Here is a 54132-nt window from a genome sequence, read left to right as displayed (position 1 = left end):
ACCAGCAGATACCTTTTGTGGAAAACATTTTCAAAGATGTTTAAATGTTATTTGAAGAAAATAGGAAATATATGATACATCCTTCCTGCTTTGTATTTCTTTATAGCCTTCCCCTTACCCCCTCCATCTGTGGGAGGTAAGAAGCCAGGGAATTGTGTTTGTTTCTTTCTCTCTTTTAGTCCAAGTGGTCTCTTCCTATTTGTTTCAGCTTTCAGTACAAGTATTGATTTCTTGGTTGTTCGAAGCAGGGATAATTTCCACTTTAGCAAAGGGCAGAAAAAGCCTGACTCTTGTATTCTGGTTCAATGACCTTGTCATATTCAACGTTTCTCAATACTAATAATGATACATCCATTGCAGGTGAAAATATGCTGATTTGCTGGTTATGAGGGGATCAACATGAGCGGGAGGGAGAAGACAATCAGGTGAAGACTAGTGGATGTTCTTGCTGAGGCAAAGCTTCGCCCTAAAAGATCAAACTTCCATGCCTGGCGTGGTGGCTCACACATGTAATCAATCCCAACATTTGGGAGATGGATACAGGAAGATCAGGAGTTCAGAGTCATCCTTGGTTACATAGCCAGTTTGGAGGCTAATCTGGGCTAGAGATCACATCAAATCTCCTCCCTAAAAAAATCAAATGCTAACACTATGGATCAAGCAGGACATCGGACATTAAGGAAACGCGCACGTGAGTAGCGCCTCAGCAGCAGCTGGTTCTCCAGGCAGGGTGCGAAGCCTAAGGAAGAGGCGCTAGAGTCACCCTAACCGACACACCCAGAAACCCTGAGCAACCCTTCTGGATAATCACGCCCTCAGCCACACACCGTCCCAGCTCTCATTTCTTTTGCCACCTGCTGTGTAGTAGAACTGCCTTAGAGGGTGCCCTTCTCCACAAACTCCGCCCTTTACCTCTGACTCCTCTGAGAACCCGCCCCTTCTCCTCCAAGCCTCGCCCTCACCTCAGACTGCGCTGAGAACCCGCCCCTTCTCCGCTTAGCACCGCCCTCACCATGCACTCCCCTGAGAACTCGGCTTTCCTCCTCAAGCCCCGCCTCGGACTCTGCTGAGACCCGCCCCTTCTCCTTCAAGCCCCGCCCCTACCTCAGACTGCAATGAGAACCCGCCCTACTGGCTAAGCCCCGCCCCTCCCTTCTGACATCAGGGAGAACACTTTTTCCGCTTGGCGCGCCCTCACCAGGGACTCAGCGAGAACCCACCTCTTCGCCGCTAAGCCCTGCGCTCGCTCACCTCGGACTCTCTGAGAAGCCGCCCTACTGGACAACCCCGCCCTCCTCTAAGACTGCTGAGCTCCCTCCCCTTCTCCACCTTGAGCGGCCTTCACCTTAGACTCCGCTGAAACCCCGCCCCTTCTCCACAAGCTCCTTAGGATTCTACAGAGAACCCGCCCTATTGACCCCGCCCCCTCTGAGGCTGTTCCACTTTTCTGGTTATCCCCGCTGCCTTCACCTAGAAACAGCTTTTCTTCGTAAGACTCGCATCTCACCAGACTGTCTCTGAGGCCACGCCCCTTAAGATAAGCCCCGCCTTTCTCGGGCTCTGCCCCCCTGTTGTGGTTGGCAGAGACTGCGCCTGCGCACGGAAAGCTTGTATGGTACTTCCCAGCGTCCCTTGCTTGACTGTGTTTGGGTAAGGTAGAGGAGTTGAGGCTCCTGTTGCGGAGTGGGAGCTCTTGCGCTGCGAGGTGCTTCCCGCGTTCCCCAGAAACCAGCGTCCTTCTGTCTGGAGGTAGGCCGGCTGATGCGTAATATCTGGCGGCGCGAGGGCTCAGACGACGTTGGGGCGGAGGGTGTCCAGATCTAAGTATGTGCTTGGGTGTTCCAGGTCGGAGCGTGTGTGAAACGAACTGGACTGTGAGTTTTAAGTGTGACTGTACATTCGTGTGAATGCTGAGAAAGGAAGATAGAGTTTGAGAGAAGTGGTGTGAGTATAAGAGGACTATGAAACATATGGTATCTTCCGGTGGTCTGCATTACAGCATTTCAATACTTGGAATCTCCAAAGTAATATCTTGTTGACCGCTCGTTCTTGAATGGCTCAAGGGTCCGGCCTGATCATCACAGTCGCCCAACGGGATTAGAGGATTAGGACTCTTAGCCCCAAAGTCCAACTGGGAGAAGACAGGGTTGAAGGGTAAGTTGATTACTAGAGGCCAGTCCTTTTGTTGTTGTTTTGAGAGAGAGTATCATGTAGATTGTCTGCACAAGGTCAGGTTGACTAAAAACTGTTTATGTTTAGCATATTTTGTGGCCTTGTTCTCAGAAATTCCCCAGCCATAAGGGCATCTGGTCCTAACCATAAACTTTACTTGGGACCAGTCAAATTAAAGGTAAGCTATAACTGCTTGTCTAGATAGCGAAAAACAAAACAACAAAAAAAGAGTCAGAGATGACTACCCTCTTCCACTGTGCCCCCTATCATCCCACCCCTATGTGAACTAATTGCGGTTTTCACCCTCTAAATATGAAATACAGCTACCCCTCGGGGATGCGGTCCAGATCCCAAACTGAGCTCAGAAAATAAAGCTTTCAGTTTAAGCTTCTGTATCTGAAGTGAGTTTTCTCAGCTTCCACCCCAAACCCAACAGGGTGACTTTGAACCCCCAGTCATCCTAACTCAGCCTTCCAAGTGCTGTGATTATAGGCATGTGCATCCCACACTTAGATAAACGATCTACACAGCCATACTTATGTCCTGGAGTGTCCATAGAAACTCAAAAGGAAAGGATTCAAAGAGATTTCTGACAGTTTAACGTGTGGAGGTTCCTGCGGGCTACCACACCCCTTCCCACATGACTTTGACCATTGTTTCTCTTCAGTTGTACATTTTAAAATTTGTCTATGATTTGTGTCACAGTGTGGAGGTCAGAGGACATCTTTTTGGAGTTTAATCTGTCCTTTAACTTTTTATGTAGGTTCTGGGAACCGAATTCTGGTCCTTAGGCTTGAGTGAGAAGAACTTGCTTTGGTCATCTCTCTAGCTCTTCATATGCCTTTAAATTATTATATTCTTTATAATAATCTGGTAAACAAGGGTTTTACTGAGTTTTGGGAGCCACTCGGGCAAATTGATTGAACAGTGAGGGGCTCATAGAAAACTTTGATTTATAACCTTCGTTAGCACAGGTAAGAAAAGTTGGAACTTGCAACTAGCATCAAAAGGAAGAGGCAATCTTAAGGACTGAGCACTCAACCTGTGGGGTCTGACATGTTAGTATGAGTGTTAGTATGAGAACTGAATTTGGTGAAAATATGCCCAGCTTGTGTCTCCTGCAGAACTGTTAGCCAGATATGTTTCAGAAAACTTCCAATTTGGAGTCATAGGTGTTTGTGTTGCAAAGAAGAGAAACTGAATTTGTGTTTTCTCTGTATCATCAAGTGTGTGTGTGTGTGTGTGTGTGTGTTGTGTGTGTGAGACTTGATTTCGAGAAAATAGAGGGTGTGAGGCTAGCCTGTGTATAAGGGTTGTAGGGCTTTTCCCTTTGGGTCTATCATGATTATGTCATTGACACATTGGAGTCAGAGTATCAGGGCTCTGTAGTCATAGTGACTAATTTAAAGAACAGTAGAGACAGCTTGGTCTCTACTTTTGGTAGTGGTGATGCGACCTGAGCTTTCCATCATGAACTGAGTTTTATCTGACCCATAAAGTAGAATGTGCACAGCAGCAATCTGTTATCAAGTAGAAGTTAGTACTGGGAGCAGGGTATTGCTGCAACAGGCCTGACCTGCTGCTTGTTGGTGGAATGTGGACTTTGGCACTTTGGATTAGGAAAGAAGTTGAAAACGTTAAGTGGGGCTTAGTGGACCACACTTGTAGGGGTGTGGAAGACAGTGGTGCTAAGAGCAATGTAGACTATGATAGCCTGACTGAAGAGGTGTCAGAGAGGAAAACTATTAGTAAGTGGCCTAGAGACCATTCTTGTGATATTTTGGGAAAGAACCCAGCTGCTTTTTGCCCTTGTCCTAAAAATCAGCCTGATGCTAAAACAAAGACTTTTGGATTAATGACATTGGCAGAGGCGATTTCAGGATTGCCTAGTATTGACTGTATCAATATTAGTTATTAGTGGTCACTCTTATGCATATCTATAATGAAAAGGAACAAACTGAACAAGGGAAAAAAAGTACAGTTTGAAGAGGAAAGAAGCACCAGGAAGTGTGGTAGAGCTAAGTCCATTGCTCAAGGAGATAAAAAATTTTAAGAAAAGCCTGATGCTAAAGGGAGTAAAGTAAAATGGTGGCCTCAGGGAGCAACCAAGCTTTCAAATTGTGAAATGGAGTTAAAGAAATGCTTAAGCAGTGAAGGAAACCATCAAAACCAGAAAAGTGATGAAGATGTAGTTAAACAAAAGGGCCATGTTCCAGCCTCAGCAAGCAGCAGTTTTGGCCATGTGGTTCTGGCTTTAGAGTCAAGGATACAAGAAAGGGGTTATGGAATCTTCCTCTGTGACTAAGGAAAGCTGCTGAGGCCAGGTATGTGTCAGGGGGTACCTGCATGGTAGCCCTGAGAGGCCATTGAGTGAAACTGGGAATGTGAAGCCAGGATGTGTTGGAAACCCCAAGATTGGAGATGCCAGAGTCTTGGGATACCTGCTAAGAATAGCTGCAGACTGATTATACAACCAGCCCAAGAGAGAGAAGTATGTTGCAGTCAACACAGCTGTAAAGGATTTAGAGATTTCAGTAACATCAGACATGGAAATACAGAATTTGGAGTTTGCCCTGCTGATTTTCAGTCTTCCTCATTCTTCTCCCTTTCCTCTACTTTGGAATGGTATTGTATATCCTGTGACATTGTATGTTGGAAGTATATGATACGCTTTTTCTTTTTGACCTTACAGGGGGTTAGATTTAAGAGGTTGCCTTGAGTTTCAGAAGAGACTTTGAACTTTGGACTTTTAAACAGTGTTGAGACTATGATAGACTATGGGAGACTTTTGGAGCTGCACCAAATGCATTTTTGCATGATGATATGGCTGCAAACCTGTGGTGGCCAGGGAGTGGAATGTGTTGGTTTGAATAAGAATGGCCCCCAAAACCTGGCACAGTGGCTCATGCCTGTAATTCTCACACTCAGGGAGGCAGAGGCAGGTGGATCTCTGTGAGTTCGAGTCCAGCCTGGTTTACAAAGTGAGTCTAGGACAGCCAAGGCTTCATAGAGAAACCCTGTCTTGAAAAACCAAAAGGGAGGAAGAAGAAGGAGGAAGAAGGAGGAAGAAGGGCCCCTAAAGGCTCAAGAATGCTTACTCATCAGGGCACTACTTGAGAAGGATTAGAAGGTATCGCCTTTTTGGAGTAGGTGTGGCCTCGTTGGAGAAAGTGTGTCACTGGGGATGGGCTTTGAGATTTCAAAAGCCCAAGCCAGGCCCAGTGGTTCTTTCTTCCTCCTGCTTGTGGTTCTGGGTGTAGAACTCTCAGCTACTTCTCCAGCAATATGTCTCTGCCTGTGTGTCACTATGCTTCAAACCATGATGATAATGGACTAAACCCCTGGAACTGTAAGGCAGCTGCAATTAAATGCTTTCTCTTGTGAAAGTGGCATGGTCACAGTGTCTCTTCCCAGCAATAGAACATGGACTAAGATAAAGTGTTGGAGAGAAAGTACCAGGACTTTGTAGCCATAGTGAGACTAATTGAGATGAACAACAGAGACAGCTTGGTCTCTGGTATTGGTGATGGAGCTGTTAATACTCTTTAATAGGAGGGAGGGAGGGTCACAGGATATCTATCTGGATTTGACACTCCCACCCTGTGTCCCATCCAGATATAGGTGATCTTGGGAGATGTTAGAGGATATAAGAAATGAAAGGTTAGCTACAAGGGCAGCTCTGTGATGTAGTTTCCATGAAGAAGTAACCCATGATAGGGTGAGACTTTGGGTTGATGCAGCAGTTTGGGGGTTACTCATGCTCCTGTAAGTAATTCTTTACTCATGCTGTGTAAATAAGCTCAGTAAACCCATTGGTTAACTAAGTTGGATTTTTTTTGGAATCATTACTTTTATCTGTCACTGGTACCCTTATCTGGGGTAAATACATGTTTTATGTCTCCTTAGAAAAAGCTTATGTAGTGAGAAACAGATGTGCCAATATATAAAATGTCAACAAATGCATGAGGCTCCTTTGAGAGGTTAAATGGGAAGTGTCATGGTACACACTTGTGTGTATATGTGTTTGTGTGTGTATAAACAAGAAATTGGGCTGTGAAAGACTCTATGTTGGTATGCATGAGAGAGATCAGTGCACAGTAAGATGGGAGTATGCCTGTATCTGGCCTGTATGACTGCATGCATATTTGACTGACTGGGATGAGAAATACCAGTGAGTATTTTGTAAGAAAGTAATTGAAATGTAAATTACTAGGGATGGTTTGTATAAATATTTGTGAAACAAACACTGGAATGTATAAGCAACTAGTGTTCTCTCCAGTGTGTGAAAGGCCACTATGTTTTTTTTCTCTATTATTTATTTTGGATTAAAAATTTTATTGTCTTTAAATTAGTATATGAAATAATGGCTTCTATTGTGGCATTTTCATATATATATTTTACTTACTGGTCGTCTTCCCTCCATCTTCTACTAAATTCCCCAACTCACTCTTGTTTGCCCTTTTTCTTCATCCATTAGTGCTTCTTTACAGACAAAAAAATTCCATTGTTAAACATACTGTATTTTCTCTCTATTCATTTGTTGATGGACATCTAGACCAATGCCATTTTTCAGCTGTCATGAATAGTGTGATATATCGCTGAATGTCTAAGTATGTCAGTGGCAGGATATAGATCTCCTTGGGGAAATGCCCTGCAGTAGTACAGGCCTATATATTCTTTTGAGATACTGATTTCCATAATGAAGGCACCAACGTCTACTCCCATAGCAATACATAATGTTTCACTAGAAAGCTAGGACTGGAACGGACTCCTCTCTATCCCATGTTAGCCTCCTTCAAACTCATTAGCTCCCTGTTTTAAGTGGTTTGAGTAGGAATGGCCTCCATAGACTCATGTGTTTGAATGCTTGCCCATAGAGAGTGGCACTATTAGGAAGTGTGACCTTGTTGGAGTAGATGTAATGTTATTGGAAGAAGTATGTCACTGTGAGGGTGGCCTTTGAGGTCTCCTATGCTCAAGCTATGCCCATTGTAACACACCATCTCCTTCAGCTGCCTGTGGATCAAGTTGTAGAACTCTCAGCTCCAGCACCATGACTGCCTGTATGACACCATGCTTTTCAACATGACAAGAATGGACTAAACTTCTAAAACTAAGCCAGCCCCAATTAAATGTTTTCCTTTATAAGATTTGCTGTGGTCATGGTGTCTTTTCACAGCAATAAAGCCCTAACTGAGACGCTGTGGCTGCCTTCCAAAATTTGGGGTTACTGTGCCCAGAAAACATCACATTCTTGTGGGTGGGAATGGGAGAGAAATATGAGCAGTTGTGTGTGTGAGACCAAATTGGAGGAGGATACTCTGAACCATACTGTGGTATTTGGAAGGCTTGAGGAATATAGGGCTATTGAAGTTGTAGCATCTGTGCATGTGAAAGAAACAGGCCAGAGGCTGTGAGACTGGTATGGGTGTGAGAGACAGTAAGGGGTGTCTGTAAATAGATCGTGTGTATACCCAAGGCCTCTCTGAGATCTTGGTAAGTGTGCTTATATGTCATGTGCCTTCTTTCAGGTGCTTGTGACTGCATTCCATGAGATAAGGCATCATATGAACTCCTGCGAGTATTTGCATTGTCAACTTTTAGGCTGTAATCATGGCCCTGTGTGTATGGGATGACAACTTTGAAGATTAATAGAATTAGATTGTTAAAACATAAAAATATTCTGACATTTTAAATTAATTTTTTATCTATTAGCTTTGTTGTGGGGCACATATGTACTACAGCATGGTACGTGTGTGTGTGTGTGGGGGGGTAAGTTAGAGAACAACTTTGCTCTCTTTTCACTTTATGAATTCTAGGGATTGAACTGATATCCTCAGGTACCTTTACTCCATCTTCCTGGGAGATTTTCTTTTTCCTTTCCTTTTCCTTTATTTTTTATTATTTATCTTAATTTTTGTCAGGGTTTTACTGGCTTGGACTCCTGGGGAGTACTCTTCCCAGAGTTCTGATAGTTGGGATTGCTGGTATGCATTACCATGCCTTGTTGGCATTAGATTCTTTTATATATATATATATTTATTTATTTCTATTTTATGTATGTGAGTGTTTTGCCTGATATCTATGTACCATATGTACTTCTTATGCCTGTGGAGGCCAGAATAAGGTGTTGGATCCCCTGGAAGTAGAGTTACAGATAGTGTGGCCTACCATGTGGGTGCTGGGAACTGAATTGGATCCTCAAGAGCAGTAGGTGCTATTCACTGCTCAGCCATCTCTCTAGGCTCCAGCATTAGATTATCTGTTTAGAGCTGTGTGCTGCTGTAAGAATCCTAGACCTAAGCATTGGAGAAGCTGCAATAGATGGACTGATCTGTCAAGAGAAAGGGAAGCCATTCAATCTAGGCCAGGAAGGAGGAGAAATGAATGAGCTAAGGACAGAAGATACAGTGGCAGAATTGATTCCTAAAGTTCCACTGTTCCAGAGTGAGAAGAAAGTGACGGCCATGGGGCTTCGGGTAGAGGAAGATAGTAACCTCTGTCTCTAGTGGCATTAGGAGTGGGAATTTAAACAGACTGCCAAATCATGGATAAGAAACCTTAAAAGGGAACAATTCCATCTTTGTGTATAAAAGTGGAAGGAATAGCTGTTTTGCAGGACTATTTATCTACAGTGAGACCAGGTAATGGGAAGGGGGCTTGGGTATAAAAATTTAGGACTTCAGGCATATGGGAGAGAGTATGATTTGCTCTACCCTGGTAGTGACCATGAATTGCCAAGTGTGCCAGTTACTTTTCTCATTGCTCTGACAAAAATCCTTTATGAAATAAAAGACTCTGAACTTGAATATAGCCTAGCAGGCACAGAAGGTGTGGGGCAAAGTACGAGAAGACTGTCACATTGCTTTTCAAGGTAGAAGCAGAGAGCCAGGAACCAATAGCTGACTTTCCTCTTTTGTCCCTTTTTAAATTAACCCATGGGATGGTGACACCACAGGGTGAATCCGTTTCTTCAGGTAAACCTCACTGGAAACACAGACATGCCCAGCATTATGCCTCTAGGTGATTTTATTGGAAATAAATTTTTCATAAATACATTCTGAGCATGGTTTTCTCTCCCTCATCTTCCAGATCCTCCCTACCCATCCAACACCATGCTTTCTTTTTCTATTTCTTTAGAAAACAATACAAACAGGTAAATAAAACAAATAAACCAGAATAAAACAAAATAGAAAAAAGCAAAGAAAAAGTATGAGAAACAAATATAGAGACATATACACAAAAACAAAGCCGATAAAAACAGAAAGTCAGAGACATTAATAATATATAAGCAGCAGATTAGTAAGGTAGAGAAAATATCTAGACAAAGCAAAACATTATGAGACCATTTTATATGTATCATTGAGTTTATGATATATATGGCCATCTACTGCTATGAAGCTTGCCCTTGAGTGTAGTAGTATGTATACGCAGTGAGACTCCTTTTTGGAGAAAAACTAATGTTTCCTTTGATAGTGGTTAGCAATTGGAGATAGGTTCTGGGATACGGAGGGGGCCTCATGACCATGTCTCCTCTCAGCTCTGGGACCTCATTTGGATTGGATTTGTGCAGGCTCTGTGCATGCTGCCACAGTCTCTGTGAGTCATGGGAGTGTCAGTGCTGCTGTGTCTAGAAGACACTTTTGTTGGTGTCCTCCATCCTCTCTGGTTCTTACCCTTGTTGGGGGGTTGGTCTGATGCTTGTATTTTGGTGCTAATTACTGGCCCTCAGGATCTGGTTACTGCCTGTATAAACCTATCTTTGTTGTGTAAACCTGCTTAAGGTATTATACCTGATTGGTTGATTAAAGGCCTAAAACCTGGGCAGGGTAAAATGGGGTAGGCATGGCTAATATTCTTGGGCTTTGGGTTAAGAGAAACACGGGAGAGAGATGGTCAGGAAGAGAGGAGCAAGGGGGACACCACAATGGGTTAGTGTGGAGAAGAAACCATGTAGGTCGGGAGGATGGTGTAGATGGAAAAAACATCAAATATATGCAAATACTCATACGATTATGGATGGAAGGTAGCCCAGATTGTTAAGGCGGATGACATTGGATGGGGGCTGGGAGATAGATGGTAAGGTTATTGAGACAGTGTAGGTGAAATATTTGCCTAACCCAAGGTAAATAAGGCAATTATAAAGTTTAACAGGAGTCTGTGTCTTATTAATAGTGACAGTGGGCCAAATAATACCACCATGATAATCATAAGGCACATAATAAACATTATTTAGCCCAACACCATTTTTATTTACAACAATATACCATCTTCCACCTCCTCTTCTACATAGTTCTCTGATCTCCGAGAGAATGCATTTGAGGAAGACATCCCATTTAGGACTCAGTGCTCCAAGGTCTCTCACTCTGCACATTGTCCAATAGTGGGTCTTTGTGTTAGTTCCTGTCTCCTGCAGGAGGAAGCTTCTTTGATAATGGCTGGGCAAGACACTGATCTGATTCCCAGCTGGGTGTTGCAGGTGATTTTAGATCCAGTCAAGTTGACAGTGAAGTTTAGGCATCATACCTGCTCTCAGCCAGCTAACCCTGGGAGAAAAGAAAGGGAAGGAGCACTTTACACTGGTGATGCTGGGAGAACAATGAAAACCTTGGCTTTTACTAACTTCTCTTCTCCTAGGCTGACTTCTCAGGACACAGTTGTTCTCAAAGAGAGAAACCAGGAGGAGACAAGAAATGACCATTGAACTAATGAAAGCCATGTCACAGGTTAGTTTATGCCTGTTCTCCTCCATGAGAAAGGTCTTGATGGTTAGCACTTTGGAAATTATGATTGCTAGCCTGTCCCAGGGCCTGGGACATTATCCTTTGTACACAGGACATTATCCTTAACCTTAACTGCCAAGTAGGTGACTTATAACTATGATGAGGCAAAGAGCTCACTCAGAACCCCTTCATCTTGCTACCTTATATACACTCCTTTATAATATAGATTCTTACTAGTTCATGGCCAAACCACCTTGAACGTGCCTGGTATCATTGGATCCTGAAAGTTAAGGAGGGTTAGGCCTGATTTAGTACTTAGATGGAAAACAGAATTTTACTATGAAGCCCAGTTGGGCTTCAGACTTGTAGCAATCTTTCTCCCTCCTACTCCTGAGTAGTAGGATTTAAAGTATGTACCACCATCCCCTGAATAAATATTTTTAACCAGTATGGGCTCTTGTTAAAAGACTTGTTTTCTTTTACATGAAACAGCTATCTCAGTAGCAGCATTAAATGGGTTTCAGGTTAGACAGACATACAAAGTCCCTCTCATGTATCCCTCTACTTGAATTTTTGTTCAGCTCTCTCTGTCCCTAATCATAACACTGAGCTTGTAACACAGAACATCTGAATCTAAGGAAGTCTTGTGACATTCAGCCTCTGATATCTGACACTGTTCAGGGAATGTGTGTCAGGATTGGATTAGGTTACAGGACTTCTAACTGCAGCAGGCAGAAAGATCCTCACATATTTTGATCATCAGAGATCATGGAAGTTTTGAGGGTATGGGAGGAGAAAGGAGTGTTTTCCTCTTTTTTTTTTTTTTTAATATCCTCTTACTCATTATTTTTGTTTTGAGATGGGAGGAGGTGGCCTACTTGGTTGCCCAAGCTGGCCTTGAATTTATCTTCACCGTCCAAGTGTTCACAGTTAATCTCTGTCTCACTCCCGGCCAGCTACTAGTTTGTTTTTCTATCTACATATTTGAGCTTTCAGATATTTCAAATAAGTTCCATAATAAAAGGTGTAGTCTTTTTGTGTCTTCTTTCACTTAATAACTGACTGGCAAGGTGAACTCCTCCCTCTACCCAAACAAAATAGTAAAAATGTAACAAAAATTTATAAATTATTTGTGTCATCTCAGGATGTGGTTACATTCAAAGATGTCGCAATAGACTTTTCTCGGGAGGAATGGGAGTGGCTGAATCCTTCTCAGAGGACTTTGTACAGGACTGTGGTGCTGGAGAACTATCAGAACTTAGTTTCAGTGGGTAAGCATCCTTCTCCTTGTGGATCTTCTGTTAAGTACCTTTCACGTTGTAACTACTCTACTAAAGCTATGTTCATCATTTCAGGTTTAGATGAGAATTAGTCTGTGAACTTGACATTTATCAAATACTTATGGTTATATCTTTAGGCAGTTGGAAACCCAGACATGGTGGGACTTGTAGCAGGCACCTCAGTCTTATGTTGCCTTTGTGTTACAGTTCTGCTGTTCTTAATAGTGTAACTGTTACAGCTCTAAGGGGAAAAGCTTCTCCAGTGACAGTGTTACAGCTCTGCTGGGGGAGGGGAGAGATTTTCCCAAGGTAAAGGTACCCTGGCAGTCAGGAGCCAAGGAATACCATAGTCACTCTGCACAGCAAACCTCACAGAAGAGATTGTTGGGAAGGAAGAACCCAGGAGAGTGTCTGCCTCTGTTCTGGCAATAAGCAGCAGAGAACTAAGTAGAAGACAGGATTTACATAGATTTCCTGGGGGTGGAGCTTTCCAGTGTGGGGACTGGTGGGATTTCAAGTCCAGAGCATGGGTGAACTCAGGGATTTCTTTTATTTATTTATTAAAAGATTTTTGTTTATTTATTATGTATAGTGTTCTGCCTGCATGTATACCTTCAGGCCAGAGGAGGGCACCAGATCTCATAGATGGTGGTGAGCTACCATGGGGGTTTCTGGGAATTGAACTCAGGACCATTTGGGAGAGCAGCCAGTGCTCTTAACCCCTGAGGCATCTCACGAGCCCAAGCTCAGGGATTTCAAGTCCTGAGCTTGGGCTTTTACTGCTGGGTCCTGCTCTTAGGGCAGTTAAGAGTTTTCTTAAGCCAAACAAAATTCAAGCGTGGAAGTAGGGAGGTGGGCATGAAGTCTTACACCTGTCTCAGAAGCTAATGCTATTTGATATATGCTAAGAGAGAAAAAGACTCAGCTTTATTTACTTATGCAGCCACTGGTATGCCAAACACACTCCAGGCTATTCCCCATACCCGAAAATAGTTGGCCAACATAAATTGTAAGTCATGGATTTAAGACAGAAAGTGGGCAACAAAATGGTGGGGTAGGTAAAGAGTTGTTGGGGAAAAGATGAATATTATCAAACTATGTTGTACAAAGGTCTCAAGGAATTAATAAAGTTATTTCTTTTTTCAAAATCCATTAAAAGGTAAGGCATAAAAAAAAGAGTTTTCTGTGGATGGAACCTGGCCCTTGGAGGGGAGGAGCCTGGCTACTGCAGTGTCTCAAGGGGCTTATAACTAGTTGGAAGTAACAGGGCTGAAGAAGAATATGGCCTGGTTACTATAAATGTAGAATATCACTTTTCTAATATGTTTTCTAAATTTTTTATTGATTTTTTTATTTGTGTGAAGGGTACACATGTATGCTATGTGCAAGTTGAAGGATGACTTAGAGAGGGCATCAGGCTTGGTAGCAAGTGTCTTTAGTTATTGAGCCACCTCACTGACCCCCAAATAATGTATCCTTTTTATTAATTTACAATAAATCAGTGAAACCTAATGTCTTCAAATATCTTAAGATGCTTGCTCTTAGGCTAATATGGACCCTTCTCAGCCTAGAATGTATGTGTGTGTGTATAAATATACATATCTGTATGTATTTGTATACATATATGTATACATACACACATATATATTATATGTAATATATACTATATATGTTATTAGAGGAGCTTGCTGTTCTCAGGAAGTTCCTTTCCCAATTCTCTTGAGCCTCTTTACACCAGTGGTTCTCCGCTTTGCCAATGCTGTAACCCTTTAATATAGTTCCTCATGTTGTGGTGACCCCCAACCAGAAAAATACTTCCATTGCTACTTCATAACTGTAATTTTGCTACAGTTAAGGAATGGTAATGTAAATAGCTGATATGCAACCCCCTAAAGGGGTCACAACCCACAGGTTGAGTTCCACTGTGTTAAGCTAAATATATGCCTTCAGCCAAATTTGGGAAACTGTAGACTATTTTTCTCATCTTTTGTCTTCTTTGGGGACTTAAGTTTTACTTGGATCCATTTAGACTCTGCCTCAGATGATCTGTTTAATTGTGACATCTTGTTTCAGTATTTCAGATTGCATAATTAGTGTTAATTGGCTTCTAGAATGAATGGTAATTCTTGTTTTTCTTTTTTTTTTTTTTCCAGACAAGGTTTCTCTGTGTAGCCCTGGCTGTCCTGGACTCGCTTTTGTAGACTAGGCTGGCCTTGAACTCACAGAAAGCCGCTTGCCTCTGCCTCCCAGAGTGTTGGGATGAAAGGCGTGGGCCACTCCACCTGGCTAGTCTTGTTTTTCTTAACCTGCGTTAAGCCCATCTAGTAATCTTTAAAGTGTCACTCTATTCTCAATTCTAGATTTTTCTTTTTGTTCTTTATTTTTTTAAAGATTTTGGCATATATGTGTATGTGTGTATGAGAGAGAGAGAGAGAGAGAGACAGACAGACACACACACACACACACACACACACACAGAGATTGAGATATATCCCCTATGTGTGCAGTTTGTGCAGGTAATCACATACTCCAGGGAAGGGTATCAGACCCCTGAAGCTGAGGTTACTGGTGGTTGTGAGCTTCCTCACATGGTGCTGGGGACTGAACTAATATAACAGCAATTTATACTCTTAACCACTGAGCCATCTCTATAGATTCCAACTGGATCTTTGGTTCTTTTTGTACTTTTTTTTTCTACTGACAGTTCCTTTTCTTTCTTTCTTTCTTTCTTTCTTTCTTTCTTTCTTTCTTTCTTTCTTTCTCTCTCTCTCTCTCTCTCTCTCTCTCTCTCTCTCTCCCTCCCTCCCTCCCTCCCTCCCTTCCTTCCTTCCTTCCCCCCTCCCTCCCTCCTTCCCTCCCTCTCTCTCTCTCTCTCTTTCTCCCTTCCTTCCTTCTTTGTCTCCCATTCCTCCTTCCCTTTTTTTCTCCCTCCCTTTCTTCCTTCCTTTTTTGTTTTTGAGACAGGGTCATCCCTGTCTCAGGGTATCCCTGGCTATCCTGGAATTTACTATATAGACCAGGCTTGGCCTCAGATCCACAGAGATCTGCCTCCCTCTACCTTCTGAGTGCTGAGATTAAAAGCATGTACCACATACCTCCTTTTAAAAAATGTCTCTTAAAAATAGTTTTGGTGTGTGTGTGTGTGTTGTGTGTTTGTATATGTGCACATCCATGTGTGGAGCAAGTACAATGTGTACATGTCACAGTGTGTGGAATTCAGAGGACAACCATTGGATGTCAGTCTTCACCTTCCACCTTTTGGGGTTCATCTGCAGCTCATGACAGGCTTGTCAGGAAGCTTCTGGGGATTCTCTTGCCTCCACCTTGCATCCTACTATAGGGAAGCTGGGATTAAACTTGTGCTCCTGCGTGTAGTTTTGCATGGGTTCTGGAAATTCAGATTCAGATCTTCATGCTTACGTGACAAGTGCTTAACCCATTGAGCCATCTTCTCAGCTTATTTCTCTATATAAACAATAATAGATATTTTAAAAATAAAATATAATTATTTAAAAAATAATATTTTTAATTATTTGAGATGTGTATATGTATACAGTATGTTTTTTTCTTTTCCACCCTTCACAGCCCTCTCCAATTCCTGTTGAGGCATACCAACCTGTCTCCCTCTTTACTTCATGTTCTTTTAAAAAATTATTATTATTAATCACCCCTGGAATGCAGTTAATGCTGACCCATATGTGCATAGGTGTAGGGTCATCCACCAAGGCGTGGGCAATCTGTCAGCCCTATCATCAAAGAAAAGTGATTTTTCCTCAGCAGCCATCAACTGCCAATAGCTTCTTGGAGTGAAGCTTCATAAGTTTCTCTCCCATCCATGCTAAAATGTTGACTGGCTTGATTTTGTGCATATCTTGTGAGGGCAATAATAGCTGCTAGTTATTTTGCAAGTATATATATATACTTTTAACATGCTTGAGTGTAGATTTTATAGCTGTTTTAAGATTTGACTGCTAAGGGGGGGTGCAGTGGCACATGCCTATAATCTCAGCACTTAGGGAGGCAGAGGCAGGAAGATCTTTATGAGTTTGAGGTCAGCCTGGTCTACAAAGTGAGTCCATGACAGCCAGGGCTATACAGAGAAACCCTGTCTCAAAAAAACAAACAACAAACAAAACAAAAAAAAGGAAGAAAGAAAATTTGATTGCTAATTCTAACATGTGTGATACTGCAGGTGGTTACATTTGCTTTTCTGTATATGTTTCACAATTCCCATTCTCTTATGTCCAGTTATTATGGATTTTATCGTGGATACTGAAAGTGAAATCTACAGACTCTGGATTCTGTCCCTGTTCTCTGAAGAGTGTTCTTTGTTTTGAGACAGGGTTTCAAGTGCTGGGATTACAATCACAAGCTCCTATGCTTTGTTCATTTTTAGACAGGTAGTTCATTAACTCAAACTCCAAATTGCCTCTAGCAGGCCTTTAAAACATTATTTTAATTTTTAAAGATTTCATTTGTATTAAAATACACACATATGCACACACACTCTGCCAGGCAGTATTGGCACATGCCTTTAATCCCTAAACTCGGGAGGTGGAGGCAGGCGGATCTAGTCCAACTTGATCTAGATCAAGTTCCAGGAAATCCAAGGCTCCCTAGAAAAAACTGTCTCAAAAACAACAAAACAAAAATGTATATGCATATGTGTCTATATGTACATTTGAGTGTAGTTGCTTGCAGAAGAGGCTGTTAGATCTCCTGGAGCTGGAGTTACAGGTGCCTGAGCTGCCTGTTACCTGGGCTGAAAACTGAACCTAGTTCTTCTTATCAGAATGTGCTCCCAAGTGCTGAGCAATCTCTACACCTATCCCCTCGCAGGCCATTTAAAAAATATCTCAGTGGTGCATGCCTGTAATCTCAGCACTCTGGGAGGCAGAGGCATGTGGATCACTCTGAGTTCAATACCAGCCTGGTCTACAAAATGAGTCTAGGACAGCCAAGGCTACACAGAGAAACCCTGTCTCAAAAAAAAAAAAATCTCATTTATTACTGTGATGGTCCTTTAAAAAATACTGAGCTAAGTTTTTGCCCTTCCACTACTCCATAAGAAATAGTGTAATTTCTATAGGATTGACTGTTGACGGCTGCCACTGGACCATAACACGTAGTTTTATGTAGTCTACCCGTCAAATGTGTTTGATCCTTTTATTTTGTAGTTGTATCAGATTTAAGGGGCTGACTTATGTGCCAAAAAACCCAAAACTCGACCTATTTTTGTGCCTTTTTTTTTTTTTTTTTTTTTTTTTTTTTTTAATGCAGGAGCTTGCATTTCCAAACCATATCTGATCTCCTTATTGGAGCATTGGAAGGAGCCTTGGGAGGTGAAAGGTGAGTTGATAAGAAGCACATTACAAGGAGAGACTGAAAAGCAGGTGGAAAACCCTTGTAGGAAATGACCATTGTTACAGGTCCTTACATCCTTGCTGAGGCTTCCCAGAAACTCTTCCTAAGCCTTTGGTCCTGGGTGTGAACTGAAGTTTCCTTTCTTGGCATGGATTCCCTTCTGTTTCACTCTTGTCTCTTCTACTTTCCTTTTATCTCTGTACAAAGTTGTTTAATACAAAAGAGAATGTCCTAGTTCCACTCCTGCTGCTGTGATGAAGGTTCCTGACAAAAGCAGCTTTAAGAGGGACAGTAAAAGCTTGCAGTTTCATATCATAGTCTATCATTGTAGGGAATTCATAGTGGCATCATCTTGAAACAGCTGGTCACAGGGCCAAAAGAGTGAAAGCATGCATGCCTTTACTCGGCTAGCTTCCTCTATTCCTATACAGTATAGGGCCCCAAAGCTGAGAATGGTGCTGCCTGTATTCATTCTTTCCATGTCAGTTTAGACAAGGTAATCCTCCACAGACATACTCATAATCCAGTCTCATCTCGACAGTCCCTCACTGAGACACCTTTACCTAAACATCCCAGATAACAACAAAACCCTATATTAAATTGGACTAAAAAGTGACACTTTTTTAAAGTTGTTGAAAGCAAGAAAATGAATGAAGAATTTTTTTACTCTGAAGCCTGAATTGTATGAGAAATAAAGGGTTGGATACACTGAAACACAAACACATAAAGGATGGACTTAGGAGCACTATTTTCTGATGATGAAATTATAACCATATATATAAAGGCGCTTGCCTTTAAATTCTAGGAGAAGTCATAGAGCGTGGTGTGTGTGTGGTTGTTGGGAACTCTTGAGAGTTCCTACAAGCAATGGTAATTAAATATACTGGTATTTAAACTAAATTAACTTAATTATATACACTAATCAATTAAAAGTAGGAGACATGGGGCTGTAAAGATGACTCAGTGGGTAAGACTTGGATTCCATTTCTAGCATCCACATGGCAACTCCCAACTCTCCAGTTCCAGGGGATCTTCTGAACTCTGCAGGGAGCAGGCATGCTCATGGTGTGTAGACATACATGCCGACAAAACATTCATACATACTGAATAAATAAATACATACATACTGAATGAATATGTATATATACATATAAATATGTATATGAAGGCCAAAAATACCATTATCATTGCAGGTGACTTCTAGGTCTTATACTTAGTTTTCCTAGTCATTTTCCCATGTTCTTGTTCTTTTCTATCTCTCCCCTGCTGTCACATTTGCTTCTTTCACTCTGACAAAGTGCCTGCTGCAAACAACTTGAGAGGGGGAGGATTTAGTTTGACCCATGGTTTCAGAAGTTTATATCTGTGTTCAGCTGGCTGCATTGCTTTTGAACTTGTGGAAGTGAGGGAAGGGTATGGTGGAGGAAAGCTATTCACTCATGGTAGCCAGAAATCAAACAGAAACCACCCCTGCTGCTGGATTTCCTCCTTCTGTTTCCTTTATTGCAATCTCCCAGCATATTGGACAGTGAAACTCATGTTCAGGAAGGCATGGCCTCCCTAGTTAGTCGCTTCAGAAACAACCTCACATAAAAATGCAGAAGTGTTTTATTGGGCTTTTATGTCATTTTTCATTCAATAGGCTTGGTAGTCAAGGTTAATTTACCACAGATTAACAAATGTAAGCAGGTTACATTATCACAAGGTTAATTTATCACAAAGCTTTTAAAAAATTTTTATATTAATTACAGTTTATTTGCTTTGTATCCCAGCTGTAGCCTCCTCCTCATTCCCTCCCTATCCCACCCTCCTTTCCTCTTCTCCTCCCAAGCCCCTCTCCAAGTCCACTGATAGGGGAGGTCCTCCTCCCCTTCCATCTGATCCTAGTCTGTCAGTATCATCAGGACTAGCTGCATTATCCTCTGTGGCCTGGCAAGGCTGTTCCCCCTCATGGGGAGATAGTCAAAGAGCCAGCCACAGAGTTCATGTCATAGACAGTTCCTGTTCTCATTACTAGGGAACTCACCTTTTTTTCTTTGTTTAAGATTTATTTATTTATTTTGTATACAATGTTGTGCTTTGCATGTACACCTTCACGCCAGAAGAGGGCACCAGTCCCAGGTTCGAACACATATACAATTTAAAAAACCTCATATATTTACAAAAAAACAAAAAAGAAAGGGTACCAGATTTCATTATAGATGGTTGTAAGCCACCACGTGGTTGCTGAATTAAACTCATGACCCCTGGAAGAGCAGCCAGTGCTCTTAACCTCTGGGCCATCTCTCCAGTCCCTATCACAAAGCTTTTATTCTCATGTACATCCTTGCGCATTTTCCAATTGAGATACTTCTGTGTGATTGTATGGAATTTATTAAATAGTTTTGAATATCTTTACTTTAGATTTTTTTGTTGTTAATTCCACATGATAAAGAATACTTTTTTTTTTTTTACATTTTTCAGATGGCGAATCTCTACATAAGACACAAGAATTATCTCTGAAGCAATTTGTGTTTGATGATGTGTCAGTGGAGAAAATTACAAGTTTCAGTCATGAGTGTCCCACTTCTGGAAACAAATGGAAACATAAAGACCTTTTTAATAGACGGATAATGAATCAAGAAATATTTAACATAAAAGAAATAGTCACTCATAAAGAAACTCACACTAAAGAAATAGGCTACAAAAACACCAAATCTTCAAAATCTGCCCATCTGGATAGTGTAGAAGAGAATATTTATAGTCACAACTCAAATAAGAAAAGCTTTTCCAAAAATCTCAAGGTACGAAGATACAAGAAAATCTGGTCAGGGAGGAACATTTTTAAATGTAACGAATGCGAGAAAACCTTCACACATAGCTCATCTGTTACTGTTCATCAGAGAATCCACACTGGTGAAAAACCATATAAATGCACAGTCTGCAGAAAGGCGTTCAAGCAGAGTCACCACCTTGCTCAGCATCAAATGACACATACCCACGAAAAACCCTATGAGTGTAAGGAATGTAAGAAAGCCTTTAGCCAGAATTCATACCTTATTGTACATCAAAGAATCCATACTGGAGAAAAACCATATAAGTGCAAGGAATGTACAAAATCCTTCAGGCAGCCTGCACACCTGGCTCAGCATCAGAGGATTCACACTGGGGAGAAACCATATCAGTGTAAGGAGTGTGGGAAGGCCTTCAGGGACAGTTCTACCTTTGCTCAACATCAGAGATGTCACAATGACAAACGACCCTTTCAGTGTGTTGAGTGTGGGCAAGCCTTCAGGTACAACATGTCCCTGACTCGCCACTTTAGGCATTATCATACTGGAGAGAAGCCATTTGATTACACTGATTGTGGGAAAGTCTTCAGTGTTCACATAGGACTTACCCTGCACAGGAGAATTCACACCAGAGAGAAACCTTACAAATGTAGTGTGTGTGGGAAAGCATTCCGTAGTGGGTCATCCCTGACTGTACACCACAGGATTCACACAGGTGAGAAGCCTTACAAGTGTGATGTATGTGGGAAAGCCTTTAGCCATAGCATGTCACTCACTGGCCATCAAAGAGTACATTCTGGAGAGAAACCTTATATATGTAAGGAGTGTGGGAAAGCTTTTTGGCAGAGTATACATCTTCTTGTTCATTCAAGAATTCATACTGGAGAAAAACCCTATGAATGTAAGGAATATGGGAAAGCTTTTAGGGAAAGTTCACACTTGACCACTCATCAGAGAAATCACACAGGAGAAAAGCCTTTTGAATGTAAGCAGTGCGGTAAATTTTTCAAAAGAAGCACCTGTCTTGCCAGACATCAGAAACTCCATACAGGAGAGAAACCTTATGAGTGTAATGAATGTGGTAAAACCTTCACTTATACTGCCTACCTTATCAGACATAAGAGAGTTCATACTGGAGAGAAACCTTATACATGTGCTGAATGTGGAAAGGCATTTGGTGATGGCTCATCCCGTGCTCACCATCAGAGACTTCACACGGGTCAGAGGCCTTATGTCTGTGATAAATGTGAAAAGGCCTTCAGAACAAAGTCATCCCTTAATTGTCACCAAAGACGTCACACTGGAAAGCTTAAAACTGTATACCTAGTGGCAAAACCTTAGCTACTGAGAAACCTTTACCATTTATCAGTGACTCTAACTTTCAACAAGATTGTTCACTTTATTCTACGAGGAGTTGTAAGGAATGTGGAAAAGTCTTCAGCAGTGTTCTTAAACCATCCATCCTTGGTGAGTTCTCCATGCAGTCTCATCTCAGGCATTCCCCTGTGTCTATACCTGCTAAGTATTTCCATTTATTTTTCTTCCCATTAGCCTGATCCAAAACACAATTATTTTACTTGGTGCCTGTAATTGGTCATGTTTCCTTCAAGTTTATTATTCATTTTACAGTCAGGGAAACTTTTAAGACTATAAATGTTCTTTATATGCCTCTTATAAGACTCATTGTCAAGTGTTTATTTAATGCACATGAAATGCTTACCAACAGGGGTGACTATGTTAAGTTTGGGTGCAGAGCATCCCTCCAGCAATTAGGAGATACATCAACACAGAATACAGAGGCCACACAGAGCTAATGGAACATGAGGGGACATCCCTGAGCCAATGCTTTCTTGGGTCCAGGGGTACAGATTTTCTTTGTTGAGTTGAAACAAGCAGGCATGAGTTCTGGGAGGTCATCTTATGTGAAAAGTGATCATTGTGGCCTATGTGTCCAGTCCATTTGTAATAGTCCATTTAAGACAAGTGGTAGGAGCAGGGAGAACAATTAGATAGTGGAAATGCTTCTGAGTTCTTGCTCTTGGCACTAGCTTTGAGCCATTTGTGGATGGTGTGATACTAGAAAGTGCCAAGAGTGACTGAACTATACTTCTGGCATGGGAAGGTTAAAACTTTAATTACGTAGATATCAAGAGAACTTAAAATTCTAGGACCTCTCCATACTGACCCATAGGTGGTGCTTAGAAAATGTGTTATACTAGAAGTTAGAAATGTTATTTGTAAACCATGAATTCCGGAACTTGGAATATGGCTTAGGTGATCATAAAAGTTTAGAATATTGAGAATGTCTTCAGGTGGGTGGATTAGCATGTGCCGTATGTTTAAGGTTTAATGATAGAGCGACTTTCTAATGATGCTCAAGGTTATGTTTCCTTATTGGTAAAGAAATTAAATATGGTCTGATTTGCAGAATCTGTTTTAGGAAGTGCCTAGAACTTTGAATAAGACTGGAACAAAAAAATTAGAATTTATTTGGGAAAATATATGCAATTGTATATATAGTCAAGGCAAACAAAACAAAACATTTTTAATGTTTATTAAGAAACCCCTGGCAGATAATGCTAGCTAAAATAGCGAGCTCCAGGGTCATCTTATCTCAGAATATAAGGTGGAAGGCAATAGACTTCCAATATCGACTTCTGCTGTCCACACATGCACACATGGGTGATCAAACCCACAAATGTGCACATATGAATACATATACAAATAAATAAAAATAAAATTTAAAAGGGGGTTTGTGACTGATTCTGGTGGCACAAACATTTAATTCTAGCACTCTGGAGGTAGAGGCAGGTGAATCTCTGAGTTTGAGATCAACCTGGTCTGCAGAGTAAGTTCTAGGGCATCCAGGGTGACCTAGTGAGACCTTGAATAAAAACGATAGGTGGTGGTGGTGCACGCCTTTGATGCCAGCACTCAGGAACAGAGGTAAGCGGATCTCTGTAAGTTCGAGGCCAGCCTATTCTATAAAGCAAGTTCCAGGTCAGCCAGGACAGTTACACAGAGAAACCCTATCTTGAAAACTGAAACAAAACAAAAACAAAACCCCAATCACCATCAACACCACCACCAACAGATCACAACCAAGTTGAGTACATATACAGAAATAGGAAAATAGGGGACCCAAACTTGCACTGTAGTTGTTCCAGAGGACTGTTGATGATATTTGCAAAGTCCATCTCACGGTAGGTTTTGTTTGACTGTATGCCTGCCTTTCGTTGTTTATCCTAAGTCCATTCTCTTTTTCCTGTACATAATATATTGCATTTTAAGTCTGCAAATTGTTTTTCCCAGCGGCTTTTTGCCACCTAGTTTCTGTAAGGGTAATTCGCTGGGAGACAAAGATGTTAGACTGAGAGTTGGGGAAAAACCAGGGAATCTGTTTCCCCAGCTGAAGATCATTTTAAAGGAGCATCCCCAGAAGGAAATCTGGGAAAGACTGCAGATCTAGGATTTGGGAGTACATGCAGAAGGGCATTTTGAACACTAGGCATTAGCGTTGAGGTGGTCCGGGGAGAGTGGAAGGTGATGGTAGCAACTTAATACCAAACCGAAAAGTACCTCCAACCTGAACAACTGTGGACTTGTCAAAGCCCGGCATTACCCCCGCTAAATACACAACATCCTCCAACTCCCTTCCCTCATATCAACTTCAAAACAACGCGCTAGGAGCACTGCCACTGCGCACGTACGCTCTGACTGCCACCTCAACTCCCAGAAACCTCAAGTGGGCTGTTTTGTACCTCGTGTTTCCGGCCGGGTCCCGCGGTTCACAAACGTGGTCTTATTCCAATAGGTGGAGCCGGCCTCCCGGAGCCCGGGCTAGGCGCCATCTGGTTCCCTGCTGGGGACTACATTTCCCAGCGGGCGATGCGTACAAGCAAAGTCCACTTCCGGCGCCTTCGGCCTGAACTGTGTTAGTTTCTTCTGGGCCAGGTTAGGTAGGGCGAGGCCGTGGCTGGCCGGGGCGTGGCCTGGCGGTGCGGGTGTGGCAGGGGTGTGGCCCTCTTCAGTGGCCTTGCTGCGTGTCTGCGGCCTGGCAAGAAGAGCTTGCGCCGCTCGCGTGACATGCCGGCGGTAGCGAGTGCAGGGCCAAAGGAGCCCGGGGTCCTTCTGGGGTGCGGCGCCCTCTGCACAAAGCCGAGAACTGGTGGAGGTCCGGCAGCGGAGACTACAGCTGCTCGTGGGCGTCCCTTCCGGAGAAGGCCGCGCTCCAGGAATGGCCTGGCCTCGCAGGGCGAGCAAGGAAGGGTGACCTCGCGGCCTGCACATAAAGGTGAGTGGCATGGGTCCGAGCTGAGTGGACAAAGATGAACCTGTTTTGGGTGTGAAGGAAGGATAAGGTCCGAGGATTCTCAAGGCCTTGCTGCTGGAGATGGTGTCTCTTGGCTCTGAGTGTGATGGTTAAATGGGAATCAATCCTTGAAAGCACAACTTGAGCCAGAGCAGTCAAGCAGAGTTACCGGAGGGACCTTGAGTCTTCAGGGTCAACTTGTCTCCATGTCCATGCTTCAAGAGATGAAACTCCCAGGGGAGCTAGAGATGGCTCAGTCGTTGAGAGCACTGTTGCTTTTGCAGTGGACCCAGGTTTGGTTTCTAGCACCCACATGGTGATTCACAACCATCCCTAACTCCAATTGTAGAGGATATAACATCCTTTTCTGAACTTCATGAGCACTAGGCACACATGTGGTACACATATATGCAAGCAAAACAAAAAAGAGACAGCCCCCACTTCCCATTCTACCCTCTCTTTAATCTTGCACAAGGTAATAAGGGGATCTCATCTCTCTTTTTAAAATGGTCCCACTTTGCTCATGCAGGGGTAGTCTTGTGTAGACTTGGTGTCTAGTCCTTCCTTTTCCCCAGCTCTGCTTTCCAGAGATACCAACTTCCTCCAGGAGATAAACCGCAAACAGGAAGCTGCCCCTACAGGGACTAAACTTAAAGCCAAGTCTCAGGTGAGTCACATTTCCTCTCTGTTTCCTGATGTAGTATTGCTTTTTTAACACTTACTGATGTTTATTTTCTCTGAAAAGTTTTCAGTTTAAGAGACCTGCCCTGGGTGCTGTTTCCTCATTCTCTGGTGAGTGATGGGCTACAGGGATAGCTTCAAACTGATCAGGGATCTTCTTCCTTCCTTTTTCACAACTGTTCTTTCTTGTTCATCCCCTTCATTGTTCCACTTACCTCAGAATGATTTTTGTTGTTGTTTTGTTTTGGAAAAAAGGTCTATCTATATAGCCCTGGCTGCTCTGGAACCCACTATGTAGACTAGGCTGGCCTTGAACTCACAAAAATCCACTTGCCTCTTTTGAATGCTGGGATTAAAGTGCCACGATGCCATGCTACAGAAGGATTCTTCATATTCGGAAATACAGCGCTACTTCTACCTGGATTATGATACCCACAGTGTAGGAGAAAGATATTGTGGATAAGCCTTGTGAGGGGGTTAAGGAGAGGGTTCAGTGGGTAAGAGGACTTACTATGTAAGCATGAGGACCTGAGTTCAAATCCCCAGTACCTATGTAAGAAGACAGGTGTGTGTCTGTAGAATAGAATTTCCAGGCAGAGGCAGATATTCTAGAGCTCTCTAGCCTGTCAGCCTAGCCAAAAAGGTCAACTTCTAATTCAGTGAGAAAACCTGTCTCAAAGCAAGTAAGGAAAATATCATCATGCTGGTTGTGGAAGGGCACAGGAACCCGGACGCTTATGGGCGTGTACCACACACATATGTTAGCACACTGTTTAACTGGGATGGTGAGATGGTTCAATAGGTAATGATATTTGCTGCAAAGACTGACCTCAGTTTGATTTGATCCCTGGGAGCCATGTGAAGGAGGGAGAAAACCTGAAAGTTTGCCCTCTGACATTCACATGTATGCTTGTATACACACACACACAAATGTAATAAACATCTTAAAAATAATTTTAAATTTAAAAACATTTCACCATCTCTAGGAGTTCACAATCTGTTGACAGAAAGTGCAAGAGTCCAGATTCCCTACCTTGAGTCTGGGACTCCATTTCCTTATTCCTTTGATTGAGACAGGGTCTTACTATGTAGCCTTGGCTCACCAGTGACTCACTGTGAACTCACGGAGATCTGCTGCTTGCCTCTGCCTTCTGAATGCTGGGATTAAACCTGTACACAGCACTCCTGGCCTTTATCCTTATTTCTCACTCTTGGCCTTGTGGCTCTGTGTTTCTATGGCCTCTGCTTCTACTCCTTTCTCTTCTGAATGCCAGAGTTCTCTGCATGTCAGTTCTTGGCATCCTCCATTCTAAACTCTCCAAGGTGTTGTGAAGAAAGGCCTTATCCTTAAAGTGACTGAGAAGATGCCTGAGACTTGGTTCTTCATTACCTCCAACATCAGCTCGTCACCTTCACTTTCTTTGTTTCTGGAAAACTGCCATCTCATTTAATGATCAGATCCTATAAAATTTTAGGGCCAGAGGGATAGGTCAGTGGTTAAGAGTACTTACTGCGCTGTCAGAGGACCTGGGTTGGGGTCTCAACACTGAAAAATCAGGCAGCTCGAAGCTGTAACTGTAGCTGCAGGGGATCTGATGCCTAGCGCTCTCTCTCTCTCTCTCTCTCTCTCTCTCTCTCTCTCACACACACACACACACCTGGGGTGGGTGGGGGGACAGAATGAGAACGAATGAATGTAAAAGAATAAAAATGGAGGAGAGTGGAGTGAGGTGTAGTAGCATGCCCTTTGTTGTCTCAGGTACTCAGGATGCTACCTTATGTCTCCCTGGCAGCATCTGGCGCCCATGAGTTTGAGATAAGCTAGGGCATCAGAGTGAGATTTTGTTTCAAAAAGGAAAAGGAAAGTCAAAACAAATTATTGCCAGTAGTAAGTAAACACATGACTGCTTTTCTTTCTTTTGGGAGCCACCAAATTCTAGTGTCCTCGATGGTGACAAGGTAGTGACAGACACTAGGGGAAACAGACATGAGTGCAGTAGGGCTTGGACAGGACTAGACACTGAACATGTTTGTCACATGGGCCCACTTAGGAAAAGGGATTTTTTTAAAAAACATTGTTTTAAGAAGAGTTTGTTACCTGAAGATTTTCCTTTTTCAATTTTTTTATTTCTGTTTAAAAACTGTAAAATCATTCCATTTTGGTGCCACTTAATACATAAAGAACTGTATTGCTGTATATGCAATGTGGTTTTTTATATTCAAAAAATTTCAAAAATTTAAAAAACATATAAAGATGACTTAGTTTGGTTAGTAAAGTGTTTCTGAAAAGTATCTAAAAATCTGAAAACAACAACAACAAAACAAAACAAAAAACCCTAAGTGCAATACTGAGCATTCAGAACCATGAGGTTGGAACTGTAGGACTGAGCCCTGTAAACAGCCTCTGGAAGATGTGTGAGAATGTTAAGTGTCCCTGTACAAAAAGTCAGGGTGGTCTGAGTCAGGAATCTGTCTGCTTTCTTTCTCTTTTGAAAGAGCATATCTTTTATTTATTCTCTGTCAATTTTGTATGGGTAAACAGTGTATCTTGATAATGGGTACCACAGCTATTCTCCCCACAGTCATCTCTAACACACCCCCTCCCACTTGGTGTCATTTCCTGTTTTGTTTTTTGTTTTTGGTGAATGACCCACTGAGCCCAGTTAGTGCTTTTGTTGGTTTGGGCTCTGCAGGTGACCACAGCTGCAGTCGTTTATGAGTATAGTAGCCATGTCCTGCCCTGAAGGCAGCATGTCAAAGACTCCTATTGGGTTCTACATTCTTTCCACCCCCGTTTTTACGTTTTTCCATGAGCCTTTGGGGTATGGGAGTGATTGAGATGTCCGATTTTGGGCTGAGCACTGCACATTCACTTATTCTCAGCACTTAGACCAGTTATGGGTCTCTGTACTAGCTGCTGCCCACTAATTCTGAACACTGCTTGAAATACTGTGTTTGCATTGAAGAGATACCCAGCCTCCACACACATGTGCGCGCACACACAATCACTTAAAACCGTTTAGTCTTAATTTCCATATTCGAGTTGAAGAACCTGCAGAGTTTGGCATTTGGCTAAATGGTGTTTTATTCTATGGGAACTTAAGTTTCTGGCACACAGACCTTCCAGGAGAAGAGCTCAGCTGTGGGTCATTCTTGTGATCTGCTGAGGAAGTACTTAGGTTTGGTATCATCAGGTTTGGTATGCTAAGGGATACTCAGATCAGAAGGCTGAAAAGATTGCTTTATCTATCCTTCTGGTCTTTTATTTTTAGACAAGATCTTGAGATTGTGTGTGTGTGTGTGTGTGTGTGTGTGTGTGTGTATGTGTATGTGTATTCCACACTAGCCTCAAATTTGGAGTCCTTCTCTTTTTGCTCCCAAATGCTGGGATTATAGGCTGGAACTATCATGCTTTTTTTTTTTTTTTTAATTTTTGTTTTTTTGAGACAGGGTTTCTCTGTGCATCCCTGGCTGTCCTGGACCAGCCTTTGTAGACCAGGCTGGCCTCAAACTCACAGAGATCCGCCTGCCTGTGCTCCTCAAGTGCTGGGATTACAGGTGTGCACTCCCACACCTGGCATAAAGACGTTATATATTAATTTAAAACTTACAGTGGTTTTCATTTTTACTACATGCTAACATTTTAAAAGGTAGCCCTTGTTTTTGTGTTAATGAAAATGATGGGCAATAACAACTCTCAGGCCCCAGCTTGGGGATGGGATGAGCTATTTGGGTCTTCTGAGGATTTCTCCTGGTTTCTCTCCTGTCCTTGTGTTGTTTCAGGACACTCGTGTGTCACAAGGATGAGACAGTAAGAACCTGTCAGGAAAGTCAGCTTTTGTTATGTATTGTTAGAGAGTTGTGACAAATATTTTATGTGATTACATACCTAGTTTTATGTTAACTTGACACAAGCTATAGTCATCTGTGAAGAGGGAACCTCAAGAAAATAACTTCATAAGATCAGGCTGTATGCAAGCCTGTAGGACTTTTTTTTTTTTTTTTTAACCTACTGATTGATGGGGGAGGTTCATTGTACATGGGGTCACCCTTGGCCAGGTAGTCCTGGGTTCTAGAAGAAAACTGAGGAGCAAACAAGTAAGTAAGAAGCATCCCTCCATGGCCTCTTCATCAGATCCTGCCTCTAGGTTCCTGCCCTGCCTGAGTTCCTGTCCTGACTCTTTTTAGGGATGGTCTGCAATGTGGAAGTGTAAACCAAATAAAAACTTGCTTTTGGTCATGGTGTGTCAACATAGCAGTAGTAATTCTAACTTACCCCAACAGTCCCCAAACACATTTCCATCCTAAAGGAATAGGTTGAGGATTTGAACACAGTGTAGGAGGACACAGTTTACTTAAGAATCCTCTGGTTATCTGTGATCATGGGTGATGGCTGAGCAACAGTGCTTTTTTGTCATTTCAGGGTTTGGTGACATTTGGGGATGTGGCTGTGGTTTTTTCCCAGGAGGAGTGGGAATGGCTCAGCTCGGAGCAGAGGAGTCTGTACTGGAAGGTGATGCTGGACAACTACAAGAACCTGGCGTCCCTGGGTGAGGGAATCCCCACTCCTGTCCATACCTCATTTCTTATCCATGCCTGTGGTCCTGGAGTCTTTCATTCATTCTCCCCATCCCTGCAGCCCCCTTTTTTGTTGAGACAATGCAACTGCATTCCATGTCAAGAGCCCCAGCTTGACCACACCCTGATTTTCTTTCTTTGTTCTGTTTTCTCTTTTTGGATCTAGGACTTTGTGCTTCTAAGCCAGATATGATAGCCTTGTTGGAACAAGGAAAAGATTGTTGGATGATGAAAAGAAAGATGACAAGAGGCCAGTGCCCAGGTGAGTGTGAGGAAGTAGTACAGTGCGGCTGCTGCTGGCCCAGCTCATTCCCTCAGACTCTGAATCTCCTCAGCAGATGCTGTGGCCTCTTAAGCATGGGCTTTGTTGTCTTCCTCCTCCCTTTGCTCTGCAGCATGGCTTCATGCCATCTATAAATAATTTACTTTTCTCTGCATCCCTTCTTTGCCTTTCAGTCTTATGAACTCATCTTTGTTTTTCTTTAAAATTTATTTTTATGTATATATGGAATATATATATATATATACATGTTTATGTGTGTGTACATGTGTATGTTTAGGTGAACATGCCCAGAGGCCAGAGGCTGATGTTGGATGTCTTCTTCTATCACTCTGCATCTTTTTTTTTAAATGTAACTTAATTTTATCAATGTGGGTGTTTTGTCTATACATAATCCTGGGCACTGCAGCACATGCCTGCCTGCAGAGTATAGAAGAGAACAGTAGGTCTCCTGGAACTGGAGTTACAGTTGTGAGCCACCATTTAGGTGTTAGAAACTGAACCCAGGTCCTCTAGAAGAGCAGCAGTACTGTTAACAGCTTAGCCATCTGCCTAGTTCCATCTACTCTGTTTTTTATTTTTAAAAATTATCTTATGTGAATGGATGTTTTGCCTGCATATATATCTGTCCACCACATGTGCACCCCCCATGTAACACATAATAGGAGCCATTTGCTTTGTTCATATTTTTAGACCTGAAGGCTTTGCAGGAGACCAAGGAGTTCCCTTCAGAGGACTTAAGTGAAGAAAAGTTATCCCAGGTAGTGCTAAGAAAACAGCTGCTGCATTGTAGATCCAAGTGCTTCATGTCAGGGGGAAACTGGAATGGTGATGATGCTGTGTTCCAGACACAGAGGGTGAGTTGGTATGTGTTTATGTGTGTGTACATGTGTATGTTTAGGTGAACATACCCATGTTGATGTTTACATGGCAGCCAGAGGTCATAGGCCAGTGTTTAAGACACAGAGGGTAAGTTGGGGTAAACTTCAGGCAGCATTTATGACTCGATGGACAGTGGAGAAATTTCCATTTGAATACACTAGTTCTTATGTACAGATTGTGACCCAGGAGGAAAGAGTTACGCTAGTAACTGGAAACACAGTTTGTTGTGTGTGTGTGTGGGGGGGGGGGATAAAGAGAGAGAAAGAGGTGGGGGATGAGTCACCAACAAGCTGTTCAGGTGTCTGATGTTTGAAAACTCTGATCAGGGTCTTAGTAGTTCCTCCTATTCCCTATGGTGGGAGAATTTCTTCCCTGAGAAGATGAAAACATCTACACCTTCTCATAAGGTCCAAATGACCAGATGTCTTAGGTTTCTATTGCTGTGAAAAAACACCATGACCAAAAGCTTGTAGCCCATTATCCAGGGAAGTCAGGGCAGAAACTTAAGCAAGGCAAGGAACCTAGAGGCAGGAGCTGATGCAGAGGCCGTAGAGGAGTGCTGCTTACTGGCTTGCTCCCCATGGCTTCTTCAGCCTGTCTTTTTATATCTAGGTCCAATGGGTCCAGGGGTGGCACCAATGACAATGGGTTGGGCCTTCCTATTTCAGTCACTAATTAAGAAAATAGCCTGCAGGCTTGTCTATAGGCCAATCTGATGGGAATATTTTCTCAGCTGAGGTTCACTCTTCTCAAATGATTCCAACCTGTATCAACTTGATATAAAACTAGCCAGCACATAAAAACTACTGTTTTATCCAAGTTCATCCAAGGGAACTAAGCCCAATATACATTTTTTAAATGCTTCAAACACACACACACACACACACTAAGGCCATTCACAATATAACTTCAGTTGTTGAGCACCGAAATAACATAGTGCTGTTACAGTATGTGGACAACTTTTCACCCTATTCTGGCCACCCAGGTTCATGAATGTGTTTGTGCCTTCTCAGAGCTTGAAGACCATTATAGATATGGCTAGAGACAATTCTCCACAGCTTGTGTCAGCTCAGAAGAGTTTCTGTAAGAAAGTGATGTGGAAGAGCTGTGATGACCTGAGATCCTTAGGTAAGGCCTTCTACTTCTCAGATCTGAGTCTATCTTCAGGAGCCCTTACTCTTTTGGTTTTTTGTTTGTTTGTTTGATATTTATTTTAAAGCCTGTGTGTGTGTGTGTGTGTGTGTGTGTGTGTGTTTGTGCAGGTGCCCATGGAGGTCAGAATAGGGCATTAGATCCTCTGGAGCTGCAGTGACAGGTGATTGTGTATTATATTAGCTGTGGGAACCACCTCAGGTCCTCTGCAGGAGAAACGCTGTCTCTGATGGCTCCTTCTTCCTCTTTCTAGTTCTTCCTGCAGTAACAGTTGTTTTCAGTCAAAGTTAGGAAACAGCTTACTCAATTTCAGAATGACCAGAGTAAAAGCAAACACTGTTTTATTTCTTCAGAACACTGTGTTCTAAAAATGTTTTTAGTCTCTTTACTAGGGCAAGGGAAGGAGCCCTCGGTGGTACAAAGAGTTAGCATGAGGCTTGTTCTCAGGTGAGTGTGGAGATGGTTTGGTAATGCCTTGTAGCTTTGATCAGGATGCAAATCCTCACCACCACACTCTAAAAACCTTGCTAAGTCTTGTAAGTCTAGAGAGAAAATCGCTCTTAGATTTCACAATGACTCTTCCTTTTTTAAAAAACAATTCATTTCCCTGTAGTTTTCTTTTTATTCTGACTCACTTGGTGCTTGTTAGCCTCTTAGTTTCTTGGACATCTTTAAAGGTCAAAAGACCCATTTGTTTCATCTTTTATATCTGCTTGGGTATCAGCAGAGGACTAGAGAAAGGGAAAGGTTTTGTGTGTGTATGTGTTTTGTTGTGTGTGTTCCTGCATGAAATTAACTAACGTTTGAAAATTTTGACTCAGATGTTGCAGAGAAACAAAGATGTTATTCCTAGTGGCTCCTTTGTGCCAGCAGGACAGGGTAGACAGAGGTTATATTGAAAGAGACAGAAGCAGATTTCTTCTTGATACATAATAAAAGTAATGTATTTTCTTGATCTATTTCAGGCCAGCAATCTGTGCAGGAAGCCCAGGATTTGGTTCCAAAGCAGGACTCAAATACTGAAAAGATAACAGACAGAACTTTAAGTAGTAAATTTGAGTGTTCCACCTTCAGAGAAGATTGGGATTCAGAGTGTGTGTTAGAAAGGAATGGTCAAGACACACCATTTGAGCAAGAAACAGTTACTCAGAACAAAATCTTCTCAGAGGAAAGAGGTAGTGTGTATGTTAAATCTAGAAGATGGTTTCATTTGAACAGTTCAGAAGAGAGAAATCATAACTGTGATTCAGGTAAAAGTTTTCCCCAAAATTCGATAGTTGTAGAAGAAACAGGAATCTATGCAGGAAAAAAACTTTTCACGTGTAATGAATGTAAGAAAACTTTTACCCAGAGCTCATCCCTTACTGTTCATCAGAGAATTCATACTGGAGAGAAACCCTATAAATGTAATGAGTGTGGGAAGGCCTTCAGTGACGGTTCCTCTTTTGCACGACATCAGAGGTGCCATACAGGCAAGAAGCCATATGAGTGCATTGAGTGTGGCAAAGCTTTCATACAGAACACTTCCCTTGTCCGTCACTGGAGATACTATCACACTGGGGAGAAACCCTTTGATTGCATTGATTGTGGTAAAGCCTTCAGTGACCACATAGGGCTTAATCAACATAGGAGGATTCACACTGGTGAGAAACCCTACAAATGTGAAGTGTGTCACAAATCCTTTAGATATGGCTCATCCCTCACTGTGCACCAAAGGATTCATACTGGAGAAAAACCATATGAGTGTGATATTTGCAGAAAGGCCTTCAGCCACCATGCATCACTCACTCAGCATCAAAGAGTGCATTCAGGAGAAAAGCCTTTTAAATGTAAAGAATGTGGGAAAGCTTTTAGGCAGAATATACACCTTGCTAGTCATTTGAGGATCCATACGGGGGAGAAGCCTTTTGAGTGTGGGGAATGTGGGAAATCTTTTAGCATCAGTTCACAGCTTGCCACTCATCAGAGAATTCATACAGGAGAGAAGCCTTATGAATGTAAGATTTGTAATAAAGCATTTACTCAGAAGGCTCATCTCGCACAACATCAAAAAACTCATACAGGAGAAAAACCATACGAGTGTAAGGAATGTGGCAAGGCCTTCAGTCAGACCACTCACCTCATTCAACATCAGAGGGTTCATACTGGAGAGAAGCCCTATAAGTGTCTAGAATGTGGGAAGGCCTTTGGCGATAACTCATCCTGTACTCAACATCAGAGACTTCACACCGGCCAGAGGCCTTACGAGTGTGTGGAATGTGGAAAGGCATTTAAGACCAAGTCATCCCTTGTTTGTCATCGTAGATGCCACACTGGAGAGAAACCTTATGAATGTAGTGCATGTGGCAAAGCCTTTAGCCATCGGCAGTCCCTTAGTGTACATCAGAGAATTCATTCTGGGAAGAAACCATATGAATGTAAAGAATGTAGGAAAACCTTCATCCAAATTGGACACCTTAACCAACATAAGAGAGTCCATACTGGAGAGAGAACGTATAACTACAAGAAGGGCAGAAAGGCCTTCAGACAGACTGCACACTTTGTTCACCATCAGCGAATTCATTCCAGAGAGTCATCCACTCACCCTCCTTTGCCTTCCACATCAAATCCTGTGGATGTCTTCCCCAAATTCGTCTGGAATCCATCCTCCCCTTCATCATCATAATCTCAAAGCATCATTATTTCTGCTATACTTGGTTAACAACTCCTCTCTCTGCCCCTTTGTTCACTTTGTCCCTTACAAGTTCTTCATGTTACAATCAGGCTGGGTTATTTTTGGAGTATAAATATAACTAATCTGCTCATATAAAACTTACATTCATTGGTTAATGCCAAAGATGTGCCTGGTCCATACCAATTACTCAGCAGACTTGGGTCTTTTATAAGTTTCTTTTTGAAGGTGGAAAATTTATTGTAGTCAGCTCTGATGAAAGCGATGCAATAGAATGAGGTTAGGAGAAATCAGGTTTTAGATCAGGAAGGGAGTTCTTTGAATTGTTGATGAGGCTTGCTTTTCCTTGAAAACTTGGTTCTAAGCCAGGGGTATGGTGGGCTCACCTGTAATCCTGAATCCTGAATGCAAGGCCAGCTCCATGAAACTTATTGAGACCCTCTCTCGAAACCAAATCAAAACAGTTGATCCTACGGTGCTGAATTGTACCATGGTTTTGGATTGGAGCTATAGGAAATGTAAGGTAATTGAACTTCTAGTGAGGAAGTTCTATGATACACTTGACAATAGCCTTAAAGGGTAGACAGCCTGGAACAAACAAATTAAAATAATTGGAAAAGTGAAAGATTTTTATATGCATGTAGTTAAAACTACCAACAAATTGAATAATGAGAAAGCACTGAAGGATGTGATCTATTTAAAGTCATGAGTTTGGCAAACTTCCAAATCGGTAAACTGATCTACAATAGGGGGCAGCAAACTGACTTAGAGTGAAAGTCTCGCTGGTTATTTTTGGAGGGCCATACTCTAAAATTCTGAAAATATGTTTAAGTGCTTTTAAAAATTGGATGAATGTTTTCTTTTTTAAATTTTTATTATAATTTATTACAGTTTATTCAATTTGTATCCCAGCTGTGTCCTCCTCCCTCATCTCCTCACAATCCTACCCTCCCTCCCTCTTCTCTCTCTATGCCCCTCCCCTAGTCCAGGTCGAATATTTTCAACATGATAATTATGTGAATTGACATTTTAGTGTTTGAAGGTGAAGTGTTGGCACAAAGCATCATGTTTACTTCCATATTGTTTGTGGTGCCTCCATTTACAAAGGAAATCTGTCCTGTGATGAAGACTGGTTCAGAGAGAAAAAAAGATGATGCCAGAACCTTTATGGAAAATGTTTGCTGAATTGTGCAAAAACAGTTGGTCTGTTTTTGTAAATAGAGTTTTATTGAGTCACACCCATGGTCATTGGTTTACCAGTGATCTTTGGCTGCTGTTTTACAGTGGTAGAATTGAGTAGCTGCACTGGAGACTGTATGATCCCATTAAACCACAAATAGTTACAGCTGAAGAGTAGAGGAGAATGTACAAAAGTTTCTAATCTCATGGCAATAATAAACCCTGACCAAAAATCAAAACAACAACAACAAAACCCAAGAATATTGGGTCAGTATGATGACTTAGCCAATAATGGTATCTTTTGCCAATCCTGATAACCTGAGTTTAATCCTTGGAACTCATGTAGATGGACTCATGAGAGTCCTCTAACCGTCACATACATTAGTTTGCATGCATACCTCAGACACAAACAATAGGTATTTAAAAAACACAACTTATAAGTTAATTTATGAAGAGATGAAATTATTAAATGAAATAAAAGTCTATAAAAGAGAAATGTATTTAGAGGAAATGTTAAAATGTTTTTAAATTATCTTTCCAAAACAGTCCCATGAGCATATGTGGACAACATCAGGAAACAATTAGGCAAGAATATAATTTTTTTTTTAAAGATTTGTTTGTTTGCTTATTTTGAGGCAGAATCTCTCTTTGTAGCTTTGGTTGTCCTGGAATTTGCTATGTAGACTAGGCTACCTTTTAATTCAGAGAACTGTCTACCTCTGCCTCCCAAGGTGTGCACCATCATGCTTGGCTTTTTATTTGTGTGTGTGTGCCACATGTTTTTCCTTTACCCACAGAGGCTAGAAGAGAGCACTGGACCCTCAAATGAACAACTCAGAGCAGGAATTTAAAAAATTAAATACATTAACCCAATCCAAAGATATACTGATTGGATACATGCTGAGGAATGAGGGAGGAAAATATTCAAACCTCTTTATGCTACTTTAAGAGAGGAAGCTTTGTATCTATAGTGCAGTCACTGTGGTTCATAATGTACAAGTCTCACACCTCAATTGAGTACCTTTGTTGGCACTGCATGGTGTAGCAACATACACAGAACAAAGTTCACAAGTTGTGTTTTCAGAACCAGAGCTTCAGGGGAACCGTGTAGTGCAACATTGGAGACCAGACCAGACCTCAGGTTCATGTTGAATTCTGAATTTTTGGTTGCTGTGCGTTCAGAAGCCTATTATTGTTTGCAGCATTCAGTGTTTACATTCAGTTGTGAATCGTAAAGAAGCTGGGATTTAGAGTTCCCTGTGGCTTGTGGTATGGAGTGTGGGGAGCAGCCCTGGCTGTGTCTGTGCCTTTAGGAGCTGGAGAAGTCAGCTACCATAGTGGCACACTTGAGGTATGGTTAAGTGTTCAAAATGGCCAACCGGAGGCTCAAATTTTCCCATCCAACATCTTTGCCTATTAACAAGAAAATGAGCAACACTTTTACAAATGTAAACAAAACAAAACAAAAAAACAAAAACCAACTTTACATTATAGTAGTGACTTTTGTTTGTTTTTGTCTTTGAGACAGAATCTCTACATAGCTCTACCTATCCTGGAACTCTCTATGTAGACCAGGCTGGCCTTGAACTCAGAGATCCATCTGCCTCAGCCTCCTGAGTGTGTTGGGGTTAAAGACAAACACCACCATGCCTAGCTAGTAACTTTTTTAAAGTTTGCTTTAATTATTCTGAACACTTGCCTGGGCCACAAGGAAGGCATAGTTCTCCCCTATCTGTTCCTCAGCTACTATGTGTCAAAACACTCTTGTCACTAAAAATAAAGCCCTGAACAGGATGAAGATGTGCATAATGTTCAGCCTTGTAGGGAGGGGTAAACACAGGGATGAGGGTAGGTTATGTCAGGGAGCAATAACTAATGCATGAAATTGGTTACACATAGAAATCACAAGTACACAAAATCAAATATTTTTATCTTTTAGTCTGCCCCTGATGCCTTCTAAGTCTCTCCCATTGCCCACAGCTGTCTTCTACTCAGAAGCCACAGCTGCCTCGTTGGCTTTAAAGCTTGGCTTCCCATTTTGGCTCTGTCCAGTCCTCATTTTCCCAAGCTGATAGTCACGCCTGAGTGGGTGTTGTATGGTCCGCTTGTCCTTCTGGATCGAACACGAGGCTGAGAGGGTTCTAGTGACTTATTCTGAACTGGGAGACATCACCTAGGGAAAAGAGTGGAGACTAATTTGCTCACTGGAGAGGCTCCTTGTCATCCTGGGATAATCTTGCTCAAGAGTCACTGGGCCACGACTACCTATCCCAAGTTCCATTGCGGGGGACCACTAGATCACCTCCGGTATAAATCGGAAGTCACTGACGCTTGAAACCAGGTTCAGAGAAGAAATTATTGATGGATATGGGGTGGAAGTTATACTTGATCTGGGAAAGCTGCAGGGAGTGGTGTGCAGGCCGGTGCGAGTGTGGTCTGGCGTCTGTGGAGCTGACTCGCATGTTTTTTGTGAATGTGGTGATGTGGGACTGACTGGAAGGAGACTGCAGGGAAGTGTGGTACAGGATGCATGCTGGGAGGGGCTTGTGTGGAAATGAGTCTCCCTGCTTGCTTGCAGCAGCTTGTGGGGGACGACTGTGGGTACTGGAATGAACGAAAAGAAACACTTCTAAGTGGTTGAGGCTACTTAGGTAAGGATGAGAGATAATTTGGGTGTGGCTAAAGAAGTGAAAAATTGAGATTTGAGGAAGATTTTATTTGGAGTGCCCAGTGCTGGAGGACTGTGTGGGTGGTCTCCGGCGCTGGTAAAATGCAATCTAAAGATTTGGAAGGTCTGCTACTGGGTAGCTGAATTCAGGAAGTTGCCCAGACCTACTTATCCATACCCTGCCATCTAGGTCTTCGTGTTACCCAGAATTTGGAGGAGTGACTACCATCTAGCAGAACTTTTCTTCAGGTTGCTCTACTGTTGTCCTGGGACATCGGCATTTTCTTTTTCACCTGTCAGGTCCATGTCCTGTCATGGTATGGAGAGTAGATTCACAGTTGTATTTAGAAATGCCAAGGGACCCCAACCTTTTATTCTGTGCACGAATATATTCACTTTTCCCAGACTTCTCTTACTTCCTTTCTGTCACTGCCCACCCTAGCGACAAAGTGGGAGGGGACAAGAAATGCTGTTCATAGTCCTCTTAACCACCTAAAGTGTTTTATTCATTCCAGTACACTATGCCTGCTTCCCTGGATACAATTATAATAGCTAATTTTTATTGAGTGCTTATTATGTGGCAGACACAGACTGGATCTTGTAGTAATTTAGAACTTTTGGGAGTATTAAAAAGAGGGTGTGACGTAGGAAATACCTCAACTCCGTCTTACAAATGAGGACTCCAAAGCACAGAGTGGGCAAGTAATCACTAGGAAGCAGAAAAGGCAGGATTCAGAATCAGGAAATGATGACTCCAGCCTCCTCCTCTTTACTTGCTGTCATTACATTCACTCACTGTTTAACACCCTTTGACATGGATCCAGATGGTTAAGTTGAATATTAAGAGTTTATACTTCACACTTTACTCCATGAGTTTGGATTTTTGTTTTTATGACTCTTAGTTCTTATGTTAAATGGAATATTTTAATATCATATAGTTTGTAAGACTTTTCACAAGAATTAAATGAGTTCATACATACTTGGTGTGGTCTCTGTCACATATGAATTTATTAAATGTTCATTTATATTACAATATTTTGAGAAGGCCATGAAATTTGTACTAAGGAAGCCAGAATCAGGGGCTAAACAGATGTGTCAGCAGCTAAGGGCATTGGCTGCTCTTGCAGATCACCTGGGTAAAATGTATGGTGGCTTACCACCATACATAACTTCAGTTCCAGGAGCTCTAATGCTCTCTTCTGACATCCTCAGACTTCTGCATGCATGTGGTCCACATTTGTGCATTCAGGTACACACCCACATACATACAGTGAAATAAATAAATATTTAAAGAAGTTTACAATTAATTCAGCTACATGCCCCCTTCATAATTAAAGGAGTGAGTCAGAGCAGGTAACAAGGGACTTCATCAAAACTCCTCACAAAACAAATTGATGACTGAGTCTCATGACAATTCTCTGAAATCCACAAGGGATGTTTGTTTTATTGAAGTTATAGCCTTTGGGGAACATGGCTTCTGTTGGAATTCACCTCATCAAATCTTGAGTAGTTAGTTTCACCAGGACATTTATTTTGTGGTGTCCACTTGAATAATTCCAGCACTCGGGAGGCAGAGGCAGGCAGATCTCTACTTAAAGGCCAGCCTGGTTTACAGAACAAGTTTCAGGACAACCAGGGCTGTTACTGAGCGAAATCCCATCTAGAAAAAGAACGAAACAAACAAAAGGGAGTAGTGGAGTCAGGCAGACCTACCTTGGTAACTATTTCTCATTACTTATAGGCTGTTTGATTTGGAAAAGCTTTCCCAGAGATTTCATATGTAAGATGGTGATGTTATTCCCTACTTTCTTTGAAGATTGTGGATATTAAAACAATTAAAACAGTGTTTAAAGGATTATAGAGAGATAGCTCAGTGGTTAAGAGCACTGGCTACTTTTCCAGAGGACCTAGCGTTTATTATCAATACTCAGATGATGGCTCACAACTGTCTGTAACTTTAGTCCCAGGAAATCCAATGCCCTTTTCTGGCCTTCTTGGGCCAGACATCCATGTGGTACACAGACATGCATGCAGGCAAAACATCCATGCATTTCAAATAAGATAATTTTTGTTTTAATTAGAAAAAAATATAAAATATGCTACATACCCAGTACATCTCTGTTAATGAATAGGTCTGGCTGGGAAAAACATTGAGAGATTGGTTGATTGTATTCAGCCTGAAAATCTATAGTGGAAGGGAATTTCAGCTATGTTTTTAGGTTTCTACTGAATATCTGGTTGGTTGGTCTCAGTCTCTTGATCTGTCTGTCTCTGTCTCTCTATCTTTGTGTCTCTCTGTGTTGGTGTTTCTGAGCAGTATTTTTGCAGCTTGATCTCCACAACTTATTTCTCCTCCATCACTTGTATGTTTTGAGGGTGAAGCCCCTCTACAAAGAAAAAACCAGGAAGAACTCAAAGTGACCAGAATCAAGTTGGTTAAAGTCATGTCCCCAGTGAGGGAGTTAGTATTTTCTCTTTCCTTACTAATTTAAAGTCTTCTGTTTAAGAATTTGGCAAGGTTTGTTTCCCTTTGAAAGACTTTCAAAGCCTTCCCCTCATGGATGTACTTCCTTTAGAAAGCTCCATTTCCTAAGGAGTGCATACCTTCCCCAAACTGCTTTGTCAGCTAGGAAATCAAGGGCTCAAATAGCTGAGCCCATGGTATTTTTCATTCAAACTACCAGAATTTTTTTTATTTTGTTTGTTCTGAGACAGGGTTTCTCTGTGTATTGCCTTGGGCAATCTGAACTCACTTTTTAGACCAGGCTGGCCTTGAACTTACAGAGATCCACCTGCCTCTGCCTCCCAGAGTACTAGGATTACAGGTGTGCACCACTGAGCCCAGCTCAGAAAGTCCATTTTATTTAAGTTCCTTACCTCATTGGTGAAGGATCTTTGTGAAGGATGTAGTGGACTCACAGCTGAGAGGGGAAAATATTGAAAGGACTTGGGATTCCCTAGTTGTGTGTGGAATGAGGTATTTTTCCATTGAAAAATAACCAGGCATAACCAGGCAGCAAAGTCTAGTTAGTATCTAATTACCTTTGAGGCAATTCTTGCATACATTCTTTTATCCTGTAATAAGAACAGTATAACTCTTTGCCTTACATCCACATGAGACCACAAACCTGAGCTAAGATTTTGTTTATGTCATTTTAGGGCTTAATTACTCTCATAGATGTGGTCATAAACTTCCCCCAAGATGAGTGGGAATGGCTGACTCTTTCCCAGAGGAGTTTGTACAGGAACCTGGCTGCAGTGCATAAGAGTAGCACTGATGCTCACTGTGACTCAGTGTCTTCTCCTGCCTTATCTATTTTCTGACACCATCCTTCTTGAAGATCATTTAGATCAACTGTAGTTCTTGCTTGCAAACTTCATTGTCAGCTTTTATATTTTATGCACAGGTCTTTGTATATTTTTTAAGGATTTATTTATTTATTTTTTATGTCTGAGTGTACAGAGGTGTTGGATAGCCTAGAACTGGAGTTATGAATGGTTGTGAGCCTTCATGTATGTGCTGGGACTAGAACCTGGGTCCTCTAGAAGAGTGGTCAGTGCTCTTAACCACAGAGCCATCATTCCAGTCCCAGGTCTTTGCAATTCTAAACCAGATGCAAAGACTTGGGACTGGAATGATGGCTCTGTATTCAGATCTATCTGAATACTATAACACCATGAGAGAAATAAATATTGTAACAAATACTCAAAACTACAATACTATGTGGTAAGTGAATACTGTGTAGCATAAAGATAAATTTGAAGGAGGCGGTAGGGCATTTTGGATGTGGGCAACCTCCACGTGGACATTGGAGCAAGAGAAAGAACCAAGGATGATAAAAGGAGAGGTGGCCAGAGGTCCATGCCCAGGTGAGTGCAAGGTGATTAGAGCTGGAGAAGTTATACTTCAGGGTTTCTTCTCTTTGGTATTATAAAATTCCTTTCAGACTCTCTACCAAATTGATGTTGGCTGTAGTAGGAGTTTTTGAGTGTTCCTTCTCCACTGGTATAACCTACCATATTTACCTTTATTTATTTCCTAGACATACTGAAGTCTGTTTCTTAACTCTTATTCCACCGATGTTTACATAGGTGATCAGGTGAACTTGAGCTGTATAAGGAAGCTAGCTGAGTGTGAGCCAGTGAGTGATCTAGAGAGTGAGTCTGGGGGCAGTATTCTTCCATAGCTTCTACTTCAGCTTCTGTTTGGGTCTTGTCCTGATTTCCTTCAATGGTGGACTGTGATCCAGAAATGTAAATTGAAATAAATCCTTTTCTCTTTTAAGTTGCTTTTGGTTTGAGTGTTTTATCACAGCAAGAGAAAAGCAGGACCAGTAAGCATCTAGATAAAAGAACAAAATGAATTAAAGAATGCCAAAATAAGTTATTATCATTGGTGTTTCTGGAGATCACATTCAGAGTAAGTGAATTAAAAAACTGTAGATCTAATGAAATTAAAAATACATGTCTTTAAGAAAAGCAATAAGACATACAAAGTGAGAACAGATAAGAGAAATTGCATAAAACCACAAACACAAAAGACTTAAGAGAATCATATGAAGAGCTGGGGTGTGGGTTAACTATGTAAGGCCTTGGATTTGATTCTTAATGACCCTCTCATTCCAAATAAATGAAACAGAACATATGGATCTATTTTCTCCAATGCTCTGTCACTAATATGAAGATCTAGATGAAGTGGGTGGTAATTTAGGAGAATACAGAAGTATAGATGATACTACAAGAGGTAGGTAAGAAAGCAACACAGGAAGCTGTTTGTGAACTGCCACTCCCCAGTAGAGACTAAGCCACACTCTAAATGGTTTCACAGATCAGAAAAATACCCTCCATGTTATTTACACTGAAACTTGGGGTAAATGATAAAAAAGCTATGATCAGAGAGATCAGTGGTCATGAGCATTTGTTGCTCTTGCAGAGGACCTGAGTTTGGTTCTCAGCACCCACTTGGTGGCTCACAACCATCTGTAACTCCAGTTCTGATGTACTCTTCTCACCTTCTCAGGCACCAGGTACACATATGGTACATATACATACATGCAGGCAAAACACTCATACATAAAACTTAAAAAAATTTTTTTTTGGTCTTTTTGTTATTTTTGTCTTTTTTTTCCCCCCAGAGCTAAGGACCAAACCCAGGGCCTTGTGCTTGCTAAGCAAGCACTCTACCACTGAGCTAAATCCCCAACCCCTAAATTTTTTTTTTAATTAAATGAAAAGGAGACCTTACAAAATCACAGTTGGTGAAGACAGCATGCTATTTGATAACTTAGTTTACCAAAACCACAAAAATGTAAATTATTAAAAAATGTAAGTTTCAGCTATAAATATTGATGTAAAGAAAAGGCTGTATATGATATTGGCTCATGTTCAATGAGGGCTTATTCCAGGTGTGCATGCATGGTTGCGGCACCTGATTTTATTTAAGAAATAGTTAAAACCACAGACCTCTTCTGGGCTTCAATGATCATTTGATTCACAGGGTTTCTTTCTAGCAATTAATAAAGGAAATATCTGTCAATATCTTTTAGACATGGAATACATATGGCTGACTGAAAAAATTATGTCTAAATCAGGACATGTGTGGAGAGAAAATTTCCAAGGCAATAATTGTGTAAAGACTTACAAAGTATGCCCTGCAAAGTTCCACATTAGGTGAAAACTGGAGATGTGAAGAATTGTTTGAAATTTAGTCAGTTGGAAAATACATTTTAAGTATGAGATGGTCGCTCAAATAGATACACTTATTCTGAAAAGAGACCACCCTCCCAAGTCTGGGACAAATATCCATATGGATACATTATCTATGACATACCTTTCCCATGGAAGAGAGAATACATAATTTTGATACAGATAAGAAAATACATTCAGTTGTGAACAAATACATAAAAGACTTTGGAGAAAAACAGGTAAAATGTAATGACTGTGAGAAAACATTTAACAAAATACTAACCCTTCTTTTCATGGAAGAATTCATACTGGAGAGAAGTGGTATGCATGTGTTGACTGTGCGGCAAGCCTTTATCTAGAGTGCCCATCTTGCTCAGCATGAGAGAATACACACAGTAGAAAAACCTTTTCAGTGTGCTGATTCTGGGAAGACATTCAGTCAGAATGCTCATCTTACTCAACACTAGAGAGTTCAAACTGGGGAGAAACCTTATCAATGTAATAAACCTTATCAATGTAATAAAACCTTTAGCCAGCTTGTACATTTTTCTCAACATCAGAGGGGTCATACCGGAGAGAAACCCTGGTGTATTAAGTGTGGGAAGGTGTTCAGTGACTGCTCAACCCCAACTCATCAGCATAGAATTCACACATGGAAAAGACCCTCTAGATGTAGTGACTGTGGGAATGCTTTCAGGCAGAATGCTTCTCTTATACGACATCTGTAGAAGGGGATGGAGGTGATCTATCTGAATACTATAACACCATGAGAGAAATAAATATTGTAACACATACTCAAAACTACAATACTATGTGGTAAGTGAATACTGTGTAGCATAAAGATAAATTTGAAGGAGGCGGTAGGGCATTTTGGATGTGGGCAACCTCCACGTGGACATTGGAGGCAGAGGATGAGGGAGGAACCAGAGCTAGCAAAAACAAAGGATGTAATGAGAGCATGATAGTCCCAGTGTAAATATTTATGGTATGAGCGTCTAACAGAGAATTGGTGGCTTACCCAGGATCATGAGAATTCTGTCACTCATAGTGATTAAAGATCTGATGGCAGGATTCAGCTTTTATATTTTATTTTGTGTGTGTATATCTTGTTAAGATATAATTCACATACCATGGAATTTTAGATAAGCCCTCTTTCCTTGTATACTGTATGCTTCTATCACATATGAAAAGGGGGCATTAGGCTCCACTTAAAAAGTATGCAGTTCCTTGGCTCTTAGTGTATTCATAGTGATTGTACAATCTTTACTACACTCAGTTTAGGATTATTTTCATCCAGCTGGGCACATTGGTACACGCCTGTGATCCCAGCACTCAGGGAAGGCAGAGGCAGGTGGATCTCTGTGAGTTCAAGGCCAGCCTGGTCTATAAGTCAAGTCTGGGACAGCCAAGGCTACATAGAGAAACTCTGTCTCCAAAAATGAAACCAAACCAAAACAAAAGAGTATTTTCATCCAAGTAGTGTCATGTCCTGGCAGTTATCCCACTCTTGGATAAGTTTCATTTATGTGTATGTGTGTATGAGCATGCACATGCATGAAGGTGTATGTGACAGCATCTGTGGAAGGTGAGAAGACAACACTCATGAGTTGGCTCTCTACTGCCACATTGTGAAATCTGGGGATGAACCTCAGGTTTGTCAGACCTTTGCACACCTTTATCTGCCGAGCTATCTCACCATCCCAAATTGTGTGGGCAGTCTTACTCAGGGGTGTTTGGAGAGCTTTTGGATTTTTTATGTTTAATGCTAGATTTTTTCAATTGCAGTAGGGAAAAGATGGGTAGACCAAATTTCACTGGGACACTTACCTCTCTAGAAAAACACATATTTGTGCTTTCACACTCATGGAAGCCTAACAGATTAAAGACTTAAAATGTAGCAATACATGGGAAATTGACAGTACTGCAACCCTGGCTTGAGATTAACTTTAAGCATTATAGGTAACCCAGAAGATGACAAAAGGTTCTTTGAAAATGATGTGAACACACACAAGTACACACACACACAAAATGATAAAGATGAGTCTGAAGAAAACACATGTAACAAAGGGGGATAGCCCTTGATATTCAAAGTAATATTACAGGGCTAGGGATGAAGCTCAAATGTGGAACAGTTGCCTGGATTTGGCAAGGCTCTGGGCTGAGCCCTAGCAGGACACTGGCAACTGAAGTGAGAAAATGCAGTTTTAAATATAAGCAGCTAGTGGGAAATTTCTACGATTATTTCCTGAAAATGATAATTCATTGGTAGTCAAGGAAATGCATGTTAATGTGATCATGTATCTACCATCCCCCAAAGAATTAAATTTGAATTGTAGAAATACAACAATCTCCAGTATTAGTGACTGCATGGAAAACAAGAATTTCACAAATGATGGTTATATATATTACCATGTTATAAGCCATTTGAATCAGAATTTTTTTTAAGAAAGTGTGCAAAGGTAGGTAGGATAGTTTTTTTCAACTTGATACAATCTTGAATTACATGGGAAGAGAGTCTCAATGAGATGCTATCTGCATTGGGCTGGCTCACAGGTCTACCCAGCATATGTATGTGCAGATTGTCTTGGCACATTAATTGATGTGGGAAGACCTAGCCCACTGAGCACCATGTTCTGAGCTGGGGTCTCAGACCACTTAAGTCTGAAGAAAAAGAGCTGAATGATAAACATGTTTTCAGTCCTTCCTGTCTGCTCTTGACTAAGGATGCAATGTGCCCAGCTATTTTAGGTTCCTGCCACCTTGAGATTCCTGCCACGATTCTGTGATTCCTGGTGCTATGACCCAGAGAGTCTGTGGCCTAGAGTTAGAATCCTGAGTAATAATTTAGTATCATTAGCAGTGCTAGTACTTTGAGAGTTGCGGCAATTGTTACAAGCTTGTGGGAGGAGGAGGTACATCTTTGTTTCTTTGACAGAACACCATGCACAAGGTCAGCTGTGTGGAGGTCTGGGGTACAGTAGAGCTTATAAACTCATCATGATCGGAGCTCCCATTGCCATGTTGAACTGTGAAGATTTGAAGTATGTTTCAAGAAGAAGTGAGAAGAAGATTTTGAACCTAGTTTAGTGGCTCTGAGCAAGTGTTATTTGACTCCTCTGTCCTTCCAATTCCTCATTCTGGAAATGAGAAAATAGTGACAGACACTCAGACAGCTTGACTGAGATGTTCATCGGTAAAAGAAAATGCTTCAAAGGATGGTGAGATGGGTCAGCACTGTCTACCAATACTGATGACTTGAGTTCAATCCCTGAGACCCACATAGTGGAAGAAGAGAACCAAATCCCTCAAACTGTCCTCTGACCTCCACAATATAAGTTAAAAATAATTTAAAGGCATTAATGCTGCATTACAAGTGGGGACAGTTTTGGACACAGGTTCCCCATATCTTTGCTGTTTGAACTCTCCTCAGGGACATTCCTGGTGACCAAATCTTTGTTCATTTAGGCATTCATTCATTTACTCATTCATCAGTGCCATTGGATTTTATTCCAATGACTTATTCTTAAAGAGACCACACAATCAGAACATAATTCAAGACTAAAAAGATAGTGGGTATGTCTGTTTTTCACCTAAGGGGGGTTATAAAAGATAACAAAGATACTTTACAAGACAGTTTTGGTTACATTTTGAAGATACCTGACACACTTTTAAATCACAAACCTTTTAATCATTAAGAAAATACCATTCAAAGCTCATTTTTCCATTGTTCAAAGTAATATGTTCAAAGTAACATGATATACCTGTATAAATTGACAATCTCATCCTTCTCTTTTTGAAATGTGTATGTGTGTATGTTGTTTGTGCATAGGTGCATGTATGTGTGAAGGTGAACATGTGTGTGGAGGACCAAAGTTGATGTCAGATGTCTTTCTCAAGTGTTCTCCACTTTTATATCAAGGCAGGGCCTCTCATACACAACACACATTTACACATTCAAAACAGAGAGGGATGTGATTGTCAATATACAGAGGTACATCATGACTACATATTACTTTGAACATTGGAAAACATGAACCCAGAGCTCACCATTTTGAATAGCCTGCTTGCTCTGGGGAATCCCTGTCTTTGTTGCCCAGCCCACTGGGAATGCAGGCAGGCTGCCACCCTCACCTGGCATCCACATGGGTGCTTGGGATCTTAATAACAGTCCTCACACTGGCATGGCAGGTGGTTTTAATTACTGAGCCATGTCCTTAGCTTCCAGAAACCACACCTTTCTTGTGACCCACCTCACAACATTAAAAAAACAACTAAGAACTCATGTGTACACTTTATTCCACTAAAGATAATTAACAGCCTGAACCTGGGGCAGGTCGTTCCCTCAGCTTCCGTTTCTTCATGCCAAGGATATTTTGTTAATAAATTTTACAGAGGCTGAGGCAAGGGCCTACTCTCCTTAGAACTAAAGCTGACTCTTTAATTAGCTTTTGTTCCACACTCCCTACAGTCCCCAAAGAAGCTGTGTTTCCAAGCAACAGTGTTTTTTTTTTTTTTTTTTTTTTTTTTTACCTCATTACTTGAGGTGTCTGTATGGAAGCCTCTCTGTTGTACTGTGTAAAACCAGCATGAAAGTCAGGTCATGTAGAAACCAGTCTGAGGTTAGAGGCAATTCATGACGCGTGAGTCAGCACCGCGGACAACGCACGGCAGCAAACATCTTTTAGCCCCTCCAACCCCGCACGTACTGCCCAGTGGCTCAGCACCACGGACAGGGCAGCCCCACGAGGTCTTTGGTTCAGCACCACGGACAGCACTCTGCCGCAGTGTTGCTCTGTTTCAAAATCGCTGACACTCCCAAAAGTGGGTTTAGCTTTGACAAAATACCTTGGTTTGTTCAACACTGAAGGGCAGTATTTGCTGCAGTGGTTGAGTGGAAGGATGCCTCTTCCCTCCCAGCCCCAAATGGGTTAGAACCAGGAACAACTCACCTGCGAATAGTTCAGCAGGACAGGCGTGCATGCTCCACTGGCTTAGCACAGCAGGCTGCTCAAAGGGGACTTCTAGCATCAGAGGTTATTTTGCAGCAGTTTTTGAGGAGCATCCTGAGCCTACCTTCCCAAACTCCTAGGCATAGAATTTCTAGTTGGGGATATTTGCGTTCTCCAATGATATCCTGGGCAACACCCACAAAAGGGCAGGTATCCAACATCTACGTCACAAACAAAACTGAGTTTTCCCTGCAAACAAAACAAAAACCGGGATACCACTCAGTGCAGCACACAGCACTCAGTTGCACAGGCTCACAGCCCAGATCTTTCTAGATTTATCTGTTGCTTTTATACCTGAAAACCTATCTGCTTATCAGCCTTCTCAGCTCCATCAATATGGTGAATCCCTTAATATATCCTTGTCTGCCATCTCCATGACCACTATACCTCAGAACATCATCACCACTCACATTGGTTACTATAGGAGCCACTCACACAATCTTTCCATCATGCTCCCTTGTACTGCATACCCTACACACAGACTCTGGACTCACTTTCTTAATGTGAATTAGAGTCCATCTCAACACTCTTTAGTGCTCTGCTAATGCTTTCTAAGCAACCCACAATCAAACCCAACAGCATTCCTGTGCTTTAAACACCCCGGATGCCTTTCTAAATTTATGTCTTCCCTCTGTCCTTTGTCTAACCACTCTGCCCATCTTGGCCTCTTTATTGATTTCTTTGTAGTTTTACTGAGTCATTCTGCCATGGATTCTTGTTGAACTTGCTCCTTCCCGCCTTTTAGGTCTCAGTTCAGAGTGTCACTTAGATGTTCTCTTGGCTGCGGTCGCCCTGGAAGAACACTTGCCTAGCATGCATGAAGTCCTAGTTTCCATCTCTTGTACCCTTACTGAGAAAAAGATGATAGACAGATAGCTAGATGTTCTTAGAGCTGTTATTATACGGACCCATTTCATGGACTTTACTATGAGTTACATTTTATTGCTTCATGTATTTCTTGTGCCCTTTCATCATTAGAATGTACCCTTCTAGTCCAGAAAGATGACTCAGTGGGTAAAGGTTATAGCTGCCAAGCATGATGACCTCAGTTAAATCCCTGGGACTCATTTAATGGAATGAGAGAACCAACTCTATCAAGTTACCTTCTGACAAGCTATACCATTCCTGGGCATATACCTAAAATATCATCCACCATACAACAAGGACATTTGCTTAACTATGTTCATAGCAGCTTTATTCATAATATCCAGAATCTGGAAACAACTTAGATGTCCCTCAATGGAGGAATAGATATAGAAATTGTGGTACTTTTACACAATGGAATACTACTCAGCTATTAAAAACAAGCAAATCATGAAATTTGCAGGCAAATGGATGGAACTAGAAAAAATAATCCTAAGTGAGGTAACCCAAAACCAGAATAAGACCCTGTCGGGAGCCGCATTCGCCATTACGAGATGGCGCTGGCTTCCTGCTAGAACTCGCCTTACAGCGGCGCATGCGCACAACATGCAAATACGGATTTGAGTGCTCTCCCTATCAGAGAACACATGCTAATTGGGTATTGTGCGGAGCACCAATCACAGACTTGAGTGCTCTCCCTATCAGAGAACACATGCTAATTAGGTATTGTGCGGAGCACCAATCACAGACGAGCACGCCGCCCTGCAGGCTATTTAAGCAGAGCGCGCTTGGGGTTTGGGGTCCTTCTCCATCTACCTAAAAGAGCTTTACAATAAAGATTCTGCTGGACAAATCTTCGGTTGCCGCGTCATCCTTATCGGCGAAGGCTGCGCGCGACAAGACCCAAGGAATATACTCACTTATAAGTGGATATTAGCCATATAATACAGGATAACCATAGTACAATCCACAGTCCTAAAGTGAAACAACAAGAAGGGCCCTAGGGAGGATGCTTAATTCTCATTCAGAAGAACAAATAGAATAGACACTGGAAGAGAGAACAGGGAAGAGAGGGAACAGGGTGGGAGCCTACCATAAATGTCCTCCACCCAGCAGGGGATCAAAGCAGATGCTAAGACTCACAGTTAAACTTTGGGCAGAGCACAAGTAGTTGTAGGAAAGAGTGGGGGAATAGAAGGACCCAGAGTGGACAGGAGCTTCATAAGAAGACCAACAGAGCCAATAGGTCTGGACCTATGGAGGCCTGCAGAAACTGATGCACCGACCAAGGACCATGGATAGAAAGGATCTAAACTCCCTGCTCAGATGTAGCTGATAGGCAGTGCAGTCTCCATGTGGGTCCCCTCATAGGGGGAGCAGGGGCTGTCTCTGACATGGACTCTGTGGCCTGCTCTTTGATCACTTCCTCCTGGTGGGGTGGCCTTGCCAGGCCACAGAGGAAGAAGATGCAGGCAATCCTGATAAGACTTGATAGGCTGTGGTCTATCAAGGGTCTATAGGGCAGGAGAGCTTCCCCTTTCTGAGAAATATGGGAGGGAAATAAGGGGGAAGCGGGAGAGAGGGTGGAACTGGGTGGAGACAAGGGAAGGAACGGCTACAACTGGGAAATAAAGTGAATAAATTATTAAAAATTTTAAATTAAAAAGTAGAATAAATAGTATTATGATGTTTCAGAGAAGTGTAAGCAGCTAGGAAGGTGGCATCTATCACTAGTGGAGAAACATGACTAAAGGTGAAGAAAGCATGAAAGACTGAAGTTTGAGTAAATTTAAAATGGTGGAATCAGATTCCAGATACTCTCTTCACTGTTCTTATCTTTTCTTTTTCCAAGACAGTTTTTTTTTTTTTTTGTGTGTGTGTGTGTGTGTGTAGCCCTTCCTTCACTGGGACTCGTTCTGTAGGCCAGGCTGGGCTTGAACTCAAATAAAAGCTATGGGTGTTGGCATATACCTGTGACCCCAGTGCTGGCAGTGAGGGGCTGGGAAGATGAATTCCAGGGGCTTCCTTTCCACAATCACATGTATAAACAAATGAGGGCTCCTCCTTACACACCTACCTATATACAAAGAAAACTTAAAATAATGATAATTTAATGGAAACTTGTTTGCTTGTTAATTTATTTGGTGAGTGTGTGTGTGTGTGTGTGTGTGTGTGTGTGCACATGTGCCATGGTGTATGTATGTATGGTCAGAGGATCTTTCCTTTCTCCATGTGGGTCCTGGAGATTGAACTCTAGTTTTAGCAGCAAGCACCTTTTTCTGTTGATCCAATCGCTGGTCCCTTGTGGAGTGCTTTACTAAGCACTCACTTTGCATGAGTAATGAGTACTAACCCATTTAACTTCAGAATAACCCTTGGAGGCAGGAATTATTCTTGTCTCCATTTTTGAAAATCAACATTCTTAAATTTATACTAGTACCTGCTTGGATCTGCATTTGGGGACCTCACAATGTCATAAACTAGTTATCTCTCCTGGTCTGTCCTTTCCCTAACATCTTGATACTAAAGGAGACAGTGAGAACTGAATGCAGTGTTTTGTTTTGTAATTCATAGTTCACACTTTGAGCTTTCCATGGAATGGCTGGAGACTCATCTCCTAATTTTCAAAACATAAAGTGTCTCCCATAAACGATGAAACAACAAAATGTAAATAATATTGGTAAATTGTCATGTATTTAAATTTTTTGATTTTTGACAATTTCATACATAGTCCTTTCTACCCTTTACCCTCTCTTTACCCTCCTTTAATCCCATCACTCAGGAGACAGAGGTAGGTGGACCTCTGTGAGTTCAAGGCCAGCCTGGTCTACAGAGCTAGTTCCAAAACAGGCAAAGCTACACAGAGAAATCCTGTCACAAAAACAAAACAAAAAACAAAACAAAACAAATCACCCAGCCAAACAAACAAACAACCAAACAAAGAAACCACACTGTTCTTGAGAAGAGCCAGGAGGTAAGCCATTACCAACAGACATTACTATTGTTTATTCTGTGGTATAAAAATACCTGCAGTGTAAAAGAAATGCTGGAAGGCCATCTATGGAGAGAACTCAGTACTCTTCCTGGGATTCTCAATCAGTGACTATAGTGGGATTTCCCATGTTATTTCTGCTGATTTTTGTTTGTTTTTTTTTTGTTTTTCAAGACAGGGTTTCTCTGCCTGGGCTGTCCCGGACTCACATTGTAGATCAGACGCTGGCCTTGAACTCGCAGAGATCTGCCTACCTCTGCTGAGTGTTATAACTATTAGCTTGATGCTACTTTTGCTTGCTCTACCAGGCAACTGTAGTTTGCTGAATGTTGTAAGCACCTGGTGTGAAGATGTTTTGCTAGCTATCTGTCTGCTATTTGTTATTCTTTCACCTTTTCTTCATTTTCACTTTTATTTGCTATGTATTTAATAAAGTTACCCATTTGGATCATTTTCTAATGAGAAAGCATATGTATTTTTGTGCTTTTGTTGGCGCTGTGACAAAACATCCAACAAAAGCGACCTGAGGAAGAAAGGGTTCACTTTGGCTCACCCTCTGAGGGTGCAGTCAGTCACAGGAGGAGCTTGGAACTTCTGTAGTCAGGAGCAAGGAGTGATGGATGTTTGTGCTCTTTTCATTTTATCTGAAACCCTAGGCCAGGGGAAGGTGCCACCTACCATTGCCCACCTACCATTGTTGGGAAAGGAGAGGTTTCTTCCCACTAATTCACTTGATCTGGATAATTTCTCACAGGAATGCCAAGAGGCTTGTTTCCTGGGTGTCCTGGTCAGATTCAACTTGACACAGCCTAGAGTTCTCTGAGAGGAAAGCTTTGATTAACAAATTATCTAGAACAGTGGTTCTCAAT

The 54132-nt window shown here is 41.8% G+C and overlaps 2 protein-coding genes and 1 long non-coding RNA gene across 8 annotated transcripts; 2 read left to right on the top strand and 1 right to left on the bottom strand.

The window, feature by feature from the left end:
• The first annotated feature begins 1227 nt into the window (after positions 1–1227).
• Positions 1228–21987, top strand: Znf471 (zinc finger protein 471). Of its 2 annotated transcripts, XM_021654394.2 has the most exons (6): positions 1228–1749; positions 2000–2154; positions 10810–10898; positions 12040–12166; positions 17456–17524; positions 20003–21987. In XM_021654394.2, exons 3-6 carry the CDS (start codon positions 10866–10868, stop codon positions 21649–21651), a joined length of 1878 nt encoding a protein of 625 aa, XP_021510069.1. In that variant the 5' UTR covers positions 1228–1749; positions 2000–2154; positions 10810–10865; the 3' UTR covers positions 21652–21987. The 2 variants fall into 2 exon arrangements, with proteins under 2 accessions (XP_021510069.1, XP_021510070.1); XM_021654395.2 differs by lacking the exon at positions 2000–2154.
• Positions 19130–24207, bottom strand: LOC132650583 (uncharacterized). Its single transcript, XR_009588874.1, has 3 exons — positions 24072–24207; positions 20575–20683; positions 19130–20107 (listed from the first exon to the last, which is right to left on the bottom strand). It is a non-coding gene; the product is annotated as an uncharacterized LOC132650583 (long non-coding RNA).
• A 53-nt stretch (positions 24208–24260) lies between these two features.
• On the top strand, positions 24261–42998 carry Zfp28 (ZFP28 zinc finger protein). Of its 5 annotated transcripts, none has more exons than XM_021654391.2 (7): positions 24261–24604; positions 25198–25289; positions 29769–29853; positions 30048–30143; positions 30855–31018; positions 32057–32171; positions 33161–42998. In XM_021654391.2, the coding sequence occupies exons 1-7, from the start codon at positions 24397–24399 to the stop codon at positions 34858–34860; spliced, it is 2460 nt and encodes an 819-aa protein (XP_021510066.1). In that variant the 5' UTR covers positions 24261–24396; the 3' UTR covers positions 34861–42998. The 5 variants fall into 5 exon arrangements, with proteins under 5 accessions (XP_021510066.1, XP_021510068.1, XP_021510067.1 ...); XM_021654393.2 differs by having other exon boundaries at positions 24262–24604; positions 29727–29853; XM_060375816.1 differs by lacking the exon at positions 24261–24604 and adding an exon at positions 25368–25414 and having other exon boundaries at positions 24611–25289.
• The last annotated feature ends 11134 nt before the right edge of the window (positions 42999–54132 follow it).

This window comes from Meriones unguiculatus, chromosome 1, assembly GCF_030254825.1.
Source record: "Meriones unguiculatus strain TT.TT164.6M chromosome 1, Bangor_MerUng_6.1, whole genome shotgun sequence".
Lineage (NCBI taxonomy): Eukaryota > Metazoa > Chordata > Mammalia > Rodentia > Muridae > Meriones > Meriones unguiculatus.
The sequence above is the reverse complement of the archived record's forward strand: the minus strand, read 5'-3'. Positions and strand labels throughout refer to the sequence as shown.

Excerpts from the sequence above, each read along its gene's own strand:
- Znf471 (XM_021654395.2), top strand. The coding sequence starts at position 10,866 with ATGACCATTGAACTAATGAAAGCCATGTCACAG. Across the intron at positions 12,167-17,455 it reads TCAGAACTTAGTTTCAGTGG|GAGCTTGCATTTCCAAACCA; the intron begins GTAAGCATCCTT and ends TTTTTAATGCAG. Across the intron at positions 17,525-20,002 it reads GGAGCCTTGGGAGGTGAAAG|ATGGCGAATCTCTACATAAG; the intron begins GTGAGTTGATAA and ends TACATTTTTCAG.
- Zfp28 (XM_021654393.2), top strand. The coding sequence starts at position 24,397 with ATGCCGGCGGTAGCGAGTGCAGGGCCAAAGGAGCCCGGGGTCCTTCTG. Across the intron at positions 25,290-29,726 it reads AACTTAAAGCCAAGTCTCAG|GGTTTGGTGACATTTGGGGA; the intron begins GTGAGTCACATT and ends TTGTCATTTCAG. Across the intron at positions 32,172-33,160 it reads TGATGACCTGAGATCCTTAG|GCCAGCAATCTGTGCAGGAA; the intron begins GTAAGGCCTTCT and ends GATCTATTTCAG.